Below are 72089 nucleotides of genomic sequence, written 5' to 3'. Positions count from 1 at the left end.
TTTAAAAAAATTGCACCAAGCCAGGCTCGAACCCGAGACCTCTCGCTCACTCATCAACACCCTTAACCATTCCTCCATTTCAGTTTTTCTGATTTATAATACAAACCCAAATACTTATCTATTACATGTTTCAACCCACTTCATCTTCTTCACCAAAATCTAAACAATCAAACAACTTCATTCTTAATAGTCAATCATCAAAATGGTTTTAGGACTTCTAAACAAACATGAAACAAAAAATAAAAATGTGTTCATGATATAAAAAAAATGAGGAAAAAAAAACAAAAAAATCCTACTGCTTGCTGGTAGCCAAGAAAAAAAAATTTTGTTTTCAATTTTGAGTTCGTTTTGGACAATCTTTACAACATGAAACATGTTTCAAATCATTCCTAAAAACTATTGAAATCGTCAATTGAACTTAAAACATCAAAACAAGCTCTAATTTCTCCAAGAACAAAACAGTTGACTTTTGACAATTTAACTTTGACTCGCAAATTCGAATTCGTTATCAAGAATTGGAACTTGAGATTTTGCAGGAAGTTTAAGTAAATGATTCCTAACAACTCTACATTTTTAGTTTTTGAAATTTGTTTCGAATTCACGTTAGTGTATATCACTGTGAAGAACTCAAGAACTTAAAAATTGATTTTTAGATAAAGAGTGTTATAGGTTATGATTACAACATGAATTGTGTTGCAAATCATTCATATAATCTTTATGGATCATCAAATTAACTGGAGATATCAAAACAAACTCGAATTTGATTCAAGAACACTTAGTTGACTTTGAAAACCAAAACTTTGACTCTCAAATTAGAAATTAATAGAAAGAATTGAGGATTGAAAACTTACAGATAGTTTAGATAGACGATTCCTAACATGACTGCATTATTACATTTTGAAAATTTGTTCTAAATCAAAATATGGTGAAAAAGATGAATGTACAGAGTGTCGAGCTTATTTTCTGGTTTTCTTTGTTTTCAACTCAAATTGCAGTTTGTAACTTATATAGATTGATTAGGTACATGATTTAACAGTTAAATTGATTTTCAATTGATTTGTGAAGTAGACTTGTAACAAACTGGAGACATGAAGTACGTAAATTATTTTCATGTGAAGAAAAAGAAAAAAAATTTGATAGTTACTTTTAACAGAATGGGATTCCCTATTTTTATTTTTAATAAATATTAATAGTAAATACCCTAATAATATTAATAATAATTCTAATAAAATAACTAAATAATATTATAAAAATGATAATAAATAAAAATAAGAATTCGTTTAAATCATAAATAAATTTTAATCTTAATTATCTTGTACATTATTTTACATTTTCAATTCAAATGATTATTTTGTATTTTATTAATACAACTTAATATGCACTCTTATATTTATATATGTATATATATTTACATATTTATTTACACACAATTGTTCGTGAATCGTCGGAAATAGTCACAGGTTAAATGAATCTATATAAATAGTTCAAACATTTCGAGACTCAACATTACAGGCTTTGCTTATTGTGTTGGAACATATAAAGATTAAGTTTTAATTTGGTCGGAAATTTCCGGGTCGTCACAGTTTTGACCTCTATATGAGACGTTTTTCAAAGACTGCATTCATTTTAAAACAAACCATAACCTTTATTTCATCAATAAAGGTTTAAAAAGCTTTACGTAGATTATCAAATAATGATAATCTAAAATATCCTGTTTACACACGACCATTACATAATGGTTTACAATACAAATATGTTACAACAAAATAAGTTTCTTGAATGCAGTTTTTACACAATATCATACAAGCATGGACTCCAAATCTCGTCCTTATTTAAGTATGCGACAGCGGAAGCTCTTAATAATCACCTGAGAATAAACATGCTTAAAACGTCAACAAAAATGTTGGTGAGTTATAGGTTTAACCTATATATCAAATCATAATAATAATAGACCACAAGATTTCATATTTCAATACACATCCCATACATAGAGATAAAAATCATTCATATGGTGAACACCTGGTAACCGACATTAACAAGATGCATATATAAGAATATCCCCATCATTCCGGGACACCCTTCGGATATGATATAAATTTCGAAGTACTAAAGCATCCGGTACTTTGGATGGGGCTTGTTGGACCCAATAGATCTATCTTTAGGATTCGCGTCAATTAGGGTGTCTGTTCCCTAATTCTTAGATTACCAGACTTAATAAAAAAGGGCATATTCGATTTCGATAATTCAACCATAGAATGTAGTTTCACGTACTTGTGTCTATTTTGTAAATCATTTATAAAACCTGCATGTATTCTCATCCCAAAAATATTAGATTTTAAAAGTGGGACTATAACTCACTTTCACAGATTTTTACTTCGTCGGGAAGTAAGACTTGGCCACTGGTTGATTCACGAACCTATAACAATATATACATATATATCAAAGTATGTTCAAAATATATTTACAACACTTTTAATATATTTTGATGTTTTAAGTTTATTAAGTCAGCTGTCCTCGTTAGTAACCTACAACTAGTTGTCCACAGTTAGATGTACAGAAATAAATCGATAAATATTATCTTGAATCAATCCACGACCCAGTGTATACGTATCTCAGTATTGATCACAACTCAAACTATATATATTTTGGAATCAACCTCAACCCTGTATAGCTAACTCCAACATTCACATATAGAGTGTCTATGGTTGTTCCGAAATATATATAGATGTGTCGACATGATAGGTCGAAACATTGTATACGTGTCTATGGTATCTCAAGATTACATAATATACAATACAAGTTGATTAAGTTATGGTTGGAATAGATTTGTTACCAATTTTCACGTAGCTAAAATGAGAAAAATTATCCAATCTTGTTTTACCCATAACTTCTTCATTTTAAATCCGTTTTGAGTGAATCAAATTGCTATAGTTTCATATTGAACTCTATTTTATGAATCTAAACATAAAAGTATAGGTTTATAGTCGGAAAAATAAGTTACAAGTCATTTTTGTAATGGTTGTCATTTCAGTCGAAAGAACGACGTCTAGATGACCATTTTAGAAAACATACTTCCACTTTGAGTTTAACCATAATTTTTGGATATAGTTTCATGTTCATAATAAAAATTATTTTCTCAGAATAACAACTTTTAAATCAAAGTTTATCATAGTTTTTAATTAACTAACCCAAAACAGCCCGCGGTGTTACTACGACGGCGTAAATCCGGTTTTACGGTGTTTTTCGTGTTTCCAGGTTTTAAATCATTAAGTTAGCATATCATATAGATATAGAACATGTGTTTAGTTGATTTTAAAAGTCAAGTTAGAAGGATTAACTTTTATTTGCGAACAAGTTTAGAATTAACTAAACTATGTTCTAGTGATTACAAGTTTACCACTTCGAATATGATAGCTTTTTATGTATGAATCGAATGATGTTATGAAAATCATTACTACCTTAAGTTCCTTGGATAAACCTACTGGAAAAGGGAAAAATGGATCTAGCTTCAACGGATCCTTGGATGGCTCGAAGTTCTTGAAGCAAAATCATGACACGAAAACAAGTTCAAGTAAGATCATCACTTGAAATAAGATTGTTATAGTTATAGAAATTGAACCAAAGTTTGAATATGATTATTACCTTGTATTAGAATGATAACCTACTGTAAGAAACAAAGATTTCTTGAGGTTGGATGATCACCTTACAAGATTGGAAGTGAGCTAGCAAGAAAGTATTCTTGATTTTATGAAACTAGAACTTTTGGAATTTATGAAGAACACTTAGAACTTGAAGATAGAACTTGAGAGAGATCAATTAGATGAAGAAAATTGAAGAATGAAAGTGTTTGTAGGTGTTTTTGGTCGTTGGTGTATGGATTAGATATAAAGGATATGTAATTTTGTTTTCATGTAAATAAGTCATGAATGATTACTCATATTTTTGTAATTTTATGAGATATTTCATGCTAGTTGCCAAATGATGGTTCCCACATGTGTTAGGTGACTCACATGGGCTGCTAAGAGCTGATCATTGGAGTGTATATACCAATAGTACATACATCTAAAAGCTGTGTATTGTACGAGTACGAATACGGGTGCATACGAGTAGAATTGTTGATGAAACTGAACGAGGATGTAATTGTAAGCATTTTTGTTAAGTAGAAGTATTTTGATAAGTGTATTGAAGTCTTTCAAAAGTGTATAAATACATATTAAAACACTACATGTATATACATTTTAACTGAGTCGTTAAGTCATCGTTAGTCGTTACATGTAAGTGTTGTTTTGAAACCTTTAGGTTAACGATCTTGTTAAATGTTGTTAACCCAATGTTTATAATATCAAATGAGATTTTAAATTATTATTTTATCATGATATTATCATGTATGAATATCTCTTAATATGATATATATACATTAAATGTCTTTACAACGATAATCGTTACATATATGTCTCGTTTAAAAATTATTAAGTTAGTAGTCTTGTTTTTACATATGTAGTTCATTGTTAATATACTTAATGATATGTTTACTTATCATAGTATCATGTTAACTATATATATATCCATATATATGTCATCATATAGTTTTTACAAGTTTTAACGTTCGTGAATCACCGGTCAACTTGGGTGGTCAATTGTCTATATGAAACATATTTCAATTAATCAAGTCTTAACAAGTTTGATTGCTTAACATGATGGAAACATTTAATCATGTAAATATCAATCTCAATTAATATATATAAACATGAAAAAGTTCGGGTCACTACAGTACCTACCCGTTAAATAAATTTCGTCCCGAAATTTTAAGCTGTTGAAGGTGTTGACGAATCTTCTGGAAATAGATGCGGGTATTTCTTCTTCATCTGATCTTCACGCTCCCAGGTGAACTCGGGTCCTCTACGAGCATTCCATCAAACCTTAACAATTGGTATCTTGTTTTGCTTAAGTCTTTTAACCTCACGATCCATTATTTCGACGGGTTCTTCGATGAATTGAAGTTTTTCGTTGATTTGGATTTCATCTAACGGAATAGTGAGATCTTCTTTAGCAAAACATTTCTTCAAATTCGAGACGTGGAAAGTGTTATGTAAAGCTGCGAGTTGTTGAGGTAACTCAAGTCGGTAAGCTACTGGTCCGACACGATCAATAATCTTGAATGGTCCAATATACCATGGATTTAATTTTCCTCGTTTACCAAATCGAACAACGCCTTTCCAAGGTGAAACTTTAAGCATGACCATCTCTCCAATTTCAAATTCTATATCTTTTCTTTTAATGTCAGCGTAGCTCTTTTGTCGACTTTGGGCGGTTTTCAACCGTTGTTGAATTTGGATGATCTTCTCGGTAGTTTCTTGTATAATCTCCGGACCCGTAATCTGCCTATCCCCCACTTTACTCCAACAAATCGGAGACCTGCACTTTCTACCATAAAGTGCTTCAAACGGCGCCATCTCAATGCTTGAATGGTAGCTGTTGTTGTAGGAAAATTCTGCTAACGGTAGATGTCGATCCCAACTGTTTCCGAAATCAATAACACATGCTCGTAGCATGTCTTCAAGCGTTTGTATCGTCCTTTCGCTCTGCCCATCAGTTTGTGGATGATAGGCAGTACTCATGTCTAGACGAGTTCCTAATGCTTGCTGTAATGTCTACCAGAATCTTGAAATAAATCTGCCATCCCTATCAGAGATAATAGAGATTGGTATTCCATGTCTGGAGACGACTTCCTTCAAATACAGTCGTGCTCACTTCTCCATCTTGTCATCTTCTCTTATTGGCAGGAAGTGTGCTGATTTGATGAGACGATCAACTATTACCCAAATAGTATCAAAACCACTTGCAGTCCTTGGCAATTTAGTGATGAAATCCATGGTAATGTTTTCCCATTTCCATTCCGGGATTTCGGGTTGTTGAAGTAGACCTGATGGTTTCTGATGCTCAGCTTTGACCTTAGAACACGTCAAACATTCTCCTACGTATTTAGCAACATCGGCTTTCATACCCGGCCACTAAAAATGTTTCTTGAGATCCTTGTACATCTTCCCCGTTCCAGGATGTATTGAGTATCCGGTTTTATGAGCTTCTCTAAGTACCATTTCTCTCATATCTCCAAATTTAGGTACCCAAATCCTTTCAGCCCTATACCGGGTTCCGTCTTCCCGAATATTAAGATGCTTCTCCGATCCTTTGGGTATTTCATCCTTTAAATTTCCCTCTTTTAAAACTCCTTGTTGCGCCTCCTTTATTTGAGTAGTAAGGTTATTATGAATCATTATATTCATAGATTTTACTCGAATGGGTTCTCTGTCCTTCCTGCTCAAGGCATCGGCTACCACATTTGCCTTTCCCAGGTGGTAACGAATCTCAAAGTCGTAATCATTCAACAATTCAATCCACCTACGCTGCCTCATATTCAGTTGTTTCTGATTAAATATGTGTTGAAGACTTTTGTGGTCGGTATATATAATACTTTTGACCCCATATAAGTAGTGCCTCCAAGTCTTTAATGCAAAAACAACCGCGCCTAATTCAAATCATGCGTCGTATAATTTTGTTTGTGAATCTTCAATTGTCTAGACGCATAAGCAATCACCTTCGTTCGTTGCATTAATACACAACCGAGACCTTGTTTTGATGCGTCACAATAAATCACAAAATCATCATTCCCTTCAGGCAATGACAATATAGGTGCCGTAGTTAGCTTTTTCTTCAATAACTAAAACGCTTTCTCTTGTTCATCATTCCATTCAAATTTCTTCCCTTTATGCGTTAATGCAGTCAAGGGTTTTGCTATTCTGGAAAAGTCTTGGATGAACCTTCTGTAGTAACCAGCTAGTCCTAAAAACTGGCGTATGTGTTTCGGAGTTTTCGGGGTTTCCCACTTTTCAACAGTTTCTATCTTTGCCGGATCCACCTTAATACCTTCTTTGTTCACTATGTGACCGAGGAATTGAACTTCTTCCAACCAAAATGCACACTTTGAAAACTTAGCGTACAATTCTTCCTTCCTCAATACTTCTAACACTTTTCTCAAATGTTCACCGTGTTCTTGGTCATTCTTTGAGTAAATAAGTATGTCATCAATGAAAATAATGACAAACTTGTCAAGGTATGGTCCACACACTCGGTTCATAAGGTCCATGAACACAACTGGTGCATTAGTTAAACCAAACGGCATGACCATAAACTCGTAATGACCGTAACGTGTTCTGAAAGCAGTATTTGGAATATCATCTTCTTTCACCCGCATTTGATGATACCCGGAACGTAAGTCAATCTTTGAATAAACAGACGAGCCTTGTAGTTGATCTAATAAGTCGTCGATTCTCGGTAGTGGGTAGCGGTTCTTGATGGTAAGTTTGTTCAACTCTCGGTAGTCGATACACAACCTGAATGTACCATCTTTCTTCTTGACAAACAAAACAGGAGCTCCCCACGGTGATGTGCTTGGTCGAATGAAACCACGCTCTAAAAGTTCTTGTAATTGGCTTTGCAGTTCTTTCATCTCGCTGGGTGCGAGTCTGTAAGGAGCACGAGCTATTGGTGCAGCTCCTGGTACAAGATCTAATTGAAATTCAACGGATCGATGATGGGGTAATCCCGGTAATTCTTTCGGAAATACATCAGGAAATTCTTTTGCAATGGGAACATCATTGATGCTCTTTTCTTCAGTTTGTACTTTCTCGACGTGTGCTAGAACAGCATAGCAACCTTTTCTTATTAGTTTTTGTGCCTTCAAATTACTAATAAGATGTAGCTTCGTGTTGCCCTTTTCTCCGTACACCATTAAGGGTTTTCTTTTTTCTCGTATAATGCGAATTGCATTTTTGTAACAAACGATCTCTGCTTTCACTTCTTTTAACCAGTCCATACCGATTATCACATCAAAACTCCCTAAATCTACTGGTATCAAATCAATCTTAAATATTTCGCTAACCAGTTTAATTTCTCGATTCCGACATATATTATCTGCTGAAATTAATTTACCATTTGCTAATTCGAGTAAAAATTTACTATCCAAAGGCGTCAATGGACAACTTAATTTAGCACAAAAATCTCTACTCATATAGCTTCTATCCGCACCCGAATCAAATAAAATGTAAGCAGATTTATTGTCAATAAGAAACGTACCCGTAACAAGCTCCGGGTCTTCCTGTGCCTCTGCCACATTAATATTGAAAACTCTTTCGCGGCCTTGTCCATTCGTGTTCTCCTGGTTCGGGCAATTTCTAATAATGTGGCCCGGTTTTCCACATTTATAACAAACTACATTGGCATAACTTGCTCCGACACTACTTGCTCCGCCATTACTCGTTCCGACACCATTTGTTCCTTTCGTTCTATTAACCCCTGGTCCGTAGACCTCACACTTCGCCGCGCTATGACCATTTCTTTTACACTTGTTGCAAAATTTGGTGCAGAACCCCGAGTGATACTTTTCACACCTTTGGCATAGCTGCTTCTGATTGTTGTTGTTGTTGCGGTTATTATTGTTGTTGGGATGATTGTTGTAGTTGTTGTTGTTGTTGTTGTTGTTGTTGTTGTTGTTGTTGTTGTTGTTGTTGTTGTTGTTGTTGTTGTTGGGCCATTTGTTGTAGTTGCGATTGATGTTGCGATTGTTGGGATAATTGTTGCGATTATTGTTGTAATTGCTGTTGTTGTTGTATTGGTGATTCTTATCACCGTTTTCCTCCCACTTTCTTTTGACTTGCTTCACATTGGCCTCTTCAGCAGTCTGTTCTTTAATTCTTTCTTCAATCTGGTTCACTAGTTTGTGAGCCATTCTACATGCCTGTTGTATGGAGGCGGGCTCGTGTGAACTTATATCTTCTTGGATTCTTTCCGGTAATCCTTTCACAAACGCGTCAATCTTCTCTTCCTCATCTTCGAATGCTCCCGGACACAATAGGCACAATTCTGTGAATCGTCTTTCGTACGTGGTAATATCAAATCCTTGGGTTCATAACCCTCTAAGTTCTGTCTTGAGCTTATTGACCTCGGTTCTGGGACGGTACTTCTCATTCATCAAGTGCTTGAATGCTGACCACGGTAGTGCGTAAGCATCATCTTGACCCACTTGCTCTAGATAGGTATTCCACCATGTTAACGCAGAACCTGTGAAGGTATGCGTAGCGTACTTCACTTTGTCCTCTTCAGTACACTTACTTATGGCAAACACCGATTCGACCTTCTCGGTCCACCGTTTCAATCCGATCGGTCCTTCGGTTCCATCAAATTCCAAAGGTTTGCAGGCAGTGAATTCTTTGTAGGTGCATCCTACACGATTTCCTGTACTGCTAGATCCAAGGTTATTGTTGGTATGTAGCGCAGCCTGTACAGCGGCTATGTTTGAAGCTAAAAAAGTACGGAATTCCTCTTCATTCATATTCACGGTGTGTCGAGTAGTCGGTGCCATTTCCTTCAAAATAGTCAAGTGGAACAAGTTAATCATACAGAATATTAAGAGTAGTTAATAGTATTTCGTAGCATAATATGAACTCATTTATAAAAGCTTTTTCTTCATATTAGCGTTTTATAAGTTTAAATTCGGGTAGTACCTACCCGTTAAGTTCATACTTAGTAGCTAATATACAATTCAACTACTACAATTCTATATGAAAAACTGATTACAATAATATTTCGCGTTCAAACTTTTACACAATATTTTACAAACTTACAATACCGTTTATTTTACATATAGCATGAAATATAGCACACAATAAATTTGATACAAGATGGTTGTGAAGATAATTCTAGCTAGTACACAAGTCGTTCAGCAAAGGCAATAAAGACACGTAATTCATACGTCCAGAAACAAGTCATGCATTCTGGTTTTACTAGGATTACTTCCCATCCTTGGTCTTGTGGAACATAACTGTTATGGCCGTTGATAAAACAGCGTGTTGTAACGTCGTCAAAGGGACGAGGGTTACGTAATGTCCAACAGTCCCGTAACAATCTAAAAACCTCATTTCTTACCCCAATTACCGACTCCGTCACTTGTGGGAACGTTTTGTTTAATAGTTGTAGCCCGATGTTCTTGTTCTCACTTTGGTGAGAAGCGAACATTACTAATCCGTAAGCATAACATGCTTCTTTATGTTGCATGTTAGCCGCTTTTTCTAAATCACGAAGTCCTATATTCGGATATACTGAGTCAAAATAATTTCTTAACCCGTTACGTAAAATAGCATTTGGGTTCCCCGCAATATATGCATCAAAGTAAACACATCGTAACTTATGGATTTCCCAATGTGATATCCCCCATCTTTCGAACGAAAGCCTTTTATAAACCAAGGCATTCTTGGAACGTTCTTCGAATGTCTTACAAACTGATCTCGCCTTAAATAGTTGTGCCGAAGAATTCTGACCGACTCTAGACAAGATTTCATCAATCATGTCTCCGGGTAGGTCTCTTAAAATATTGGGTTGTCTATCCATTTTGTGTTTTTATACTGTAAAATAGACAAGAGTTAGATTCATAAAAAAAAATACTTATTAATACAAGCAATTTTTACATATATCATAAAGCATAAGCACACTATATTACATATATTACACCACACGAATACAACTATCTTATTCCGACTCGCTTGTTTCTTCTTCTTCGGTTTTGGATCGTTTTGCCAAGTTTCTAGGGATATATGATGTTCCCCTAATACGAGCCGTCGTTGTCCACATTGGTTTAGAAAAACCTGGTGGTTTAGAGGTTCCCGGGTCATTGTTACAACTTAAGGACTTCGGGGGTTGACGATACATATAAAGTTCATCGGGGTTGGAATTAGATTTCTCTATTTTTATGCCCTTTCCCTTATTATTTTCTTTTGCCTTTTTAAATTCAGTTGGGGTAATTTCTATAACATCATCGGAATTCTCGTCGGAATCCGATTCATCGGAGAATTGGTAATCCTTCCAATATTTTGCTTCCTTGGCGGAAACACCATTGACCATAATTAACCTTGGTCGGTTGGTTGAGGATTTTCTTTTACTTAACCGTTTTATTATTTCCCCCACCGGTTCTATTTCTTCATCCGGTTCCGATTCTTCTTTCGGTTCCGATTCTTCTTCCGGTTCCGACTCTTCTTCCGGTTCCGACTCTTCTTCCGGTTCCTCTTCGGGAACTTGTGAATCAGTCCACGAATCATTCCAATTTACATTTGACTCTTCATTATTATTAGGTGAGGCAATGGGACTTGTTCTAGAGGTAGACATCTATCACATAATATCAAACACGTTAAGAGATTAATATATCACATAATATGCATATGTTAAAATATATAGTTTCCAACAAAATGTTAAGCAATCATTTTTAAAGAAAACACGGTCGAAGTCCAGACTCACTAATGCATCCTAACAAACTTAATAAGACACACTAATGCAAATTTTCTGGTTCTCTAAGACCAACGCTCGGATACCAACTGAAATGTCCCGTTCTTATTGATTAAAAACGTTCCATATTAATTGATTTCGTTACGATGTTTTGACCTCTATATGAGACGTTTTTCAAAGACTGCATTCATTTTAAAACAAACCATAACCTTTATTTCATCAATAAAGGTTTAAAAAGCTTTACGTAGATTATCAAATAATGATAATCTAAAATATCCTGTTTACACACGACCATTACATAATGGTTTACAATACAAATATGTTACAACAAAATAAGTTTCTTGAATGCAGTTTTTACACAATATCATACAAGCATGGACTCCAAATCTCGTCCTTATTTAAGTATGCGACAGCGGAAGCTCTTAATAATCACCTGAGAATAAACATGCTTAAAACGTCAACAAAAATGTTGGTGAGTTATAGGTTTAACCTATATATATCAAATCATAATAATAATAGACCACAAGATTTCATATTTCAATACACATCCCATACATAGAGATAAAAATCATTCATATGGTGAACACCTGGTAACCGACATTAACAAGATGCATATATAAGAATATCCCCATCATTCCGGGACACCCTTCGGATATGATATAAATTTCGAAGTACTAAAGCATCCGGTACTTTGGATGGGGCTTGTTGGGCCCGATAGATCTATCTTTAGGATTCGCGTCAATTAGGGTGTCTGTTCCCTAATTCTTAGATTACCAGACTTAATAAAAAAGGGCATATTCGATTTCGATAATTCAACCATAGAATGTAGTTTCACGTACTTGTGTCTATTTTGTAAATCATTTATAAAACCTGCATGTATTCTCATCCCAAAAATATTAGATTTTAAAAGTGGGACTATAACTCACTTTCACAGATTTTTACTTCATCGGGAAGTAAGACTTGGCCACTGGTTGATTCACGAACCTATAACAATATATACATATATATCAAAGTATGTTCAAAATATATTTACAACACTTTTAATATATTTTGATGTTTTAAGTTTATTAAGTCAGCTGTCCTCGTTAGTAACCTACAACTAGTTGTCCACAGTTAGATGTACAGAAATAAATCGATAAATATTATCTTGAATCAATCCACGACCCAGTGTATACGTATCTCAGTATTGATCACAACTCAAACTATATATATTTTGGAATCAACCTCAACCCTGTATAGCTAACTCCAACATTCACATATAGAGTGTCTATGGTTGTTCCGAAATATATATAGATGTGTCGACATGATAGGTCGAAACATTGTATACATGTCTATGGTATCTCAAGATTACATAATATACAATACAAGTTGATTAAGTTATGGTTAGAATAGATTTGTTACCAATTTTCACGTAGCTAAAATGAGAAAAATTATCCAATCTTGTTTTACCCATAACTTCTTCATTTTAGATCCGTTTTGAGTGAATCAAATTGCTATGGTTTCATATTGAACTCTATTTTATGAATCTAAACAGAAAAGTATAGGTTTATAGTCGGAAAAATAAGTTACAAGTCGTTTTTGTAAAGGTAGTCATTTCAGTCGAAAGAACGACGTCTAGATGACCATTTTAGAAAACATACTTCCACTTTGAGTTTAACCATAATTTTTGGATATAGTTTCATGTTCATAATAAAAATTATTTTCTCAGAATAACAACTTTTAAATCAAATTTTATCATAGTTTTTAATTAACTAACCCAAAACAGCCCGCGGTGTTACTACGACGGCGTAAATCCGGTTTTACGGTGTTTTTCGTGTTTCCAGGTTTTAAATCATTAAGTTAGAATATCATATAGATATAGAACATGTGTTTAGTTGATTTTAAAAGTCAAGTTAGAAGGATTAACTTTTATTTGCGAACAAGTTTAGAATTAACTAAACTATGTTCTAGTGATTACAAGTTTGTGAGCCATTCTACATGCCTGTTGTGAGCCATTCTACATGCCTGTTGTATGGAGGCGGGCTCGTGTGAACTTATATCTTCTTGGATTCTTTCCGGTAATCCTTTCACAAACGCGTCAATCTTCTCTTCCTCATCTTCGAATGCTCCCGGACACAATAGGCACAATTCTGTGAATCGTCTTTCGTACGTGGTAATATCAAATCCTTGGGTTCGTAACCCTCTAAGTTCTGTCTTGAGCTTATTGACCTCGGTTCTGGGACGGTACTTCTCGTTCATCAAGTGCTTGAATGCTGACCACGGTAGTGCGTAAGCATCATCTTGTCCCACTTGCTCTAGATAGGTATTCCACCATGTTAACGCAGAACCTGTGAAGGTATGCGTAGCGTACTTCACTTTGTCCTCTTCAGTACACTTACTTATGGCAAACACCGATTCGACCTTCTCGGTCCACCGTTTCAATCCGATCGGTCCTTCGGTTCCATCAAATTCCAAAGGTTTGCAGGCAGTGAATTCTTTGTAGGTGCATCCTACACGATTTCCTGTACTGCTAGATCCAAGGTTATTGTTGGTATGTAGCGCAGCCTGTACAGCGGCTATGTTTGAAGCTAAAAAAGTACGGAATTCCTCTTCATTCATATTCACGGTGTGTCGATTAGTCGGTGCCATTTCCTTCAAAATAGTCAAGTGGAACAAGTTAATCATACAGAATATTAAGAGTAGTTAATAGTATTTCGTAGCATAATATGAACTCATTTATAAAAGCTTTTTCTTCATATTAGCGTTTTATAAGTTTAAATTCGGGTAGTACCTACCCGTTAAGTTCATACTTAGTAGCTAATATACAATTCAACTACTACAATTCTATATGAAAAACTGATTATAATAATATTTCGCGTTCAAACTTTTACACAATATTTTACAAACTTACAATACCATTTATTTTACATATAGCATGAAATATAGCACACAATAAATTTGATACAAGATGGTTGTGAAGATAATTCTAGCTAGTACACAAGTCGTTCAGCAAAGGCAATAAAGACACGTAATTCATACGTCCAGAAACAAGTCATGCATTCTGGTTTTACTAGGATTACTTCCCATCCTTGGTCTTGTGGAACATAACTGTTATGGCCGTTGATAAAACAGCGTGTTGTAACGTCATCAAAGGGACGAGGGTTACGTAATGTCCAACAGTCCCGTAACAATCTAAAAACCTCATTTCTTACCCCAATTACCGACTCCGTCACTTGTGGGAACGTTTTGTTTAATAGTTGTAGCCCGATGTTCTTGTTCTCACTTTGGTGAGAAGCGAACATTACTAATCTGTAAGCATAACATGCTTCTTTATGTTGCATGTTAGCCACTTTTTCTAAATCACGAAGTCCTATATTCGGATATACTGAGTCAAAATAATTTCTTAACCCATTACGTAAAATAGCATTTGGGTTCCCCGCAATATATGTGTCAAAGTAAACACATCGTAACTTATGGATTTCCCAATGTGATATCCCCCATCTTTCGAACGAAAGCCTTTTATAAACCAAGGCATTCTTGGAACGTTCTTCGAATGTCTTACAAACTGATCTCGCCTTAAATAGTTGTGCCGAAGAATTCTGACCGACTCTAGACAAGATTTCATCAATCATGTCTCCGGGTAGGTCTCTTAAAATATTGGGTTGTCTATCCATTTTGTGTTTTTATACTGTAAAATAGACAAGAGTTAGATTCATAAAAAAAAATACTTATTAATACAAGCAATTTTTACATATATCATAAAGCATAAGCACACTATATTACATATATTACACCACACGAATACAACTATCTTATTCCGACTCGCTTGTTTCTTCTTCTTCGGTTTTGGATCGTTTTGCCAAGTTTCTAGGGATATATGATGTTCCCCTAATACGAGTCGTCGTTGTCTACATTGGTTTAGAAAAACCTGGTGGTTTAGAGGTTCCCGGGTCATTGTTACAACTTAAGGACTTCGGGGGTTGACGATACATATAAAGTTCACCGGGGTTGGAATTAGATTTCTCTATTTTTATGCCCTTTCCCTTATTATTTTCTTTTGCCTTTTTAAATTCAGATGGGGTAATTTCTATAACATCATCGGAATTCTCGTCGAAATCCGATTCATCGGAGAATTGGTAATCCTTCCAATATTTTGCTTCCTTGGCGGAAACACCATTGACCATAATTAACCTTGGTCGGTTGGTTGAGGATTTTCTTTTACTTAACCGTTTTATTATTTCCCCCACCGGTTCTATTTCTTCATCCGGTTCCGATTCTTCTTTCGGTTCCGATTCTTCTTCCGGTTCCGACTCTTCTTCCGGTTCCGACACTTCTTCCGGTTCCTCTTCGGGAACTTGTGAATCAGTCCACGAATCATTCCAATTTACATTTGACTCTTCATTATTATTAGGTGAGTCAATGGGACTTGTTCTAGAGGTAGACATCTATCACATAATATCAAACACGTTAAGAGATTAATATATCACATAATATGCATATGTTAAAATATATAGTTTCCAACAAAATGTTAAGCAATCATTTTTAAAGAAAACACGGTCGAAGTCCAGACTCACTAATGCATCCTAACAAACTTGATAAGACACACTAATGCAAATTTTCTGGTTCTCTAAGACCAACGCTCGGATACCAACTGAAATGTCCCGTTCTTATTGATTAAAAACGTTCCATATTAATTGATTTCGTTGCGAGGTTTTGACCTCTATATGAGACGTTTTTCAAAGACTGCATTCATTTTAAAACAAACCATAACCTTTATTTCATCAATAAAGGTTTAAAAAGCTTTACGTAGATTATCAAATAATGATAATCTAAAATATCCTGTTTACACACGACCATTACATAATGGTTTACAATACAAATATGTTACAACAAAATAAGTTTCTTGAATGCAGTTTTTACACAATATCATACAAGCATGGACTCCAAATCTCGTCCTTATTTAAGTATGCGACAGCGGAAGCTCTTAATAATCACCTGAGAATAAACATGCTTAAAACGTCAACAAAAATGTTGGTGAGTTATAGGTTTAACCTATATATATCAAATCATAATAATAATAGACCACAAGATTTCATATTTCAATACACATCCCATACATAGAGATAAAAATCATTCATATGGTGAACACCTGGTAACCGACATTAACAAGATGCATATATAAGAATATCCCCATCATTCCGGGACACCCTTCGGATATGATATAAATTTCGAAGTACTAAAGTATCCGGTACTTTGGATGGGGCTTGTTGGGCCCGATAGATCTATCTTTAGGATTCGCGTCAATTAGGGTGTCTGTTCCCTAATTCTTAGATTACCAGACTTAATAAAAAAGGGCATATTCGATTTCGATAATTCAACCATAGAATGTAGTTTCACGTACTTGTGTCTATTTTGTAAATCATTTATAAAACCTGCATGTATTCTCATCCCAAAAATATTAGATTTTAAAAGTGGGACTATAACTCACTTTCACAGATTTTTACTTCGTCGGGAAGTAAGACTTGGCACTGGTTGATTCACGAACCTATAACAATATATACATATATATCAAAGTATGTTCAAAATATATTTACAACACTTTTAATATATTTTGATGTTTTAAGTTTATTAAGTCAGCTGTCCTCGTTAGTAACCTACAACTAGTTGTCCACAGTTAGATGTACAGAAATAAATCGATAAATATTATCTTGAATCAATCCATGACCCAGTGTATACGTATCTCAGTATTGATCACAACTCAAACTATATATATTTTGGAATCAACCTCAACCCTGTATAGCTAACTCCAACATTCACATATAGAGTGTCTATGGTTGTTCCGAAATATATATAGATGTGTCGACATGATAGGTCGAAACATTGTATACGTGTCTATGGTATCTCAAGATTACATAATATACAATACAAGTTGATTAAGTTATGGTTGGAATAGATTTGTTACCAATTTTCACGTAGCTAAAATGAGAAAAATTATCCAATCTTGTTTTACCCATAACTTCTTCATTTTAAATCCGTTTTGAGTGAATCAAATTGCTATGGTTTCATATTGAACTCTATTTTATGAATCTAAACAGAAAAGTATAGGTTTATAGTCGGAAAAATAAGTTACAAGTCATTTTTGTAAAGGTAGTCATTTCAGTCGAAAGAACGACGTCTAGATGACCATTTTAGAAAACATACTTCCACTTTGAGTTTAACCATAATTTTTGGATATAGTTTCATGTTCATAATAAAAATTGTTTTCTCAGAATAACAACTTTTAAATCAAAGTTTATCATAGTTTTTAATTAACTAACCCAAAACAGCCCGCGGTGTTACTACGACGGCGTAAATCCGGTTTTACGGTATTTTTCGTGTTTCCAGGTTTTAAATCATTAAGTTAGCATATCATATAGATATAGAACATGTGTTTAGTTGATTTTAAAAGTCAAGTTAGAAGGATTAACTTTTATTTGCGAACAAGTTTAGAATTAACTAAACTATGTTCTAGTGATTACAAGTTTACCACTTCGAATATGATAGCTTTTTATGTATGAATCGAATGATGTTATGAAAATCATTACTACCTTAAGTTCCTTGGATAAACCTACTGGAAAAGAAAAAAATGGATCTAGCTTCAACGGATCCTTGGATGGCTCGAAGTTCTTGAAGCAAAATCATGACACGAAAACAAGTTCAAGTAAGATCATCACTTGAAATAAGATTGTTATAGTTATAGAAATTGAACCAAAGTTTGAATATGATTATTACCTTGTATTAGAATGATAACCTACTGTAAGAAACAAAGATTTCTTGAGGTTGGATGATCACCTTACAAGATTGGAAGTGAGCTAGCAAACTTGAAAGTATTCTTGATTTTATGAAACTAGAACTTTTGGAATTTATGAAGAACACTTAGAACTTGAAGATAGAACTTGAGAGAGATCAATTAGATGAAGAAAATTGAAGAATGAAAGTGTTTGTAGGTGTTTTTGGTCGTTGGTGTATGGATTAGATATAAAGGATATGTAATTTTGTTTTCATGTAAATAAGTCATGAATGATTACTCATATTTTTGTAATTTTATGAGATATTTCATGCTAGTTGCCAAATGATGGTTCCCACATGTGTTAGGTGACTCACATGGGCTGCTAAGAGCTGATCATTGGAGTTTATATACCAATAGTACATACATCTAAAAGCTGTGTATTGTACGAGTACGAATACGGGTGCATACGAGTAGAATTGTTGATGAAACTGAACGAGGATGTAATTGTAAGCATTTTTGTTAAGTAGAAGTATTTTGATAAGTGTATTGAAGTCTTTCAAAAGTGTATAAATACATATTAAAACACTACATGTATATACATTTTAACTGAGTCGTTAAGTCATCGTTAGTCGTTACATGTAAGTGTTGTTTTGAAACCTTTAGGTTAACGATCTTGTTAAATGTTGTTAACCCAATGTTTATAATATCAAATGAGATTTTAAATTATTATTTTATCATGATATTATCATGTATGAATATCTCTTAATATGATATATATACATTAAATGTCTTTACAACGATAATCGTTACATATATGTCTCGTTTAAAAATTATTAAGTTAGTAGTCTTGTTTTTACATATGTAGTTCATTGTTAATATACTTAATGATATGTTTACTTATCATAGTATCATGTTAACTATATATATATCCATATATATGTAATCATATAGTTTTTACAAGTTTTAACGTTCGTGAATCACCGGTCAACTTGGGTGGTCAATTGTCTATATGAAACATATTTCAATTAATCAAGTCTTAACAAGTTTGATTGCTTAACATGTTAGAAACATTTAATCATGTAAATATCAATCTCAATTAATATATATAAACATGAAAAAGTTCGGGTCACTACAAACTCCCTCACTTGGAACTACGTTCCATAACCGCATCTCGTACACCCGCACAATGCTAGCAAAGGTAGACTTTATCAATAATTGGGTTCACACGGCCCATCACCACGTCTTCCTTCAACTTTGAGCATACCAAGGATCCTAACCTATCCTTAAACACTTCGAACAAAAAGTGTACCACAAATTACACGAACTATACACTCACAATCATCCAATTGCTTTAGGTTGTCGAATTTCACCCGATCGCTCATGAACCTAAGGGTTTCACTTCGATACCCTAAGTACAATGTAACCGCAACACAATCAGAGTCGAACACCACGCTAGTAGGTATAAAAAGGCACCTAATGTCACGTCATGTAGACTCCTTTACCAACATGCATCGAGATCAACACTCGATTTCAAGAGTTTCAATCCACCCGACGAACCTCATGGTTCATCAACTTCAACACGAAAGCGAACACGCACTTAACGACCGAACACCAAAACCCATTTCCATGGTTTGGTAGAAACATTTCCCAAATACTAAGGAATGTTTGGTTGCACCAAGTCTTACGCCCTTCGCCCGACAATCAAACGTCACCATAGGGTACTTCCATTAGGAACGTCACCCATATCAATAACATGCACAACACCATTGAGACTTTAAGGGTCTCACTCAAATGAGCTTAACGACCCGATACCAACCAAAATGCTTAAGCACCCAAGGATTCGCACCATAGGATCAATGCACAACACACCACTTATACACTCTACTGAGAGCAAACCGAAACCATAAACGTAAACCTACCGCTTGCTTCGAATTATCTCCAACAGAGAATAAAGTTTAGCTAAGACTTACGCACATACCGCATGTTATTACAAACGAACAACATATAATTTCGTACTAAATGTACCTGATGTAGCGATGTTGGGCTTCCGTGCACCACTACCCATCATGTATTCGCGCTTTAACCTCCTAACCCGATCGTCATGTGATTCGGAACACTCTGACTTCCGGTGTCCCTCCATCTGGCAAATGAAACACCTGAATGAGCCTAAAGGCACCACTGTACAATCTTGTGCCCAATGACCCCGTTCCCCACACTTAAAACACGTGAGCTTGTAACCCTTCTTACTCTTCTTCTTCACATTCCCGACGCCTTCAGGCGTACTTCGTGCCCTCTTACCATGAGCACCATGTAATCCTAACCTTGCAAGTACATCTTCATCATCACTACCTCGAGGTTTGGGAAACCTCTTTTCAAACTCTTCCTTTACAACATTAGTCACTTGGTCTCGGACCATTTCCGTCATTTGTCCTTCGACCAACTCCTTGGTTACCTCCCTAACTTTGCCGGTGAACACCGAGACATATTGTTCAAACACGGCCTCAATCTTTAACGTTAACTCATCCTTCTCTTCGTGAATAGGCTCACTCGTTCCGCATCCATCTTCCGTTTTCATTCTAAGGAATGCAAACGATTAGATCACGAACGTATAAACCACACGCACAACACCGTCCCATCTTGCAAAACACTCATCGTACATCACTTTTTAGACATGATTTGCACCCGTAATAAGGTTTGCAGGTCCTTATTACGCCTACACGCCGTATCAACTTGTTAGTACAATGACCGCCTCGCTTGATGTCATAAACAAACACAAACAAATTCCACGCACAACAACACACGCGAGAATTATTATCACAACACAATAATATATTAATAATATCCGCATTACTAATATAAACGTTAGTCCACTTACAAACAAGGCACTAACTATAACCCATTCCGACCCGTAATCCTACAAGTCCCGCAACAAATAAGCACACACAAAAGTCTAAGTCTAGGCACCTATCTCAAGTCACCTAAATCCCTTAGACCATGCTCTGATACCACTTGTAACAACCCAACCCGTTAACAGACCAAAAACGCAGCATAAAAAAAATTAAAACTGAGCTATCCAGATGGGGTGCGCGGTGCGCACCCACACCTGTGCGCGGCGCGCACAGGGCCTGACAGCCCGCTGTCCACTTTTTCCAATTTTCGCAAAAAGATCTCTTGCTTCCCGACACTTTTAGACCAAACGCTCTTCACAACAATTTATATTAGTTAAAACTAATACGTTCCAATAATAAAATGAGTTATACGAGATCGGGCCCACATCGGCCGTTTTACGACTTTCGTATAAACTACAAGTTTTCGACCACATGATTTTTAGCACAAAATAAAGACCGAGCATGGCGATTGGGGATACGCTACCCAATCCTAATCAATCCAAAAGCAAGATCTTCTAAAGCAACTATGCGAGTCCACTAGTTCCCACGCTTACCCGAGCCACCGTCTCCAAGCAAATCTATAAAAATGTAAACAACGAGAGGGTAAGCTAATGCTTAGTAAGTGAGAATATACTACATACATATATATGCATAAAATGGACACGCCACACAATATCAAATAACACATACCGGATCATCCGAGCATATAGCAAGCAAAACTAACTTACCGTACAATTGCGATACCACTAGCTACAACATCAATGTAAGTTCACTCACAACGTTATGAACAACACTACCAAGCTACACCCGAAGGGCTAGCTACAACACATCAATATCAAAACATAAGATAATATAATATCCCCGAACCTACAACCCATGGCTAAACACTTAACCTTAACAATAAGATGACCGTATAAATCGAGTCACCATGAATCCGCTCTAACCGAAATTCACAACTTAACAATAAGATGATCGTGCAAACCGAGCCATCATGAACCTATATGTGAAGTGATCTCTATAACCGAGAACCGCTTCACCCAACCCGCACCCATCCTACACATACATATGCACATAGGATATTAACACTCACCTTTTCGCCTTGATGAATGCAACCGAGTAATTCCGCAACACGTCAATGGAAAGTACCTAATCCATTATCACAAATATAATAACACACTTAGAGTGGATTTACAAACCAACTCAATTCGACACTTAGTGCAATTTCTACCAATTGCACTTACAAACACCAAACGCGTCCAAACTAACCACTAATCACTAATCACAAGTGAAAATGGTCCTAATAAGCCAAAAGAACCCAAACTTAAGTGTTTAACACTTATCAATCTCAAAATCACCCAAAAACCCTAATTTTGACTCAATTCCAAAATTAGTCTTTCAAACACACCAAAAGGGTTCCAATACTTCCATAATCACTAAACCTAGTGATTAAACCCAATTACAAGTCATAAACAAGACCAATTTGTTCGCCAACCCAAAATCCACCAACAATAACAATAAACCCGATTACTATCATCAACAAACTCACTTCAAGAGTTTTAAATGGGTTTCTCTACAAATCAAGTTCAAACCCTAACTTTGAATATCAAACCAAACAATGAAATTCGGAGTTAGAACTTACCACAACAACCAAAACATAGCTAGGAACGAGGTGAACAACTTTAAAACCCGAGACTTTGATCAATTCAAGCTCCATCCTCTCCAAAACCCCAATTCTCTCACTAGAATTCTCCCTCTCTCTCTAAGATACTTGAGAGTGATGAAAATGATCCAAAAGTGGATCTAAACCAGCTGATAAGGCCTGAGATCCGGCCTCAAGTGAAAAGACCAAAAAGCCCCTCATTAACTATTACACTATGCTTCACCTACTAAACGTACATCATTATAACTCTATGTACCATAAATATTTGGGTGTTACAAAATAGAACACTAACACCATTGATTCATCACCATTTGACACCCATTTAATCACCACCCCCATACTTAAACCATCATCAACAACCCATCATCATCAAGCGTACTATTAATGATATTTTCTTTCTGTTTTGTTTGATCAACCAAACCGGTCATCACATCACCACCTTGTATTCTTAACTTCTGTTTCGTTGTAATTCACAGCCACCCGTCACCATGATGACCACCTGCTACTTATTTCTGTTTTCTTTGTACGATTGCAGTCCCAAACCACCAAAGCAACATCACCACTTGTTATTCGCTGCTACTATTTTCATTTCTCTACTATTTCAATCACTAAACCCAACCGACCAGTTACTGTTCGATTGCAGCTATTCCCACCTTTGTTTCTGAAACAATGACGAAGAGGGTGCAGAATGAAGATGATAATGGTGGTAAGAACATGATGATGATGCGGTTCTGTAAATGATGAATGATTATGATTATGATTAATAAAGATGGCGAAATAGATGATAGTTAATGAGGATGAGATAAAGAAGATGATAACGAAAAGAATGGTGATACGATACTAGTATTACGATGATGATGTATTGTTGTTTCTGTATCCCTTTTTCCTGAAGACAGGAACCCACCACAACCAAAGCTATTAATCGAATATATTTTGTATCCCAAACATAACGAACCCTAAATTGGGTTGATTATATTAGGCTTGTGAAAACTTGCTTGTTGGGCCAAAATCTTTGATCTTTCTTTTTGGGTCGAGATCATTCCATGTTCTCTGATGATCGATGTAAGAAGATTAAGAAAGAGACGGGTGTTTATGGGTTAATTAAATTTAGGTGTCAGTTTAAATTAGAAAAAGGGGCAACGGCCCAATGGTTAAGAGTGTTAGCGGAGATCGGGAGGTCATGGGTTCGAATCTCGAATGGGACAATTCTTTTTAGGCAAAGTTTCTCAAAGGTATACACAATTACTTTTAGTTCTATTATCATTATTTTTTTTATTTTTTTTATTATTTTTATTAATGTTATTACTAGTATTGTTATGATTAGGATTGTTATTATTATTGCTGATATAAAAATAATACAAACTATCATAATTATCATTAATATTAGAATTAGTAACATTTGGAAATTTTATTACTTTTATTAACAAAAGTTTTATTATTAAGATTACCACTAGTAATAAGATTGTTATAATTATTATTAATATTATTAAGTACTAGGTATTATTATCAAAACTATTATTTTCATTACCATTACTATTAAATTATTCATTTTATTAAAAACTACTATTATTATCATTATTATGATATTTATTATAAAAACTATCATTAATATTGTCATTTATAGAATTACGAATACTATTATCATCAATAATAATATTAGTACTATCATTATTATTATTGTTATCACTAAAATTATTATCTTAGTATTATTAAAATACTGCTTTAACAAACAAATGATATTTATATAAATATATTTAATACATATAACATAACAAAATTTAATATCTTTTATGTACAAAATGAATATATGAAATATATATATATATATATATATATATATATATATATATATTTATTCGATTACAACTATGTATATTAATAAATATATAAAACGATATAGGTTCGTGAATCCAAGGCCAACCTTGCACTTGTTCAATGATGTTATATGTATTTTTACTACAAAATACATTAGGTGAGTTTCATTTACTTCCTTTTTCTCTTTACGTTTTTGGGCTGAGAATACATGCAAATGCTTTATTAATTGTTTTACAATAATTATATGCGTGAGTTTCATTTGCTCCCTTTTTAAATGCTTTTGCAATATATATTTTTGGGACTGAGAATACATGCGCTGCTTTTATAAATGTTTGACGAAATAGACACAAGTACTTAAAACTACATTCTATGGCTGGATTATTAAACCGAATATGCCCCTTTTTATTAAGTCTGGTAATCTAAGAATTAGGGAACAGACACCCTAATTGACGCGAACTCTAAAGATAGATCTATCGGGCCCAACAAGCCCCATCCAAAGTACCGGATGCTTTAGTACTTCAAAATTTATATCATGTCCGAAGGAGGATCCCTGAATGATGGGGATATTCTTATATGCATATTGTGAATGTCGGTTACCAGGTGTTCAATCCATATGAATGATATTTTTGTCTCTATGCATGGGACGTAAGTTTATGAGAAATGGAAAAATATGAAATCTTGTGGTCTATTAAAATTATGAAATGATTATTTATGTTAAACTAATGAACTCACCAACCTTTTGGTTGACACTTGAAAGCATTTTTATTCTCAGGTATGAAAGAAATCTTCCGCTGTGCATTTGCTCATTTTAGAGTTATTACTTGGAGTCATTCATGACATATTTCAAAAGACGTTGCATTCAGGTCGTTGAGTTCATCAAGATTATTGTTTAGTCAATTATAGTTTGATATATTATGAAATAGTATGCATGTCGTCAACTTTCGATGTAAATGAAAGTTTGTCTTTTAAAAATGAATGCAATGTTTGTAAAATGTATCATATAGAGGTTAAGTACCTCGCGATGTAATCAACTGTTGTGAATCGTTTATAATCGATATGGACTTCGTTCGGATGGATTAGGACGGGTCCTTTCAGTTGGTATCAGAGTGGTGGTCTTAGCGAACCGGGTCTTGCATTAGTGTGTCTAACTGATAGTTGTTTAGATGCATTAGTGAGTCTGGACTTCGACCGTGTCTACATGTCAAAAGTTTTGCTTATCACTTCTTGTCGGAAATTACCTGCGTATCATTCTTAGTCTAGACATGTCTTACTTCCTCTATTGCATAGACAGTGTATAGATAAATTCATATCTTAGCGTATATGTTATTGTTACCTTTGCCTGACAGCTTCCGTAGATTCCTCCGTAACTTATGGGATTTTAGTATTATATATACATATGTAAATTATATATTGCAGGATACTAATCTACAATCTATTTCTTATCGAAAATCATTCATCTGATCGTACGAGATGAATCCCTCAACCAGTTCAAATTCCTCAGATTCCGATAGCTATTCCGATATGGGGTTTCACCTAAGCTCCGAAAGCGGTGTCACCAGAATGAATCAACCAATCATCCATCCCCAATTCATCTGATGAGTTCATAGTCGACTTAATCAATGGAGATGCAAAGAAGGCGATCCTTTTCACCAACCAAATTACCCTCTTGACGATGAACCTGAAGCACTTACCGGCGAACCTGTTCGAGACACCATTTTCTCTCTCATTTTCAGAGTATCTCATCACAATTATATTCTATCCACAATTCTAAACCTTATTCATCCACTTGTTCCGACCGACAATCATCACGGAGTAATACAAGAAGTCAGCGAACTTCGTGCTAGAGTTGTAGCCCTGGAAAATATGGTGCAAAACTTACCAGCTTCAGCAAGATCATCGGCACCAATAGTACCATCAGTAACAGCACCGGTACCATCAACAATCCATGCCTCAACATCTTATTCTGTACCTCGAGTATAATCATCGTTCTACATAACGTTCTACATCATTTATCTTCGTTCGACAGGGCGATTATGTATTCTCTAATGTATGTATATATATATATATATATATATATATATATATATATATATATATATATATATATATATATATATAAGAGATTATATATTCTTGTTCTAACGGTAAATCAAATGAGTCTATTATCATATTGACTCATTAAATCCATGATTACATCTGAGGAAAATATATATGTAAGTATATTTTCATAAAGATTGTAATTGAAATTTTTTTTTCGTACAAACTGTTAATGATGAAAATATTTTAACGGGTAGGTAATACCCGAGGAATATTTAGATTTCACATTAATAAGTTACACTGTACATTCTTCGAATCTGATTCAACAGTCATTTACTATCCTACTTACATCCACAGATATACGTATTCGTTCACCGCAGAATAACCATTTTCATTCAATTTCATATTTAGATTTTGATCTATCAGAATCCAACAAGTGGCATAATGAAGAAAACATTTGACAAAATAAAATTTGTTAGAGACAGACAAATTAACTATGAGAAATTTTGTTAAGAATCCACGCTAACTGTTCCTAGCTAACTGTTAATTCCGTATTACCTTTTATTTATCGCAATTTAATTATCGCAATTTATTTATCGCAATTTATATTCTCGTAATTTTATTTATCGTCATTTAATTTCTGTTATTTAATTTACGCATTTAATTTATCGTCATTTAATTTCTGTCATTTATTTTACGCACTTTAAATAGCGGGACACGTATACAAAGTTTTGACATATCATATCAACGCATCTATATATATTATTTGGAATCACCATAGACACTCTATATGCAGTAATGATCGAGTTCTCTATACAGGGTTGAGGTTGATTCTATAATAATATATATACTTTGAGTTGTGATCGAGTCTGAGACATGTACACGGGTCACGATACGTATTAATTAATTCGAATATTATATATTAAATTGTATATGAATATGAATTATTGGACTGTCAACTGTGGACTATCGACTGTGGACTAATAACATTGGACAATTAAAATGAATTAAAATATTGACTATAACTTATGAAACTAAACAATTCTTCAAGTTTGCCACTTGATTTTATCTTAAACCTCATTTGTATCTTAACGATTACAATCTGCGTTCAAACCTTTCGTAATTCTTGAAAACACCTCAATCGAGAGGATGAACCAACAGTACTTCATCTACGTAATAAGGGATTAATGCATATAGTTATGCACTTGAAAACTCTCAGAACCTGAGTAAACGTTTAACAAGTATCTGTGCTAGCTCCTTTGGCATTGTTATTACCGAAAATAACTTTACAATCCCTCTTCAAAGTAGCCAATTTTGTCACAGCTTCAGCAAATCAACTTCAACTTTCATTCGAATTAGCCTTATTATAACCTCGATATATAAGTTTGCCTGTCGTCATCATTACCGAAGAACCGTTTATATTTCACCACATTAGCAGTAAAATTACCAGCAACTTCAATGAATTTGGACTTTCCGAAAAATCATTATATTCATTGAAACCCCATCTTGTATTCATCTATACCATGTAACAATAATTGTCATACCAATTACCGGGAATCAGCAATCAGTATTTCGAATCTCGTAGCATTTCTACATCAATAGTTATATGTATACATATAACAATTATCTCCTTGAATTACGATCGTCAATTCTGAAATTTTGAAAAGGCACCCAGGTTACGAATCGATACTCTGAATGTTGAAAAAAAAAACTGAATGAAGCAACAGAAACTGTAGGCAACCGTAAACGACCTTAGTCGTCGGAAGTTTGATAATAAAGAATAATATGTTGAAAAAGCTCAGAAACGTTGGAACTAGAAAACGGAGAGAGTTAACCATGAAGGAGACCAAGGACAGATAATTCTGGATCCGTTGAAAACTTTAGAGAATATCATCAAGAAAACGTTGCATTCGGGTCGTTGAGTTCATCAAGATTATTGTTTAGTCAATTATAGTTTGATATATTATGAAATAGTATGCATGCCGTCAACTTTCGATGTAAATGAAAGTTTGTCTTTTAAAAACGAATGCAATGTTTGTAAAATGTATCATATAGAGGTCAAGTACCTCGCAATGTAATCAACTGTTGTGAATCATTTATAATCGATATGGACTTCGTCCGGATGAATTAGGACGGGTCCTTTCAATGTGCAATATTGCACTCCATGAGAGTCGCTCACTACCTCTTGAGCAACAACACAATTGGTTTTGTTAAATCAGTTTTGTTGATTTTAGAGTTTTGTGGATGTTATCTTGATTGTCATATATGCCGCTTCTCTTTTATGTCCTTAGTATTTCATGATTGTGTTCTAATGCCTATCATTTATTTCTGAATTATTATGAGGTCAATAAATACTATTAGTCAAAACTTTTTAAAATATCATTTTGGTTTCACATTTGCTTAGTTTACCCATAATAACTTATTTGTGCCACTTTCTTCTTTAAAAACTCTACGTCTAGTCCCTCCTTGGCCCAGTGGCGAATCTAGTATCGTTACTCAATGGGGTCTTAAATTTTTTTCTCCTGCTAAACGAAAAATTGAATGAATCGGGTCGGGCCAGATCAGGTCATTACAAACACCATCAAATAAAAGAATATCATTAATACAAAAATATCGTATATTCAATCTAATAAAAAGTAATGCAACTTTTACTTTTGTTTAATCAGTTTCATACAAAAAACTCTATCCACGACTGAATCATTGCTAATATCATCTAACACATATTTTCAATATATCAAATTAGACAATCATTCATTAACTAATCTCCAACCAATATTTATGATCATCAAACCATAATGGAATAAACTTACGACTTTTAACTCCGACCTTTAGTTTTTGAAATGAGTGATTTCGGGGTTGACATGGACCTTTTAGCAAGTGTTATCTTCTAATACTGTCAAAAATTGAAGAACAAAAGCGTAATTTAGTCTTATCGTGTTGAACAAAAGAGTAAAGGGTGTGTTTGTGCTACCGTGTATGAGAAAACAAAAACAAAAAGGTTCATTTTTCTTTATATATTTATTATTCCGTGTTTATTAGCAGCTCATATTATAAAATAATAAATGGGCATGCTATAAAATTCTTAACTTTAAAAAATATATGAGGTCCTACAATTAAATTTAGTGGTGCGCTGTAAAATTTTTAATGATTGTTTATGAAAAAATTTCCGTAACTAGCGGTGTCACGAGACCCCACGGGTCTATATTTAAACTTGTTGACTCCTTGCCTGCATCCGGAGTTCTAACTTCTTTTTGGAGAACTATCGATCACACAAACAATTTCAACAATATTGACGATAGTTTCCACAAAAGAGAATGTAAACATCCTTATACATAAATCTACTGGAATTATCCATAAGCCCGGTCCTACTCATGGCCAATTGGGCTATTACTGATAGAATGAAGTCATTTTAGCCCAATTGTAAAAGGTTTTCATTTCAATGTTATTAATTTAATTCGAAGTCAATATATACAAACTATCATGGTTGTAAAGGTTCTTGGAGTAGGACAACTAATCCTCGACTACTCGACATTTTTCTATCTCTCTTAGACTTGGCTGATTAACTGGTTAAATTTGTCAAAAGTCAAATTTAATCTGTCAAAGTTAGATTTATTATTTCAAACGTGGGTTTTAATCGATTAAATATTGGTCCAAGTTGGTCAACTACAATAAAAATTTGTCAATGTCCTATTAGTCCCCAACTTGTCTGATTAGACTTACAAAGTCCCCACCAACTAATTCATGACTAGCAAATTCTACAGCCATGCCAACTACCAAAGAAATTATAATGTCTTTGGGAGAAGGTTGAAGAAATCGGAATGTAGGACCCGACAAAATCGTCATTGATGGCGCCGTCTACTTAGGTCCCGTCACGTGGTCATAAGTCTTTAAAACAACGTTTGACCAAAATATGTCGCATTCATTTCAAAAGTAAGGATGTTTCAAAGTTTACAAAGTAGTTCCACGACTAAATATGTTACAACATTTTAAGTACAATTGAAACCTATGCGACACAATTTAAGTTAAGTCAAAAGACACTTCATGTATGCATGTATACTCGACATCCAAGCAAGTATCAAAATAGTGTGCGAAAGCATGTATCACTTAGCGTTCAAGGACCTGAGAAAAACATATAGAAAACTGTCAACGAAAAACGTTGGTGAAATCATAGGTGTATTAGTAAACGTATGTGTTTGAACCACAAGATTTAGTATAAGTTGATTATCCAAATCGTTTGCATTCCAAAGATGTTGTTTGTATCACGAGCATCCAATTATCAAGGCTTAACTGAATGTTACCTCTGAATCCATAGTGTTAGAACATACACTATACCGATAAAATTATATTTCATTCGCTAATGGTAGCGAACCGTCTAAATGAGGGTTCGTTAAACCCGTATGGCCACACAACATAATTACTCGCTTACACCCTACAAGTGTAACTAATGATAATTGAATTGAGGATTTTTGTTCTAACTCGTACATGGAATGTTTGTTTTTGTAATTATGTTCAATGTATAAAAGTGTAAATCGTTTATGTTTTCTCATCCCAAGTATAAGTATAAAAGAGTAAAAGTGAGACTATGATCTCACCTTGAGTGCACGAATATAAATGTACTTCACAAGTAAACGTGTGCAAGATACGAATGCTACTCTTGACCTAAACAAATAGGTTGTATCAGTATCGGTAAACACAGCCGGTCAAAGTGTTCAATTAGTCCTATGGCTCGTTACGACTCGATTAATATAGCATGTGAGTCAAATTGTCAAGTTTCATGCAAGATACAAGTATAAAAGCACGTTAGAACAATTGCATAAGCATTTGGTTAAGTTTGATTAAAAGTCAACTTTGGTTGAGTCAAAGTCAACGAAAAAGTCAACACGTTCGGGTCGGGTCTCGAACAATTTTTCCGAGGTTTTAAATCATATATAAGCATGTTAGAACAAGTTACATGTTAATCGGAGGTGCGTAGCATAGTTAGAATTTTTTGTGAAATGGCCAAGCAAAGCAGAATTTGGTAGTTCATTTAGACGGCGTCCAGATTAGCTGGACGGCGTCTAGCTATGAAGGGCTGGATGGCATCCAAAGGGTTGGAAGGCGTCCAAACACCTGGACAGTTTGAAGTTGCTGAAATTTCACAAGTCTCGAACCAAAACTCAAACAATATATATAATATAACAACTTATACATATCAGATGTTATACATATATATATGTTCTATATTAGAATTAATAATATTACTAATACAAATATTAGTATTTATATCAATAATGATAATAATATTAATATTTAATATATCAATTATATTCAAGCTTGTAATTTAATATATAATACCAGTTATTATTTATGTAATATTATATTATATGATGACATTTACTGAATAGTTAATATATATTTTATATATATTTAATAGAATTCATGGATTTATAATAACATATACATATTTATATATATTAACAGTACTTAATGATTCTAATTGATATTTTACATTTTAAATTCCAATTATTTAAAATATACTTTATTAAATCAAAATATTATATATTCTTATATTTATATTTATATAAATTATGCATATTTATTTACAAATGATTGTTCGTGAATCGTCGGATATAGTCAAAGGGCATTTTAATATATGAAATAGTTCAAAATTTTTGAGACTCGGTTTAATAGACTTTGCTTATAATGTCGAAATCAAATAAAGATTAAGTTTAAATTTGGACGGAAATTTCCGGGTCGTCACAGCAAGGCACTTCTTCAAGTTTGATACATGGAAAGTAGGATGAACGGAGCTCAATTAAGGCGGAAGATCTAATCGGTAAGCAACGGTTCCAATACGTTCCAAGATTTCGAAAGGACCAATATACCGCGGATTTAACTTCTCGCGTTTCCCGAAACGAATTACACCTTTTCAAGGTACGACTTTTAACATTACGCGGTAACAGACTTGGAATTCGAGGTCATTGCATCTAATGTCGGTATAGTTCTTTTGACGACTACGGGCCGTCCTAAGCCTATCTCAGATTTGAACGATATTCTCGGTTGTTTCATGAATGAGTTCGGGTCCGGGGATTTGACTGTCGCCTACTTCGGCCCAACAAAGAGGTGAACGACATTTGCGACCATATAAAGCTTCGAATGGTGCGGCGTTAATACTTGCGTGATAACTATTGTTGTAAGAGAATTCGGCGAGAGGCAAGTGCTTTTCCCAAGCATTTCCAAAATCGATAACGCAAGCTCGTAGCATGTCTTTCAAGGTTTGAATTATGCGTTCGCTTTGTCCGTCGGTTTGCGGATGGTATGCGGTGCTCATGTCTAATCGTGTTCCCAACGCTTCTTGTAAAGTACGCCAAAATCTAGAAACAAAACGGCCATCTCGGTCGGAAATAATCGATAATGGTACACCGTGACGGGCTACGATCTCTTTAATGTAAAGTTGTGCAAGTTTCTCCATTTTGTCGGTTTCTTTCATGGCTAGGAAGTGGGCGGATTTGGTGAGACAGTCTACAATAACCCAAATAGTATCATAACCGCTCGCCGTTCTTGGTAGTTTTGTGATAAAATCCATCGTTATTTTCTCCCACTTCTATTGTGGGATTTCGGGTTGTTGAAGTAGTCCAGATGGTCTTTGATGTTCGGCTTTGACTTTGGAGCAAGTTAGGCACTTTTCAACATAAGTAGCAACGTCCCTTTTAATGTTCGGCCACCAATATTGTTCCTTGAGGTTATGGTACATCTTATTGGCACCGGGGTGAATCGAATACCTTGACTTATGGGCTTCGTATAGAATAAGGCTTCGCAAGTCCCCATAACTAGGCACCCAAATTCTCTCGGCGAAATATCGGAGTCCGGTCTCCTTAACTTCGAATCGAGAGGCGAGGACGTTCAAGCGTTCGAGAGATATGTTTTCATCCTTGAGAGCATCGTCTTGGGCTACGCGAATTTGGTTATTGAGATTGGTGTGGATGGTGATGTTTAAAGCTCGGACACGAAGATGCACCGCTCTTTCTTTTCGACTTAAGGCATCGGCTACTATATTTTCCTTTCCCGGATGGTAACGAAGCTCACAATCGTAATCATTCAAAGTTTTAATCCACCGTCGTTGTCTCATGTTTAGTTGTTTTTGGTCGAAGATATGTTGGAGGCTTTTCTGATCGGTGAAGATGGTACTTTTGGTTCCATAAAGGTAGTGTCTCCACATTTTGATTGCAAAGACAACGAATCCGAGTTTGAGATCATGTGTTGTGTAGTTTCGTTCATGAACTTTCAATTGTCGGGATGCATAAGCAATGACTTTCTTTCATTGCATCAATACACACCTAAAACCATGTTTCGAGGCATCACAATATACAACAAAATCATCATTGCCTTCGGGAAGTTACAAGATAGGAGCGGTGGTTAGCTTTGTCTTCAAGATTTGAAATGCGGACTATTGTTCGATTGCCCAAACGAATTTTTTTCCCTTGTGAGTTAATGCGGTTAAAGGACGAGCAACCAAAGAGAAATTCTCAATGAACCTACGATAATACCCGGCGAGGCCTAAGAATTGACGAATGTGAGTAGGAGTAGTAGGGGTTTCCCATTTGTTAATGGCTTCGATTTTTGCGGGATTGACCTTAATACCTTGATCGCTTACAACATGACCAAGAAATTGAACTTCCTTCAACCAAAATTCACACTTGGAGAATTTGGCATATAGTCGTTCTTGTCTCAAGAGTTCGAGCACGAGTAGGAGGTGTTGTTCGTGTTCTTCTTCGCTTTTAGAGTAGACTAAGATATCATCGATGAAAACGATAACGAATTTGTCGAGATACGGTTTGCACAAGCGGTTCATAAGATCCATGAACACCACCGGTGCATTAGTTAGACCAAATGGCATGACAAGGAATTCGTAACTACCATAGCGAGTCCGGAAAGCGGTTTTGGAGACATCTCCCCCCTTAACCCTTAGTTGATGATAACCCGAGCGGAGATCGATTTTTGAATATAAACAAGATCCTTGTAGTTGATCAAAGAGGTCATCGATGCATGGAAGAGGATATCGGTTCTTAACCGTCAATTTGTTTAATTCATGATAGTCGATGCACATTCGTAGGGATCCATCTTTCTACTTAATGAATAAAATTGGAGCACCCCAAGGTGAATGGCTAGGTTGGATAAAACCACGGTCAAGTAGTTCTTGGATTTGACTTTGCAATTCTTGCATTTCGGATGGAGCAAGTCTATACGGTGCACGTGCTACGGGTGCGGCTCCCGGAATAAGATCGATTTGGAATTCTATCGGTCGATGAGGTGGAAGACCTGGCAATTCATCGGGAAAAACATCGAAAAAGTCACTAATAATTGGCACATCATCGATATGCTTCTCATCGGTCTCGACTTTCTTAACATGGGCTAGAATCGCGAAACAACCTTTACGAAGATATTTTTCAACTTTAAGGCACGAGACGAGGTTGAGTCCGGTGCAACTCTTATCGCCATAGACAATCAAGGGTTCACCATTCTCGATAGAAATTTGAATCGCTTTAAGATCACAAAGGATGTGAGATTTTGTTTTGGCTAACCAATCCATACTAATTATTACATCGAAACTCCCTAGTTCTATAGGTATCAAGTCAATTTCAAACTCTTTACCCATTAAGTTTAACGTACACCCCTGATAAAATTTGTCGGCACTCAATATTTTCCTGTTGGCCACTTCAATGGTATAAGTAGTATCTAGTGGGAGTGGTGGAGTACTAAAAGAATGAGCTAAAGTCTTGGATACAAAACTCTTGTTGGCACCCGAATCGAATAAACAAGAGGCATAAGAACTGTTGAGAAGAAACGTACCCGTGACTAGTTCAATGTCATCTCGGGCATCCTCGGTGTTAATGTTAAAAGCTCAGCCGCGTGCATTGGGGTTAGCTTTCTTCTTTGGGCATGCATTTCTAAAATGACCCGGTTGGTCACATTCGAAACATATACCCGTATTTGGTGCATTGGGCCCCTTTTGAGCGACGGGGGCGGCACCTCTATAATCGTTGGCCACATGACCACTTCTTCAACATTTGTGGCAAAATGGCTTGCCACATTCACCCAAATGATGTTTGTAGCACTTGTTACAATAAGGTAGATATCCGGCATAACCCTTCTTGTCATCGGAGGTGAAAGGCTTTTTGGTGAAGTTGTTGTTGTTGTAGTTGCTTGATTGAGTGGCTTCCCATTTTCTTTTGTTGCCACCCGATTTATCCTCGGCCTTAGGTGCCGGTACTACGATTTCATCCACCATTTCAATCAATTAGCAGGCCATCTTTAAAGCTTCTTGTAGGTTGGCGGGTTTGGATGATATTACCCCATGTTTGATGCTCTTAAAAAGGCCATCCATGTAAAGTTCAACTCGTAGAGGCTCGGGATTTACAAGGTTTGGACACATTAGAGGTAGCTCGGCAAACTGTTGATTATAAGCGTTGAGGTCATTTCTGACCGCTTTCAAACTTCTTAGCTCGCTTTTGAGCCTTCGGGTCTCTTCGCGCGGAAAGTATTCGGTGATCATCTTTTCCTTTAAATCGGACCAAGAGAGAGCGTGGGCTTCATTGGTACCCACCGACTGTACATATGTATTCCACCATGTGAGAGTGATACCGGCGAAAGTGTGAGTGGAATATTTGACCTTGTCTTGGTCCCGGCAACCGCTTATGCTAAAAACGGCTTCTGTTTGCTCAAACCATCGAGTGAGAACAATCGGCCCTCTGGTCCCATCGAAAGTATGAGGTTTACACCCCATGAAAGCTTTGTAGGAGCATCCCTCGTTTGAGTTACCATTGTTGTTGTTGGTGTGGTTGTTGTTATTGTTGTTGTTGTTGGATGAGTGACCGGCCATGGCCGCATCTACGGCGGTGTCTATCATTCGTTGAAGAGCTTGTTCGGGAGTTTCATTGCGTGGAACTCGGCGAGGAGGCATTGTTCCTTCAAGACACAAGAATATCATTGATTAGTGTTCTAAATAACACTAATCGTGACATGGAATAAAGATAGAGAGAAAATTTTCCTTGACCCGCCTTAAATTCTTTATGTCATAATGTCGGAACGTCCATATGAGTCACCGTAATATAATCCCGGCAATTATATTACCCTAATTCATATGTGCATTCGACATTATTTCATATAGTCAAGGTGGCATGTCAATCAAATTAAACAATGTGAGATTAAGATGGAATAAGAGTTAGATATGAATAGAAGAGTTCGAGTATAAATGCACAAGTAGTCAAGTAATTCCTACTTCAAGTCTATATGCCGGTTGTAGTCTAGACTCACTAATGTACCCTATGACTCGGGGTTGACACCAATGAACTCTAAGTCCCTACAAGCATCGCTCTGATACCATATGTAGCGACCCGACAAAATTGTCATTGACGATGCCATCTACTTGAAATGTCCCGTTCATATTGATTATAAACGTTCCATATTAATTGATTTCGTCGCGAGGTTTTGACCTCTATATGAGACGTTTTTCAAAGACTGCATTCATTTTTAAAACAACCATAACCTTTATTTTATCTATAAAGGTTTAAAAAGCATTACGTAGATTATCAAATAATGATAATCTAAAATATACCGTTTACACACGACCATTACATAATGGTTTACAATAAGAATATATTACATCAAAAATAAGTTTCTTGAATGCAGTTTTTACATAATATCATACAATCATGGACTCCAAATCTTGTCCTTATTTTAGTATGCAATAGCGGAAGCTCTTAATAATCACCTGAGAATAAACATGCTTAAAACGTCAATAAAAATGTTGGTGAGTTATAGGTTTAACCTATATATTATCAAATCATAATAATAGACCACAAGATTTCATATTTCAATATACATCCCATACATAGAGATAAAAATCATTCATATGGTGAACACCTGGTAACCGACATTAACAAGATGTATATAAGAATATCCCCTATCATTCTGGGAAATCCTTCGGACATGATAAAAACGAATTCGAAGTACTAAAGCATTCGGTACTTTGGATGGGGTTCGTTAGGCCCATTAGATCTATCTTTAGCATTCGCGTCAATTAGTAGATCGGTTTACTAATTCTTAGGCTACCAAGCAAAAGGGGCATATTCGGCTTCGATCATTCACCCATATAATGTAGTTTCATTTACTTGTGTCTATTTCGTTAAACATTTATAAAACTGCATGTATTCTCATCCCAAAATATTAGATTTTAAAAGTGGGACTATAACTCACTTTCACAGATTTTTTACTTCGTCGGGAAGTAAGACTTGACCACTGGTCGATTCACGAACCTATAACAAATATGTACATATATATCAAAGTATGTTCAAAATATATTTACAACATTTTTTAATACGTTTTAATGTTTTAAGTTTATTAAGTCAGCTGTCCTCGTTAGTAACCTACAACTAGTTGTCCACAATTAGATGTACAGAAATAAATCGATATATATATATTATCTTGAATAAATCCATGACCCAATGTATACACGTCTCAGGCTAGATCACAACTCAAACTATATATATTTTTGGAATCAACCTCAACCATGTATAGCTAACTCCGACATTACTGCATATAGAGTGTCTATGGTTGTTCCAAATAATATATATAGATGGGTCGATATGATATGTCAAAACATTTGCATACGTGTCTATGGTATCCCAAGATTACATAATATATTAGAATACATGTATAATACAATATAAGTTAGCTAGGATATGATTAATATAGATTTTTTTACCAATTTTCACGTAGCTACAACAAGCAAAAATAACCAATCTTGTTTTACCCATAACTTCTTCGTTTTAAATCCGTTTTGAGTGAATCTAATTGCTATGGTTTCATATTGAACTTAATTTTATGAACCTATATAGGAAAAGTATAAGTTTATAGTCAGAATTACAGGTTACAAGTCGTTTTTGTAAAGGTAGTCATTTCAGTCGAAAGAACGACGTCTAGATGACCATTTTGGAAAACATACTTCCACTTTGAGTTTAACCATGATTTTTGGATATAGTTTCATGTTCATAAGAAAAATCATTTTCCCAGAAGAACAAATTTTAAATCAAATTTTATCATAGTTTTTAATTAACTTACCCAAAACAGCCCGCGGTGTTACTACAACGGCGTATATCCGATTTTACGGTGTTTTTCGTGTTTTCCGATTTTAAATCATTAAGTTAGCATATCATATAGATATAGAACATGTGTTTAGTTGATTTTAAAAGTCAAGTTAGAAGGATTAACTTTTGTTTGCGAACAAGTTTAGAATTAACTAAACTATGTTCTAGTGATTTCAAGTTTAAACCTTCGAATAAGGTAGTTTTATATATATGAATCGAATGATGTTATGAAAATCATTACTACCTCAGGTTTTATGGATAAACCTACTGGAAATGAGAAAAATAAATCTAGCTTCAAAGGATCCTTGGATGGCTTGAAAGTTCTTGAAGCAGAATCATGACACGAAAACAAGTTCAAGTAAGATTTCCACTCGAAATAAGATTGTTATAGTTATAGAAATTGAATCAAAGTTTGAATATGAGTATTGCCTTGTGTTAGAAAGATATCTTACTGTAAATAAGAAAGATTTCTTGAAGTTGGATGATCACTTTACAAGATTGGAAGTAAGCTAGAAACTTGGAAGTATTCTTGATTTTATGAAACTAGAACTTATAGAATTTATGAAGAACACTTAGAACTTGAAGATAGAACTTGAGAGAGATCACTTATATGAAGAAAATTGAAGAATGAAAGTGTTTGTAGGTGTTTTTGGTCGTTGGTATATGGATTAGATATAAAGGATGTGTAATTTTGTTTTCATGTAAAGAAGTCATGAATGATTACTCATATTTTTGTAATTATATGAGATATTTCATGCTAGTTGCCAAATTATGGTTCCTAAATGTGTTAGGTGACTCACATGGGTTGCTAAGAGCTGATCATTAGAGTGTATATACCAATAGTACATACATCTAAAAGCTGTGTATTGTACGAGTACGAATACGGGTGCATACGAGTAGAATTGTTGATGAAACTGAACGAGGATGTAATTGTAAGCATTTTTGTTAAGTAGAAGTATTTTGATAAGTGTATTGAATTCTTTCAAAAGTGTAAGAATACATATTAAAACACTACATGTATATACATTTTAACTGAGTCGTTAAGTCATCATTAGTCGTTACATGTAAATGTTGATTTGAAACCTTTAAGTTAACGATCTTGTTAAATGTTGTTAACCCAATGTTTATTATATCTAATGAGATGTTAAATTATTATATTATCATGATGTTATGATATATTACTATATCTTAATATGATATATATACATTTAAATGTCGTTACAACGATAATCGTTACATATATGTCTCGTTTCGAAAACCTTAAGTTAGTAGTCTTGTTTTTACATATGTAGTTCATTGTTAATATACATAATGACATGTTTACTTATCATTTATCATGATTAAACATAGTGTATCAATATCTTAATATGATTCATATGTATTTAGTAAGACGTTGTTATAACGATAATCGTTATATATATCGTTTCGAGTTTCTTAATTCAATAAACTCAATTTTATGTATATAACTCATTGTTAAAATACCTAATGAGATACATACTTATCATAATATCATGTTAAATATATAAATATCCATATATATGTCATCATATAGTTTTTACAAGTTTTAACGTTCGTGAATCACCGGTCAACTTGGGTGGTCAATTGTACATATAAAACCTATTTCAATTAATCAAGTCTTAACAAGTTTGATTGCTTAACATGTTGGAAACACTTAATCATGTAAATATCAATTTAATTTAATATAAATAAACATGGAAAAGTTCGGGTCACTACACTACTTAGGTCCCGTCACGTGGTCATAAGTCTTTAAAACAACGTTTGACCAAAATATGTCGCATTCATTTCAAAAGTAAGGATGTCTCAAAGTTAGAAAGTAGTTCCACGACTAAACATGTTACAACGTTTTAAGTCCAATTGAAACCTATGCGACACAATTTAAGTTAAGTCAAAAAACACTCCATGTATGCATGTATACTCGACATCCAAACAAGTATCAAAATAGTGTGCGGAAGCATGTATCACTTAGCGTTCAAGGACCTGAGAAAAACATATAGAAAACTGTCAACGAAAAACGTTGGTGAAATCATAGGTGTATTAGTAAACGTATGTATTTGAACCACATGATTTAGTATAAGTTGATTATCCAAATCGTTTGCATTCCAAAGATGTTGTTTGTATCACGAGCACCCAATTATTAAGGCTTAAATGAATGTAACCTCTGAATTAATAGTGTTAGAACATACACTATACCGATAAAATTATATTTCATTCGCTAACGGTAGTGAACCATCCGAATGAGGGTTCGTCAAACCCGTATGGCCACACAACATAATTACTCGCTTACACCCTACAAGTGTAACTAATGATAATTGAATTGAGGATTTTTGTTCTAACTCGTACGTGGAATGTTTGTTTTCGTACTTGTGTTCAATGTATAAAAGTATAAATCGTTTATGTTTTATCATCCCAAGTATAAGTATAAAATAGTAAAAATGGGACTACAATATCACCTTGAGTGCACGAATATAAATGTACTTCACAAGTAAACGTGTGCAAGATACAAATGCTAGTCTTGACCTAAACAAAGGTTGTATCAATATCGGTAAACACAGTCGGTCAAAGTGTTCAATTAGTCCTATGGCTCGTTACGACTCGATTAATATAGCATGTGAGTCAAATTGTCAAGTTTCATGCAAGATACAAGTATAAAAGCACGTTAGAACAATTGCATAAGCATTTGGTTAAGTTTGATTAAAAGTCAACTTTGTCGAGTCAAAGTCAACGAAAAAATCAACACGTTCGGGTCGGGTCTTGGACAATTTTTCCGAGTTTTTAAATCATATATAAGCATGTTAGAACAAGTTACATGTTAATCGGAGGTGCGTAGCATAGTTAGAATTTTTCTTGAAATGACCAAGAAAAGCAGAATTTGGTAGTTCATTTGGAAGGCGTCCAGATTGGCTGGACGGCGTCTAGCTGTGAAGGGCTGGACGGCATCCAAAGGGCTGGACGGTGTCCCAACACCTGGACAGTTTGAAGTTGCTGAAATTTCACAAGTCTCGAACCAAAACTCAAACAAACACAATTTATGATCCGCAAACAATCAAAACATGTATCTTATATCGTTGGAAATGTATTTTGACGAGGAAAAGAACTAAGCACATTTCATCAATCAATTCAACATTTATAAAAACCAAATCCGCATTAAATGTTCATCATTAATTACATTCACGTTCATAAATGCACTTTGATGACTCGGGAACTTACTATCTACATTTAATACGCCGTTTCATAGGTAATTACGCATATAATACAACTAAACACTTACAAACAACATTGTCAAGCATTTAATGCATAGAAAGTTCATACTAAGTCTATCAAACCCTAATCAAAATCACAAAATCAATAATCATTGTTAGTGAAGCTTTCTTAATCAACCTACACATCAAAATGGAGCTAGTGATGCTAGTAGAGACGACCCGTCCTACTACATAAGGACGAACACAATAACATATGATTACATCGCGAGGTACTTGACCTCTATATGATACATTTTACAAATATTGCATTCGTTTTTAAAAGACAAACTTTCATTATATTGAATGTTGACGGCATGCATACCATTTCATAATATATCCAACTATAATTGACTTAATAATAATCTTGATGAACTCAACGACTCGAATGCAACGTCTTTTGAAATATGTCATGAATGACTCCAAGTAATATCTCTAAAATGAGCAAATGCACAGCGGAAGATTTCTTTCATACCTGAGAATAAACGTGCTTTAAAGTGTCAACCAAAAGGTTAGTGAGTTCATTAGTTTATCATAATCATTCATTTTCATTATTTTAATAGACCACAAGATTTCAGATATTTAATTGTACACGTAACCCGAGTACATAATCACACGCGTAACCCGCAAATTAAAATTCATTCATATGGTGAACACCTGGTAATCGACCTTAACAAGATGCATATAGAATATCCCCATCATTCGGGGACTCTCATCGGACATAATAAATTCGAAGTACTAAAGCATCCGTAACCCGGATGGGGCTCGTTGGGCCCGATAGATCTATCTTTAGGATTCGCGTCAATTGGTGGCAATTATCATAAACACCAATTCTTAGGCTACCAAGCTAAAAAGGGGCATATTCGATTCGATAATCCAACCATAGAATGTAGTTTCGATTACTTGTGTCTATTTCGTAAAGCATTAATAAAAGCAGCGCATGTATTCTCAGTCCCAAAAATATATATTGCAAAAGCATTTAAAAAGGGAGCAAATGAAACTCACAATACTGTATTTTGTAGTAAAAATACATATGACGACACTGAACAATGCAGGGTTGGCCTCAGATTCACGAACCTATATCAAGTATATATATTAAGACGTATAATTCTAATCGAACAATTTATGTATTGTTATTAGTGATATAATTGTCATATTTAATAATTTATAGGTTTCATTTATAATTTAATTAATTGTATCTATTTTATAAACTTTAGATAAATAGTTAGTAAAAATGTTAATATAGTTATGTTACATGTATCAAATGTAGTTATTTATATATATAAAAATATTTGTTTGTTATTATAATAATAATATAGTAATGATAGTAATAATTTTATTTATTTTGTAACTTAATCGTTTCTATAATAATATTTATATCTATAATAATAATAATAATAATAATAATGTTAATAAAAATAAAAATGAAAATAATGATAATAATAATAATAATAATAATAATAATAATAATAATAATAATAATAATAATAATAATAATAATAATAATAATAAAAATTAATAATAATAACGTTAATAAGAATTTTACTAAAAATGACAATTTTAACAATCATAATAATATTTATATTCCTAATAATGATAATATTGATAATAATAATACTAATACTTCTTATAATCATAATAAGAATGATATTAATGTAATCTATATTAATGATAATAATAATAATAATGATCATGTTATTAGTCTTAGTAATAATAATAAGTAATTTAACCTAATAATAGCAATAATAATAATAATAATAATAATAATAATAATAATAATAATAATAATAATAATAATAATAATAATAATAATAATAAGGAGTAATAAGTAAACTACCTCACAGAAGTAGCCCTTAAAAAAATTGCCCAAGTCCGGATTTGAACCCGCGACGTTCCGCTAACCCGATAATATCCTTAACCATTGAGCTACTAGTTCGATCTTGGTTTAAACCCCATATTTATTTTATTTAACCCATCTTTCCAACCTTAACTATATCTCTAACATAGAAAAAAAATAATGTCGCCCCCAAGTCTCGAACCCTTGACCTCTGGTTCAACAAATACACCCCTTAACCATTGCTCTGTCCGAAATTATCTGTTATAATTCGTTTCTTAATCTTTTTAACTATTATGTAACAGTTTTCTTCTTCACTAGATTATCACATAAACCATAAATCATAATCATAATTGTATCACCATGTCATCATCATCTGATATCATCGTTATCATCCTTCATCATCATCACTACATTATCACCCATATTATACTTGTAACAATCATCTCATGTATCATTATCATTCTCATCATGATTATCTTCATCGTCGACATCATTGTTTTCATGGTACATCATCATTAATAAATCATAATATCACAATTTATTATCATGTAAGCACCATCGTATCATCATTATCTTCTTATCACTATCATTGTTAACTATATTAATTTATGTATACAAGAACCCGTTAAAACTCCACTCAACTTTATCATCATAATAAATCTTCAATAATTCAAGTGGGGTTAGGAATTTATAATTTTCGGTTTTAAAGAAAAATAAGTAGCAGCCACTATTCTTCCTTCTCGATCTCATACGTGTATCAACAATTCCATCATCATTTATTTCATTTGTTTGTGTAACAGGGAAAAATATAAAGCAGCAGGTTGCAGTTATATATAATAGGTTTGATGGTTGTGTTGGAACAGAAGGGATATGTGTAAAGACCCGTCCTAATCCGTAAGAACGAATACAATAACATATGATTATATTTCGAGGTATTTGACCTCCATATGATACATTTTACAAACATTGTATTCATTTTAAAAGACAAACTTTCATTTCATCGAAAGTTGACAGGCATGCATACCCTTTCATAATATTTCCAAACTATACATGACTTAATAGTAATCTTGTTGAACTCAACGACTCGAATGCAACGTCTTTTGAAATATGTCATGAATGACTTCAAGTAATATATCTAAATGAGCAAATGTACAGCGGAAGATTTCTTTCAAACCTGAGAATAAACATGCTTTCAAGTGTCAATCAAAAGGTTGGTGAGTTCATTAGTTTATCATAAACATTCATTTCCATCATTTTAAAAGACCACAAGATTTCAGATATATAATTGTACACGTAACCCGAGTACAAAATAATACGCATAACCTGCGAATTAAAAATCATTCATATAGTGAACACCTGGTAACCAACATTAACAAATGCATCTAGAATATCCCCAATATATAGGTACACTCATCTGTATATAAAATCGAAGTACTAAAGCATCCGTAACCCGGATGGGACATGTCAAAGTCCATAGATCTATCTTCAGGTTTTGCGTCAATTTGGGGGTCTGTTCCCAAATTCTTAGGCTACCAAGCTTTTTAAAGGGTGATATCTGGTATAATAATTCAACCATAGAATGTAGTTTCAAGTACTTGTATCTATTTCGTAAAACAGTTATAAAAGCAGCGCATGTATTCTCTGTAACATCCCGCCTTTTTTCGTTTACTTTCTGTTTATTCATTTTAAAGTCCGTTATATATTTATAACATCTCCCGTTGATACGCATTTTAAATTATCTCGTTTAGGTAATTCACGCACCTGAATGAAACTAGAGGGACCAAATTTGCCAAATGACCAAATCTTTGACTAGGTCAAAGGGTCAACACTTCACTCTCATCCATTCATTCCTTCCCTTTCACTTTTACTACTTCCTTTTTCTCTCAAGAACACCAACAAGAATTCATCATCTAAATTCGGATTAGGAAGCTAGCAACAAAACAAATTGCATTTTTGGAATCCTTGCAACTTCCTCTTCGATTCCATACCGATTTCATTACATTTGGGTAACTTTTTAAAATCACTAGATGTTGTGTTCTTGATGTTTTTAACTTATAAAGTTGTTAATTAGTGTCTATGGCTCAAGTCTAACATGAATATATGATTTATATGCTCGATCTCGTTGTTTTACTGTAACTAGCATGAACATGAAAAGTGTGTGTTTGATTTTGAATTTTGGATGATTTAATGTTGTTGTTATGATAAAGTGCAAGTATTAAATGTGTTCCTAGTATCACTAACTTCAATTTGATGTGTAGGTTGCTTTAGAAAACTTCATAAACTTGATTATTGATTTTGGTGGATTTGGGTTAGGGTTTGATGAACTTGAAATGAACCTTTGATGCTTTGAATGACATGAGATGTTATTAGTAAATGTTTAGTTGTATTGTATGTTTAATTATCTTCGAAACGGCATATCTTTCGTGTAAATTGGTTGCCCGAATCATTAAATTGCATTTATGAACTTGAATGCATTAAATGATGGGCATTGAATGTGATTTGGGTTGTTGCAAGTATTGAATAGTTTGTTGAAATGTGTTTAGTTGTTTTCCTCGTCAAAATACCTTCCCGATGGTATAAGATACATGTTTTGGTTGTTTGCGGGTCATAAATTGGGAATGTTTGAAGTTTGGTTCGTGCATTTAATTGTTGCAGCAGAAACAGGGTCTGCATACCAATCTGGACGCCGTCCAGATTATTGGACGCCGTCCAGGGCTTCAATGTTGGACACCGTCCAGCAAATCTGGACACCGTCCAGTTACACTGCCAGTTTCTGTTTTGTTTTACCATTTTACGAAAAATGTTTGCTATGCTACGCACCTCCAATTCACATGTAACTTGTTCTAACATGATCATATATGATTAAAAACCTCAGAAAAATAGTTCGGGACCCGACCCGAACTTGTTTACTTTTCGTTGACTTTGACCCGACCAAAGTTGACTTTTAATCAAACTTAACCAAATACTTATGCGATCATTCTAACATGCTTTTATACTTGTACCTTGCATGAAACATGGCAATTTGATTCACATGCTATTATAATCGAGTCTTAACGAGCCATAGGACTAATTGAACACTCTGACCGACCGTGTTTACCGATATTGATACAAACCTATTTGTTTAGGTCAAGACTAGCATTCATTCTTGCACACATTTACTTGTTGAAGTACTTTTACATACATGCACTCAAGGTGAGATCATAATCCCACTTTTACTCTTTTGAACTTACAATTGGGATGAGAAAACATAAATGTTTCTTTTTACTAAGTGAACACAACTACAGGAAAACAAACATTCTACATACGAGTTTGAACAAAAATCCTCAATTCGATTATCATTAGTTACACTTACCGAGTGTAAGCGAGAACTTATGTTATATAGCCATATGGGTTTGACAAACCCTCATTCAGGCGGTTCTCTACCGTCTACGAATGAAATATATTTTCGAGAAACAGTGTATGTTCTAACACTATTGTGATGGGGTTCTATGGAAAGAATGTTAAGCATTGATAATTGGGTGTTCGTGAAACAAATTTTGGAATGGTTTACTATTATATCAATGTTGCAAATCTTATGGTTCACTTATACTTACTTACTTAAACCTATGATTTCACCAACGTTTTCTTTGACAGATTTCTATGTTTTTCTCAGGTCCTTGAACGGTTTGTGATACATGCTTCCGCTCTTTACTTTTGAAACTTGCTTGGATGTCGAGTATACATGCATACGTGGAGTGTCTTTTGGCTACTTTCAAAATGTGTCGCATATGTTTCAATTGTACTTTAAACTTTGTTATGTAACTAGTTGTCGAACTACTTTGTAAACCTTGAAACATCTTTACTTTTGAAATGAATGCGACATACTTTTGGTCAAACGTTGTTTTAAAGACTTATAACCACGTAACGGGACCTAAGTAGATGGCGCCGTCAATGACGATTTTGTCGGGTCGCTACATTCTCAGTCCCAAAAATATATATAAAAAGGGAGTAATGAAACTCACTATAATGTATTTCGTAGTAAAAATACATATGACGGCATTGAACAAGTGCAAGGTTGGCCTTGGATTCAGGAACCTATATTAAGTATATATATTCATGTGTTGGTTGAAATGTCCCGTTCTTATTGATTAAAAACGTTCCATATTAATTGATTTCGTTGCGAGGTTTTGACCTCTATATGAGACGTTTTTCAAAGACTGCATTCATTTTAAAACAAACCATAACCTTTATTTCATCAACAAAGGTTTAAAAAGCTTTATGTAGATTATCAAATAATGATAATCTAAAATATCCTGTTTACACACGACCATCACATAATGGTTTACAATACAAATATGTTACAACAAAATAAGTTTCTTGAATGCAGTTTTTACACAATATCATACAAGCATGGACTCCAAATCTCGTCCTTATTTAAGTATGCGACAGCGGAAGCTCTTAATAATCACCTGAGAATAAACATGCTTAAAACGTCAACAAAAATGTTGGTGAGTTATAGGTTTAACCTATATATATCAAATCATAATAATAGACCACAAGATTTCATATTTCAATACACATCCCATACATAGAGATAAAAATCATTCATATGGTGAACACCTGGTAACCGACAATAACAAGATGCATATATAAGAATATCCCCATCATTCCGGGACACCCTTCGGATATGATATAAATTTCGAAGTACTAAAGCATCCGGTACTTTGGATGGGGTTTGTTAGGCCCAATAGATCTATCTTTAGGATTCGCGTCAATTAGGGTGTCTGTTCCCTAATTCTTAGATTACCAGACTTAATAAAAAGGGGCATATTCGATTTCGATAATTCAACCATAGAATGTAGTTTCACGTACTTGTGTCTATTTTGTAAATCATTTATAAAACCTGCATGTATTCTCATCCCAAAAATATTAGATTTTAAAAGTGGGACTATAACTCACTTTCACAGATTTTTACTTCGTCGGGAAGTAAGACTTGGCCACTGGTTGATTCACGAACCTATAACAATATATACATATATATCAAAGTATGTTCAAAATATATTTACAACACTTTTAATATATTTTGATGTTTTAAGTTTATTAAGTCAGCTGTCCTCGTTAGTAACCTACAACTAGTTGTCCACAGTTAGATGTACAGAAATAAATCGATAAATATTATCTTGAATCAATCCACGACCCAGTGTATACGTATCTCAGTATTGATCACAACTCAAACTATATATATTTTGGAATCAACCTCAACCCTGTATAGCTAACTCCAACATTCACATATAGAGTGTCTATGGTTGTTCCGAAATATATATAGATGTGTCGACATGATAGGTCGAAACATTGTATACGTGTCTATGGTATCTCAAGATTACATAATATATAATACAAGTTGATTAAGTTATGGTTGGAATAGATTTGTTACCAATTTTCACGTAGCTAAAATGAGAAAAATTATCCAATCTTGTTTTACCCATAACTTCTTCATTTTAAATCCGTTTTGAGTGAATCAAATTGCTATGGTTTCATATTGAACTCTATTTTATGAATCTAAAAAAAAAAGTATAGGTTTCTAGTCGGAAAAATAAGTTACAAGTCGTTTTTGTAAAGGTAGTCATTTCAGTCGAAAGAACGACGTCTAGATGACCATTTTAGAAAACATACTTCCACTTTGAGTTTAACCATAATTTTTGGATATAGTTTCATGTTCATAATAAAAATCATTTTCTCAGAATAACAACTTTTAAATCAAAGTTTATCATAGTTTTTAATTAACTAACCCAAAACAGCCCGCGGTGTTACTACGACGGCGTAAATCCGGTTTTACGGTGTTTTTCGTGTTTCCAGGTTTTAAATCATTAAGTTAGCATATCATATAGATATAGAACATGTGTTTAGTTGATTTTAAAAGTCAAGTTAGAAGGATTAACTTTTGTTTGCGAACAAGTTTAGAATTAACTAAACTATGTTCTAGTGATTACAAGTTTAAACCTTTGAATAAGATAGCTTTATATGTATGAATCGAATGATGTTATGAACATCATTACTACCTTAAGTTCCTTGGATGAACCTACTGGAAAAGAGAAAAATGGATCTAGCTTCAATGGATCCTTGGATGGCTCAAAGTTCTTGAAGCAGAATCATGACACGAAAACAAGTTCAAGTAAGATCATCACTTGAAATAAGATTGTTATAGTTATAGAAATTGAACCAAAGTTTGAATATGATTATTACCTTGTATTAGAATGATAACCTACTATAAGAAACAAAGATTTCTTGAGGTTGGATGATCACCTTACAAGATTGGAAGTGAGCTAGCAAACTTGAAAGTATTCTTGATTTTATGAAACTAGAACTTTTGGAATTTATGAAGAACACTTAGAACTTGAAGATAGAACTTGAGAGAGTTCAATTAGATGAAGAAAATTGAAGAATGAAAGTGTTTGTAGGTGTTTTTGGTCGTTGGTGTATGGATTAGATATAAAGGATATGTAATTTTGTTTTCATGTAAATAAGTCATGAATGATTACTCATATTTTTGTAATCTTATGAGATATTTCATGCTAGTTGCCAAATGATGGTTCCCACATGTGTTAGGTGACTCACATGGGCTGCTAAGAGCTGATCATTGGAGTGTATATACCAATAGTACATACATCTAAAAGCTGTGTATTGTACGAGTACGAATACGGGTGCATACGAGTAGAATTGTTGATGAAACTGAACGAGAATGTAATTGTAAGCATTTTTGTTAAGTAGAAGTATTTTGATAAGTGTATTGAAGTCTTTTAAAAGTGTATAAATACATATTAAAACACTACATGTATATACATTTTAACTGAGTCGTTAAGTCATCGTTAGTCGTTACATGTAAGTGTTGTTTTGAAACCTTTAGGTTAACGATCTTGTTAAATGTTGTTAACCCAATGTTTATAATAACAAAAGAGATTTTAAATTATTATATTATCATGATATTATGATGTACGAATATCTCTTAATATGATATATATACATTAAATGTCGTTACAACGATAAACGTTACATATATGTCTCGTTTCAAAATCATTAAGTTAGTAGTCTTGTTTTTACATATGTAGTTCATTGTTAATATACTTAAATGATATGTTTACTTATCATAGTATCATGTTAACTATATATATAACCATATATATGTCATCATATAGTTTTTTTACAAGTTTTAACGTTCGTGAATCACCGGTCAACTTGGGTGGTCAATTGTCTATATGAAACCTATTTCAATTAATCAAGTCTTAACAAGTTTGATTGCTTAACATGTTGGAAACATTTAATCATGTAAACATCAATCTCAATTAATATATATAAACATGGAAAAGTTCGGGTCACTACATTGGTCAATATCTGTCTAACAATTTAGGTCAGGTCATAGTGTATCACAATCCTAATGCTCGAGATTATTAATCAAAAGTTAACAAAAGTCATCTAATCCAAAATAACTTCCAAAGATTATATAACATAAATATAGTCGTTCTATATATTTAAATATATCTATCAGATTTTATTAGAATGATTAATGAAAGTCATTTGTTAATAAAAATTTATATTTAAAATTTATTTGTGATAAAATATACTTTTATATATCTTAAATAGTAAAATTTATAGAAGTCACTTATTATTATAAAAATATAGTGGTATGTATTATTATATTACGTGTGGTAAAAATATCTTTGTATCACATATTCATTTGATAAAATAATATCGATAATAACAATAATAAGTAAAAGTTGTATTATTTTGTAATAATAATTATTATTATTCTACTAATAACAATATTTATATTTACTAAAAAAATGATATTATGATAAAATGATAATTCTTATTAATAATAATAATGAAATTTTATATTAACAATGATATTCCTATTAAAATAATAATTTTTGTAAAAATGATAGTTTTAATATTAATAATACTTTTAATAATAGTAATGATAGAAATAACGAAAACGATATTCTTTTCTAAATCAATACCTTTAAATTTTAATCTCATTATGATACATATACTCATTATTTCCTAATCAATTTGTTAATAGCCTTTAGCCGTCTTTTATATCGCGTTCATATTAATGATAATAATTGTAATCATAATAATTTGGCGTTACTAATATTAGTTTTAATTATAATAATACTAATAATAATAAATATTATGATAATATTAATGATAATACTAATAACTATTTTAATGATAATAATAATACTAATTATAACTTTAACGATAATAGCGATAGTAATAATAATAACAATTTTTAATGATAATACCTTTTATTGATAATGATAGCAATAATAATAAAAATGATAGTAATAATAATAATAATAATAATAATAAGAATAATAATAATAATAATAATAATAATAATAATAATAATAATAATAATTAGATAAAAACTATAACGACGATAATAACGACGATAATAATAATCATTTTTAATAATAATACAAAAATTCAATTGACTATAACTTCTAATTCGTTCATCAAAACCATTCGATATCTAAATGAAAAGTTCTTAACTTTTCGTTAGCTTTCCAACGACATGCATATCTTATACCTTATCTTAACCGCATATGTAACTAATTCAGGATTCATTGTAACCTATCTAATGACAATATTAAAAATATAAGCATGCATAATCCTATATACTCGAGCACTAGTCAGGGATACACTAATAATATATAAAAGTTAAGTTATGAGTGCTCACGTATCAATATTGAGGTTCAATATTGCAGGAAAGGTACGTAGATGTAACAGAGATGATAAACACTAGTTTGACTTCACGAGCATACCCTCGAACATTACCCATCACCTCCATAGCTATAACCCATTATTTCCTTAGCCTTATCCTACTTGAAAACCAGTTTTTGAAATTACTCGCACGTACCCTCGTCATAATATTTTATGTATAATACTAATAATAGTAATCCTAATACTACTAATAATAATAATATGTTTAATAATAATATTAATTGTATAAATATAAGTACAGAGAGAGATGTAGATTCGATATGTGTGTGTGATTTATGAACGAAACGAGTTGAATTATAAAGAATTTCAATACCTTGATTCCATATTATTGCATGGAGTCCACTTGATAAAATCATGTGATCGCATGATGTACTACCACAACTCATCTTCTTGTTTTACTCTGTCGACACCGCGTTTTTAATTAATATAATATATAATATATATTTAATCTATAATTATTTATATAATATATTATATTTATAAGCATGGTAAAAATATAAATTTTGTTCTAATGACATGAACGTTGTCACTCGACTCATGTCCTGGTTCTGGTTTCTCGAACGACCTTTCGTACGCTTAAGAAACTAGTACTTTACGTTACGTGACGTGTACCTTTATCAATAATTAGATTTAATCATCTAAAGCTTATATTACCCAAAGTATAACTTTTATATTTGAGTGTCGTGGTCATTTGCTTCCATACATTAAAGTCTCGTTGCTTATCAAAATGTATCATTTTAAATCATCCGTTAAATATTATATTTTGTCACTTGTAATATATATATATATATATATATATATATATATATATATATATATATATATATATCCTTTAAAAATATAAATTTGTTCATATTGAAATATATAATAATACAATATTTAGTTTTCAAAACTAATTATATTTTTAAAGTTCATTTTAGGATCGTTTAGATAGTAGAAAAATATTATATCAAATCACGTTTACGTTTTTGAAATACTTTATATATTTGTAATTTATATTATAACTTTATTTAAATTCTTCAAAAGTCATATACAAATTATCTTATAAAACGTCCTAATTAATAAAGTTCTTTTTAAATTGAAACGTTTTTATACGTTTAAATCAAATATGATAACTTTGTTTTCTAAAACTAAATATATAAAATAATCATTTTGTTAAAATATTAGAAGTTGTTATATCGTAAAACGTTTTTAGAAAGGTAAGATTAAATATACTTTTTAATAGGTTTCAAGTTTTTTTTTTTTTTTTTTTTTTTTTTTTTTTTTTTTTAAGTTTGTTGGTGCAGCGTGATATAAGGTCCAAAGGTTAGATAAACGTATGAAATCGTCTTAACGTAATATATCGATATCCAATGTATGAGTTATTTACATTCCACATTCCAACTTTAAGATGAAGATTAAAATAGTTATCTTATTAAAATCACGAGGAAAATGTTGTAAAGTATGAATTGAAAATTAAATAGAAATCTTCACTAACTCTTGTCTAGTTCCAGTTAATTGACACTTTGTTCTTATTTTCAAAATTACTTTACCATTTTCCGAATATTGTGACGACCCGGGAATTTCCGACCAAATTTAAACTTTAATTTTTATATGTTTCCGACACGATAAGCAAAGTTTGTTAAGTTGAATCTCAAGAATTTTAAACTGTGTCCATACATTCATTTAAACCTCGACCAAGTTCCAACGATTCACGAACCATTAAATGAACGAATATGATTATATGTATATGTGTATATATTATAACTTGAAACATTAACAAAGTACTAAACGCATATTACTTTACATGAACGTATTTGTTTCAATATGTTTATCGATGGATTTAGAAGATAATATCAAATGATTGATTTATCAGGTACGGTGTATGATTAAGAGTCTTTGTTGAGAGGTCCACTTTTGATTTAGCAAATCTTTCCATTTTAACAATATTCGGAAAATAGTAAAGTGAATTACGAGTAAGAACAAATTGTCAATCATTGAGAGTTAGAAAAGGATAGTGGAAGATTGAATTTCATAAAATTCGATTGATTTATTTTTCAAACGTGCGAAAATGCTTTATGATATAATGGAACTTGATAATTAAAACGTCCTTGTTAAAAAACTTGAATTAGAAGATTAATTGTTAAATACATAGAAAACTCGTAACTTATATTTAAAACATGTTCATTAAATATGTAAGACCCTAATCAGTTTGTACAGCAGTGTAAATATGTTACATAGAGTGTGGGTGATGTTGTGCAGTTAAACAGAAGTCACTGAGTGAGCTGAGCCTAGTGCGCGCCGCGCACACTAAAGGGAGCGTGCCGCGCACCCTTACTGTAGCCGGGTTCCAGCTTTTTAAATCAGATATTTTGATGGGCATTTTGGTAAATTCACTTATGGACGGGTTAAAGACAGATAGGTCAGTTTGTGGAGCATCATTACTCCATTATCAACAACCTTATCACTTTAACTTTAATTCTAGAGAGAGACTGTGATTTTTGAGAGAGAAAGCTTAAATCCAAGAGGAAGGAGCTTGTTTTGGGTTAAAGTTCAAGCATTAAAGTCGTTCATCTTATCTCTAGATTCGTTGTGGTAGTTGTGGTATGTTCTAATTTTATTTTCCTTACTTTGATTTAGTGTAAGGGTTAGGGTTTGAGTAAATGATGAACACAAAACCCATTATTCGTGATTTTGGGTGTTCTTGGGTAAAATTGAGTCTTGAATACTAATTGGTGACTAGTCTAGGGTTTCAAAGTATTAAATGATGTTTATGAACCCTAATTGGTGAGTTAATTGCTAACACACCTAGTTATTTAGTAAATGGGTGTTGGTTAGTTAGTGGATCACCCGAAATGGGTGTGTTGTCTTAAAATGGTTATTTGGGTAATAAATTGACCTAGTTTGGAAAGATGGGTATGAATTACCCTAATTATGTATTAGTTGGTGTTGTTGGACCTTAATCACTAGCTTTTAAGTGATTAGTGGTGCTCTTGACTTTAATTGGGCGGTTTTGGTATAAATGGGCGATTTAATACATTAAGTCATTAAATGCTCATGTGTAAGTGTTAGTATTGAGTCCACTTAGCTTGTGTGTTGATCAAGTACTTATTATATTAGGTACTTTGCTTTGAAGCTTGTGGAGGTTGAAATCGTCATCTAATTGTTAAGGTGAGTGGAATAATTATATGCGTATGTATATAATGTACCTATTTGTTGTAGCGTGAAAGGTGTAGTGTCGAGGTGTTAAGACACCACGTTTCACGTGAAGGGTGTAGCATCGAGGTGTTAAGATGCCACTCGGGTGTAGCATCGAGGTGTTAAGATGCCACTAGGAGTGTAGTTTCGAGGTGTTAAGACACCACTCCGTAAAATAATGAGTGTTGCATCGAGGTGTTAAGATGCCACTCGGGGTGATGTGCCGAGGTGTTAAGGTGCCACCCTAGGGGTTAGTGGTGCGAGGTGTTAAGTGCCCTAATGGATGTTATGAACACCGATGGCGTTTTCGCGAGCGCCGTTCCCTTGTACTATTGGTCGACCATGGTTACTTGTGTTGTAAGCATATTATATCATTTCGAGTTATATTATTATGCGGTTGTTGCTAGCTTGTGGTATTGGAGATTATAGCTTATTAATGTGACGATAAGCTAATTGTGTTGCTAGCATGTTTGCGGTTTGTGTAAGTGTATGCAAGTAGGTATAATTATATATGTATTCGTATAATTATTGCATTCACTAAGCTTTGCTTACCCTCTCGTTGTTTACCATTTTATAGGTTCGGTTTTGGACAAGGGTAAGGGCATCGTATTGGACTAGAGATCCCACTTGATGCTAGGGGACGCTTTTGGCTGTAGTAGCTCTTGGAGTTTGACCGGTAGTTGGGTAGTTTAATCCCAAACGCTATGCTCATTATGTAGTTTGGAACTTAAACTTTTTGGTGGTCGAAACTCTAAACTTGTATTAAACTTGTATTTTGGGTCGTGTGGGCCCTGCTTGTAAAACATCATTTTTAGGTTTGATTCGTGTTAGTTTTACATATATAAGTTTGTTGTGAAAAACGTTCGGTCTAAAAATGTCGGGAAGTGGTCCATCTTTTTGTGTGTTAAAAACAGTTCGGACAGAAGCTGGAGTGCTCTGTGCGCGCCGCGCACTACAGGGGATGCGCGCCGTGCACTCCCCGGTCCCGCAGCTTTTAAATTTTTTTTTAGGGACTGTTTATGGTCGGTTATCGGGTTAGGTTGTTACAAGTGGTATCAGAGCATGGTCTAAGGGATTTAGGTGACTTGAGATAGGCGCCTAGACTTAGACTTTTGTGTGCGCGTGTATGCGGGACTTGTAGGACTTTGAGTCAGATCGGGATGGTTAGTGCATAGGTTTATGTGAACTAATCATGCGCTATTTGTTTGTGTTGTGTTTAGCAATCATCAAGCGAGATGGACGTTGTACTAGGAGTTAGCGCGACGTGCTCGCGTAGTAATGACTAGCTACCATTACTACGAGTGCAAATCAGGTCAAACGAGAAATGTACGACGATTGTTGAGCAAGATGGGGTAGTGTGGCGTATATGTATGTATTTATGTAAATTGTCCTTTCGTTTCGTGGTTTAACCTAATTCGTTTTATAGAATGAAGACGAGAAACGGTCCCGGACATGAAAACGGAAGTACAAGTGAGGACGCTGAGTTCTCGACCAAGGTTGAGGCCGTCTTTAAGAAGTTAAAAGCGGATTTTCTTGCGGACGTTCGTAAGGTCTTCCAAGAGTCGGTCGATGGGCAAGTGACCGAAATGATTAATGATCGAATGAAGGCCACTATCGAAGAGGCCCTTGATGCTAGGAATATCTATCCTCGTGGTGAAGGGGGTGAAGTAAGGCGGGACTTCCACTACAAGAACTTCAAGGATGCTCAACCCCCGATGTTTAATGGGGTGCGAGATCCCTTGAAAAGTACATGTTGGATCTCCGATATTGAGGGAGCTTTCCGTACCGCGGAATTTCCTCCCGAAAAGAAGACGAGGTATGGTTCTAGCATGTTACGCGAAGAAGCTAAGTTGTGGTGGGACGATAAAATCAACTTGTATGGTGAAGAACAATGTATGGGTTTGACTTGGGAAGACTTCAAGAAAGAGTTTTTCAAAGAATACCGAACTTCTTCCGACCTCGATAGAATTCGGGATGAGTTGCACCATTTGCAACAAGGTTCCATGGATTTGGTTACCCTCAAGTCTACATTCTTGGCAAAGACTCGTTTTTTCCCTGAATATGTTGGTAATGATCATAAGCTCATGAAGGATTTCTACCGTACTTTGAATGATGAGTACAAGGGGAAGATTAGTCGGGGTATGGCTAAGACTTTTGATGAATTGTTTGAGTTGGCTCGGGGTTTTGAGCCGGAGGTTCCAAGAAAGAGTGATTTCGTGTTTTCCAAAAGAAAGTTTGAAGGTTCTAGTTACTCTAACGCCTCAAGCAAGAAGAGCAAGAGCAAGAGGGGGGCCGAAAGTGTTAATAGTGCGAAAAAGGGCACAACCGGTGGGTTTTCTTACACGTGTTACAATTGTGGGCAACCGGGTCATATGGCTCGTGAGTGTCCAAAACCATCTTTCAGAAACAAAATCACTTGTTTTAATTGCGGCAAAGAGGGGCATAAGAAGCCGGAGTGTCCCGATTTGCGAAATGTTGATGTGAAGCGGTCAGAGAAAGCGGCGGGTACGGCTAGGGGTCGCAACTACTTGATGACTAATGATGAAGCTAAACAATCGAACGAAGTTGTCTCAGGTACTTTCATGGTTAATTCTAATCCGGCGAGGATTCTTTTTGATAGCGGTGCAAATTTGTCGTTTGTGTCTCCTAAATTTGTGCCTAAACTTGATAGACCGTTAGCTAAGTTAAGTCGTCCGGTAGAAGTTAAAATAGCGGACGGCAAGACGGTGCTAGTGGTTGATGTGTGTAAGAATTGTGATGTTGTTTTTGGTGCCGAAACTTTTAAAATTGATCTCATTCCAATGACCTTGGGCGATTTTGATATTGTCGTTGGTATGGATTGGCTCGATCGTTATAGAGCCGATATTGCATGCCATGATAAGTTTATTTGTGTGAAGACCCTAAGTGGGGGAGAGTTAATTATTCATGGTGATAAGCGAAGGAGACCGGTGCCGATATGCACTTTTGCACGGGCACGTTGTTTTGTTGTTAGTGGTGGCATGGCTTTCCTTGCTCATGTTGTTGATACTCGTAATGAGCCACCACCTATTCGTAAAATTCTGGTTGTTAGTGAATTCGAAGACATTTTTCCGGAAGAATTACCGGGTGTTCCGGCGGAAAGACAAGTTGAGTTTCGTATTGAGTTGGTTCCGGGAGCTACTCCCATTGCTAAAACTCCTTATCGTTTAGCACCAATGGAAATGCAAGAGTTGTTAAATCAAACCCAAGAGTTTCTCGAGAAGGGTTTTATTCGACCGAGTGCTTCGCCATGGGGCGCTCCGGTGTTATTTGTGAAGAAGAAAGATGGTAGTATGCGTATGTGCATTGATTACCGTGAGTTGAATAAAGTGACGATCAAGAATCGTTATCCATTACCTTGGATTGACGATTTATTTGATCAACTTTAAGGTGCAACGTATTTCTCTAAGATCGACCTACGGTCCGGCTATCACCAAATGCGGGTCCATGAGGAAGACATAGAGAAAACGGCTTTTCGAACGCGTTACGGGCATTATGAGTTTGTAGTTATGCCCTTTGGTCTTACGAATGCACCGGCGGCATTCATGGATCTTATGAACCGAGTGTGCCAACCTATGTTGGACAAGTCGGTAATAGTGTTCATCGACGACATACTAGTCTACTCGAAAAGTATGAACGAACATGAACGTCATTTGCGTGAAGTTTTGAAGACGTTAAGAAAGGAGAAGTTGTATGCAAAGTTCTCCAAATGTGAGTTTTGGCTAAGGGAAGTTCAATTCCTTGGTCATATTGTGAATGAAAGCGGTATCCAAGTAAATCCGGGGATGATCGAGACGGTGAAGGATTGGAAGCAACCGACTACGCCTACGGAAATCCGAAGTTTTCTCGGATTGGCCGGTTATTATCGTCGGTTTATCCAAGATTTTTCTAAGATCGCTTCTTCGTTGACGAAATTGACAAGGAAGAATGCGAGGTTTGTTTGGGAGAACGAGCAAGAAATTGGTTTTCAATTGTTAAAAGAGAAGTTGTGTCAAGCTCCGGTGTTAGTGTTACCGGAAGGTGTTGAAGACATGGTGGATTATTGTGATGCCTCCTTAAATGGGCTCGGGTGTGTTCTTATGCAAAGGGGTAAAGTCATTGCTTATGCCTCTCGACAATTAAAGGAACACGAAACGAGGTACCCGACTCATGATCTTGAGTTGGCGGCGGTAGTGCATGCGTTGAAAATTTGGCACCATTACTTGTATGGTGTCAAGTGTACGATTTATTCGGATCATAAGAGTTTGAAACATCTCTTTAATCAACGAGATTTGAATTATCGCCAACGTAGGTGGATGGATGTGGTGAAAGACTACGATTGTGAAATACTTTATCATCCGGTTAAGGCGAATGTGGTCGCGGATGCGTTGAGTCGAAAGAGTCAACATCCGGCGATAAAAGTGGGATCGTTACGTTTGATTATTTCCAACGATTTTCTTGAGAAGCTTGGCGAGATTCAAATAGAGGCTTACGTTCACAATAAGCATGTGGAATGAATCGTGGCCAATCGGAGTTCATTACTATGGGCCCGCGTGGTTTGTTGTCTTTTCAAGGAAGGGTGTGGGTGCCTAAGATGGGTGATTACCGACGGGTGCTACTTGATGAAGCACATAAGTCAAAATATTCCATTCATCAGGGCGCGACAAAAATGTATCATGACTTGAAGAAAGATTATTGGTGGTCGGGCATGAAACTTGATGTTGTGAACTATGTTGAGCAATGTGTCACGTGTTTACAAGTAAAAGTCGAACACCAAAAGCCGTATGGTAAGTTGCAACCGTTAGAAATCTCGAAATGGAAATGGGAGCACATTACCATGGATTTCATTACAAAGTTACCTAAAACGGCGAGAACCCAATTTGACTCGATTTGGGTAATAGTTGATCGGTTGACGAAAAGTGCTTTGTTTCTTCCCATTAAAGAAGCGATATCGTCAGAGACCTTGGCTAAGTTGTTTATCAAGGAAGTGGTCGCTCGACATGGGGTTCCTATATCTATTATTTCGGATCAAGATACCCGTTTTACATCTCGATTTTGGGAAAAGTTTCATGAGGATATGGGTACACAATTGAAGTTGAGCACGGTGTATCATCCTCAAACGGACGGTCAAACGAGCGTACGAACCAAACTTTGGAAGATATGTTACAGGCGTGCATTATTGATTTCGGTGGTAGTTGGGACGAGCATTTGCCTTTGGTGGAATTCTCGTACAATAATAGTTATCACACTAGTATCGGGATGCCACCTTATGAGATGCTATATGGGCGGAGGTGTCGAACTCCCATTTGTTGGGGAGAAGTGGGTCAAAGAGAAATCGGGAGTACCGATTTGGTTTTAGAGACGAATAACAAGATTGATATTATTCGGGAACATTTGAGAAAGGCTCAAGATAGACAAAAGTCGTATGCCGACAAACGTAGACAAACGATTGAATTTCAAGAAGGCGATATGGTGATGCTTAAGGTTTCGCCATGGAAGGGTATTATTCGATTTCGAAAACGGGGAAAGTTAGCTCCTCGGTTTATTGGTCCCTTTAAGGTTTTAGCTCGTGTTGGTGAAGTCGCGTATCGTTTGGAATTACCCGATGAACTTGCGGGGATCCAAAATACCTTTCATGATTCCCATCTTCGTAAGTGTCTTGCGGATGATTCATCTTGGGTGTCGTTAGACGAGATTGAGCTAAATAACAAGTTGGAGTATGTTGAGGAGCCGGTTGCTATACTCGATGAAAAGGTTAAGAAATTGAGAAATAAAGAGGTGAGGACTTTTAAAGTCCAATGGCGTCGAAGTATAGGTTCCGAGTTTACTTGGGAGCCCGAAGAGTTCGTGTTGGTATATCTTCCATCTTGTCATGCGGCTTGGATTGCGAGGACGCAATCCGAATAAGTGGGGGAGAGTTGTAAGACCCTAATCAGTTTGTACAGCAGTGTAAATATGTTACATAGAGTGTGGGTGATGTTGTGCAGTTAAATAGAAGTCATTGAGTGAGCTGAGCTCAGTGCGCGCCGCGCACACTAAAGGGAGCGCGCCGCGCACCCTTACTGTAGCCGGGTTCCAGCTTTTTAAATCAGGTATTTTGATGGGCATTTTGGTAAATTCACTTATGGACGGGTTAAAGACAGATAGGTCAGTTTGTGAAGCACCATTACTCCATTATCAACAACCTTATCACTTTAACTTTAATTCTAGAGAGAGATTGTGATTTTTGAGATAGAAAGCTTAAATCCAAGAGGAAGGAGCTTGTTTTGGGTTAAAGTTCAAGCATTAAAGTCGTTCATCTTATCTCTAGCTTCGTTGTGGTAGTTGTGGTATGTTCTAATTTTATTTTCCTTACTTTGATTTAGTGTAAGGGTTAGGGTTTGAGTAAATGATGAACACAAAACCCATTATTGGTGATTTTGGGTGTTCTTGGGTAAAATTGAGTCTTGAATACTAATTGGTGACTAGTCTAGGGTTTCAAAGTATTAAATGATGTTTATGAACCCTAATTGGTGAGTTAATTGCTAACACACCTAGTTATTTAGTAAATGGGTGTTGGTTAGTTAGTGGATGACCCGAAATGGGTGTTGTGACAACCCGGAAATTTCCAACCAAATTTAAACTTTAATCTTTATATGTTTCCGACACGATAAGCAATATTTGTTAAGTTAAATTGCAAGAATTTTAAACTATGTTCATACATTCATTCAACCTCGACCAAGTTCCAATGATTCACGAACCATTGAACGAATATGATTATATATGTATATGTGTATATATATTATAACTTGAAACGTAAACAAAATATTAGATTAAATACTTTATATGATTGTATCTGTTTCAAAATGTTTATCAATGGAATTAGAAGAAAAGATGAAATGATTGAATTATCAAATATATTGAATTATGATTACAAGTCTCTGTTGAAAGGCCCACGTTGATTTAAGAAATCTTTCCATTTTAACAGTATTCGGAAAATGGTAAAGTGATTTATAAATAAGAACAAATTGTCAATCATTGAGAACTAGACAAAGGATAGTGGAATATTGAATCTCATAAAGACTCGATTGATCTATTTAGTTTCAAACGTAAAAAAAATGTTTTCAGTTTAAAAAGAACTTTATTATTAAAACGTATATAACTTTTATAAATATCTAGAATCACTTTTGACAACTCATTACTTAACTAGTATGATAAAGATAACGATATTTATATTTTATTTTATTAAATATATATAACGATTCAAATTAATATTATATATATTTATATGCGTATTATACGTACATAGTTTTATACTTTTACTATACTTAAACTTTACCTTTACTTTATTTTTACTTTACTTTAACTTTAATAATTCACTTTAATAATTTATGCTTTAATAATTCACTTTAATAATTCATACTTTAATAATTCACTTTAATAATTCATACTTTAATAATTCACTTTAATAATTTATACTTTAATAATTCACTTTAATAATTCATACTTTAATAATTCACTTTAATAATTCAAAAAATCTATTATAAATAGAATTCAATAGGTTTCATTATTTCATAGAAACTTGAAAATATTTTTCTCTAAACTCTCTCAATCGATTTACATATATATATTTACTCCGTATTATTTCAAGATATTATTAGTATGCATAAAATATTATGAAGGAGTGCTGTCCGAGTGATTTCGAAATTGTTTTTCGAGTAGGATAGGATTAAGGAAATTATGGGTTATAGATATGGAGGTGATTGAGTATGGTTCATGGGTATGCTCGTGAGGTCAATTTAGTGTTTCTCATTTTCGTTGCGTCTACGTACCTTTCCTGCAATATTGAATCTCAATATTGATACGTGAGTACTCATAATTTAACTTTTACATACTAATAGTGTATCCCTGACTAGTGCTCGAGTATTTAGGATTATGCATGCTTGTACTTTTGATATTGCCCTTAGACAGGTTAGGTTGAATATTGAATTAGTTACACTTGCGGTTGAGATAAGGTATAAGATATGCATGTCCTTGGAAAGCTAGCGAAAAATTAAGAACTTTTCCTTCAGATATCGAATGGTTTCGATGAACGGATTAGAAGTTATAATCAATTGAATTTTCGATATTTTTATTAAAAATGATTATTATTATCGTCGTTTTTATCGTCGTTCTAGTTTTATCATATTATTATCATTATTATTATCTTTATCAATAAAAGGGATTTATCATTAAAAATTGTTATTTTTTTTTATTATTACTATCGTTATTATCGTTAAAGTTATAATTAGTATTATCTAGTTATTATTATTATTATTATTATATTATTATTATTATTATTATTATTATTATTATTATTATTATTATTATTATTATTATTATCATTATTAATATATATATCATTATTTAAAAATGGTTATTGTTATTGTTATTATTATTATTACTATATTATCATTAAGATAATTATTAGTATTATCGTTAATAATGTTATAGTAACTATCATTATTAATATTAGTGTAATTAAAACAAATATTTGTAACACCTAATTATTTTGATTACTATTATTATCATTATTATGAACACGATATAAAAGACAATTAAAAGTTATTAAACGAAACGATTAGAAAATAATGAGTAAGAGTATCATGATGAAATTAAAATATTATAAGATATTGATTTAGATAAAATTATCGTTCTTATTATTTTTATCATTACTATTATTATTAAAAGTATCGTTAGTATTAAAACTATCATTTTAACAAAAATTATCATTTTAATAGAAATGTCATTGTTACTATAAAATATCATTATTATTATTATTTTAAATAGAATTATTATTTTAAAGATAATATTAAAAATTATCGTAAATATTAAAGTTATCATAATTAGAATTATCGTTTTATCATAATGTCATCTTAGTAATTATAAATATTGATATTTTTATAATAATAATTATTATTACAAAATAATACAACTTTTATTTACTATCATTATAGATATTATTTTATCAAATAAATATGTGATACAAATATATATTTTACTACGTGTAATAACTTACTTTAATAATACCTATCATATTATCTTTATGATATTAAATGAACCCTATAAATTTTATTACTTAATATATATAAAAGTATATTTTATTATATAAATTTAATATAAAAATTTTATTTATTAATAAATAAATTATATTATTTACTCTAATAAATCTTTTAAAAATATTTAAAAATATAAAACGACGATATTTAAACTATATATTAATCATGTATAGATTTTTGGAAATTATTTTGAGTCAAATTTACTTTTGTTGACTTTTGCATATTAGTCTCGAGCATTAGGATTGTGGTACACTATGACTTGACCTAATTTGTTAGACAAATATTGACCAACACATAATTATATATAATTAATTTAGGTTCGTGAATCTGAGGCCAACCTTGCACTTGTTCAATGACGTTATATGTATTTTTACTACGAAATACAGTACGGTGAGTTTCATTTGCCTTTTTACCCTTTATATTTTTGGGCTGAGAATACATGCACAATTTTTATAAATGTTTTACGAAATAGACACAAGTAATCGAAACTACATTATATGGTTGAATTATCGAAATCGAATATGCCCCTTTTTATTAAGTCTGGTAATCTAAGAATTAGGGAACAGACACCCTAATTGACGCGAATCCTAAAGATAGATCTATCGGGCCCAACAAGCCCCATCCAAAGTACCGGATGCTTTAGTACTTCGAAATTTATATCATGTCTGAAGGAGGATCCCGGAATGATAGGGGATATTCTTATATGTATCTAGTTAATGTCGGTTACCAGGTGTTCACCATATGAATGATTATTTTTGTCTCTATGCATGGGATGTATATTTATGAGAACTGAAAATGAAATTCTTGTGGTCTATTAAAATGATAGAAATAAATGATTATGATAAACTAATGAACTCACCAACCTTTTGGTTGACACTTTAAAGCATGTTTATTATCAGGTGTTAAAGAAATCTTCCGCTGTGCATTTACTCGTTTTAAAGATATTACTTGGAGTCTTTCATAGCATATTTCGAAGAACGTTGCATTCGAGTCATTGAGTTCATCAAAGATTATTATTAAATCAATTTATTGTTGGATAGTGGATATTATGAAATGGTATGCATGTGTAGTGACCCGAACTTTTCCATGTTTATATATATTAATTGAGATTGATATTTACATGATTAAATTTTTCCAACATGTTAAGCAATCAAACTTGTTAAGACTTGATTAATTGAAATATGTTTCATATAGACAATTGACCACCCAAGTTGACCGGCGATTCACGAACGTTAAAACTTGTAAAAACGACATGACGATATATATATGGATATACATATGGTTAACATGAGATTATGATAAGTAATTATCTCCATAAGTATATTAACAATGAGTTATATACATATAAACAAGACTACTAACTTAAGGATTTCGAAACGAGACATATATGTAACGATTATCGTTGTAATGACATTTAAATGTATATATATCATATTAAGATATATTAATATATCATAATATCATGATAATATAATAATTTAACATCTCATTAGATATAATAAACAATGGGTTAACAACATTAATTGAGATCGTTAACTTAAAGGTTTCAAATCAACACTTACATGTAACGACTAACGATGACTTAACGACTCAGTTAAAATGTATATACAAGTAGTGTATTTAGATGTATTAAAATACTTTTGGAAGACTTCAAGACATATATCAAAACACTCATACTTAACGAAAATGTTTACAGTTACTTTTCCATTCTTTTCTTTCATCAAGAATTCTAGTCGTATTCTTACCCGTATTATACACAGCTTCAAAACGTACTTACTATGAGTATATACCAATAGGAACTAGCATGGGATTCCACTCTTGATTATGTCATGTATGACTAATCAATTTTAACTTCTACCATGAGCTAGTCAACTAACTAGAACTCCTTTTAACCCCACTCACCACTCACCAATTACCACTCATCATTCACTCCATTTCACTTCCAATTCTCTCTCAACATACACACACTATTATGAACGTATTTTTCCAGTAGTTAATCATCATCTTCATCAAAAATCACTTCCAGAATCAAGCTATAATCATCATAGGAAGAACACTTCAAGAACACTTCAAAAATCCCGTCAAGTTTACTAATTTACTTCCAAGCTTTCTAATCCATTCCAAGTAATCATCTAAGATCAAGAAACCTTTGTTATATACAGTAGGTTATCTTTTTTATTCAAGGTAATATTCATATTCAAACTTTGATTCAATTTCTATAACTATAAACTATCTTAATTCGAGTAAAAATCTTACTTGAACTTGTTTTTGTGTCATGATCATACTTCAAGAACTTTCAAGCCATCCAAGATCCTTTGAAGCTAGATAATTTCTTGTCACTTCCAGTAGGTTTACCTACAAAACTTGAGGTAGTAATTATGTTCATAACATCATTCGATTCATATATATAAAACTATCTTATTCGAAGGTTTAACCTCGTAATCACTAGAACATAGTTTAGTTAATTCTAAATTTGTTGGCAAACAAAAGTTAATCCTTCTAACTTGACTTTTAAAATTAACTACACACATGTTCTATATCTATATGATATGCTAACTTAATGATTTAAAACCTGGAAACACGAAAAACACCGTAAAACCGGATTTACGCCGTCGTAGTAACACCGCGGGTTGTTTTGGGTTAGTTAATTAAAAACTTTGATAAACTTTGATTTAAAAGTTGTTATTCTGAGAAAATGATTTTTATTATGAACATGAAACTATATCCAAAAATTATGGTTAAACTCAAAGTGGAAGTATGTTTTCTAAAATGGTCATCTAGACGTCGTTCTTTCGACTGAAATGACTACCTTTACAAAAACGACTTGTAACTTATTTTTCCGACTATAAACCTATACTTTTCTGTTTAGATTCATAAAATAGAGTTCAATATGAAACCATAGCAATTTGATTCACTCAAAACGGATTTAAAATGAAGAAGTTATGGGTAAAACAAGATTGGATAATTTTTCTCATTTTAGCTACGTGAAAATTGGTAACAAATCTATTACAACCATAACTTAATCAACTTGTATTGTATATTATGTAATCTTGAGATACCATAGACACGTATACAATGTTTCGACCTATCATGTCGACACATCTATATATATTTCGGAACAACCATATACACTCTATATGTGAATGTTGGAGTTAGCTATACAGGGTTGAGGTTGATTCCAAAATATATATAGTTTGAGTTGTGATCAATACTGAGATACGTATACACTGGGTCGTGGATTGATTCAAGATAATATTTATCGATTTATTTCTGTACATCTAACTGTGGACAACTAGTTGTAGGTTACTAACGAGGACAACTGACTTAATAAACTTAAAACATCAAAATATATTAAAAGTGTTGTAAATATATTTTAAACATACTTTGATATATATGTATATATTGTTATAGGTTCGTGAATCAACCAGTGGCCAAGTCTTACTTCCCGACGAAGTAAAAATCTGTGAAAGTGAGTTATAGTCCCACTTTTAAAATCTAATATTTTTGGGATGAGAATACATGCAGGTTTTATAAATGATTTACAAAATAGACACAAGTACGTGAAACTACATTTAATGGTTGAATTATCGAAATCGAATATGCCCCTTTTTATTAAGTCTGGTAATCTAAGAATTAGGGAACAGACACCCTAATTGACGCGAATCCTAAAGATAGATCTATTGGGCCTAACAAACCCCATCCAAAGTACCGGATGCTTTAGTACTTCGAAATTTATATCATATCCGAAGGGTGTCCCGGAATGATGGGGATATTCTTATATATGCATCTTGTTAATGTCGGTTACCAGGTGTTCACCATATGAATGATTTTTATCTCTATGTATGGGATGTGTATTGAAATATGAAATCTTGTGGTCTATTATTATGATTTGATATATATAGGTTAAACCTATAACTCACCAACATTTTTGTTGACGTTTTAAGCATGTTTATTCTCAGGTGATTATTAAGAGCTTCCGCTGTCGCATACTTAAATAAGGACGAGATTTGGAGTCCATGCTTGTATGATATTGTGTAAAAACTGCATTCAAGAAACTTATTTTGTTGTAACATATTTGTATTGTAAACCATTATGTAATGGTCGTGTGTAAACAGGATATTTTAGATTATCATTATTTGATAATCTACGTAAAGCTTTTTAAACCTTTATTGATGAAATAAAGGTTATGGTTTGTTTTAAAAAGAATGCAGTCTTTGAAAAACGTCTCATATAGAGGTCAAAACCTCGCAACGAAATCAATTAATATGGAACGTTTTTAATCAATAAGAACGGGATATTTCAGTTGGTATCCGAGCGTTGGTCTTAGAGAACCAGAAAATTTGCATTAGTGTGTCTTATCGAGTTTGTTAGGATGCATTAGTGAGTCTGGACTTCGACCGTGTTTTCTTTAAAAATGATTGCTTAACATTTTTGTTGGAAACTATATATTTTTAACATATGAATATTATGTGATATATTAATCTCTTAACGTATTTGATATTATGTGATAGATGTCTACCTCTAGAACAAGTCCCATTGACTCACCTAATAATAATGAAGAGTCAAATGTAAATTGGAATGATTCGTGGACTGATTCACAAGTTCCCGAAGAGGAACCGGAAGAAGAGTCGGAACCGGAAGAAGAATCGGAACCGGAAGAAGAATCGGAACCGGAAGAAGAATCGGAACCGGTGGGGGAAATAATAAAACGGTTAAGTAAAAGAAAATCCTCAACCAACCGACCAAGTTTAATTATGGTCAATGGTGTTTCTGCCAAGGAAGCAAAATATTGGGAGGATTACCAATTCTCCGATGAATCGGATTCCGACGAGAATTCCGATGATGTTATAGAAATTACCCCAACTGAATTTAAAAAGGCAAAAGAAAATAATAAGGGAAAGGGCATAAAAATAGAGAAATCTAATTCCAACCCCGATGAACTTTATATGTATCGTCAACCCCCGAAGTCCTTAAGTTGTAACAATGACCCGGGAACCTCTAAACCACCAGGTTTTTCTAAACCAATGTGGAAAACGACGGCTCGTATTAGGGGAACATCAAATATCCCTAGAAACTTGGCAAAACGAACCAAAACCGAAAAAGAAGAAACAAGCGAGTCAGAATAAGATAGGTGTATTCGTGTGGTGTAATATATGTAATATAGTGTGCTTATGCTTTATGATATATGTAAAAATTGCTTGTATTAATAAGTATTTTTTTATGAATCTAACTCTTGTCTATTTTACAGTATAAAAACACAAAATGGATAGACAACCCAATATTTTAAGAGACCTACCCGGAGACATGATTGATGAAATCTTGTCTAGAGTCGGTCAGAATTCTTCGGCACAACTATTTAAGGCGAGATCAGTTTGTAAGACATTCGAAGAACGTTCCAAGAATGCCTTGGTTTATAAAAGGCTTTCGTTCAAAAGATGGGGGATATCACATTGGGAAATCCATAAGTTACGATGTGTTTACTTTGACGCATATATTGCGGGGAACCCAAATGCTATTTTACGCAATGGGTTAAGAAATTATTTTGAATCAATATATCCGAATATTGGACTTCGTGATTTAGAAAAAGCGGCTAACATGCAACATAAAGAAGCATGTTATGCTTACGGATTAGTAATGTTCGCTTCTCACCAAAGTGAGAACAAGAACATCGGGCTACAACTATTAAACAAAACGTTCCCACAAGTGACGGAGTCGGTAATTGGGGTAAGAAATGAGGTTTTTAGATTGTTACGGGACTGTTGGACATTACGTAACCCTCGTCCCTTTGACGACGTTACAACACGATGTCTTATCAACGGCCATAACGGTTATGTTCCACAAGACCAAGGATTGGAAGTAATCCTAGTAAAACCAGAATGCATGACTTGTTTCTGGACGTATGAATTACGTGTCTTTATTGCCTTTGCTGAACGACTTGTGTACTAGCTAGAATTATCTTCACAACCATCTTGTATCAAATTTATTGTGTGCTATATTTCATGCTATATGTAAAATAAGCGGTATTGTAAGTTTGTAAAATATTGTGTAAAAGTTTGAGCGCGAAATATTATTATAATCAGTTTTTCATATAGAATTGTAGTAGTTGAATTGTATATTAGCTACTAAGTATGAACTTAACGGGTAGGTACTACCCGAATTTAAACTTATAAAACGCTAATATGAAGAAAAAGCTTTTATAAATGAGTTCATATTATGCTACGAAATACTATTAACTACTCTTAATATTCTGTATGATTAACTTGTTCCATTTGACTATTTTGAAGGAAATGGCACCGACTACTCGACACACCGTGAATATGAATGAAGAGGAATTCCGTACTTTTCTAGCTTCAAACATAGCCGCAGTACAGGCTGCACTACATACCAACAATAACCTTGGATCTAGCAGTACAGGAAATCGTGTAGGATGCACCTACAAAGAATTCACTGCCTGCAAACCTTTGGAATTTAATGGAACCGAAGGACCGATCGGATTGAAACGGTGGACCGAGAAGGTCAAATCGGTGTTTGCCATAAGTAATTGTACTGAAGAGGACAAAGTGAAGTATGCTACACATACCTTCACAGGTTCTGCGTTAACATGGTGGAATACCTATCTAGAGCAAGTGGGACAAGACGATGCGTACGCACTACCGTGGTCAGCATTCAAGCACTTGATGAACGAGAAGTACCGTCCCAGAACCGAGGTCAATAAGCTCAAGACAGAAATTAGAGGGTTACGAACCCAAGGATTTGATATTACCACGTACGAAAGACGATTCACAGAATTGTGCCTATTGTGTCCGGGAGCATTCGAAGATGAGGAAGAGAAGATCGACGCGTTTGTGAAAGGATTACCGGAAAGAATCCAAGAAGATATAAGTTCACACGAGCCCGCCTCCATACAATAGGCATGTAGAATGGCTCACAAACTAGTGAACCAGATTGAAGAAAGAATTAAAGAACAGACTGCTGAAGAGGCCAATGTGAAGCAAGTCAAAAGAAAGTGGGAGGAAAACGGTGATAAGAATCACCAATACAACAACAACAGCAATTACAACAATAATCGCAACAATTATCCCAACAATCGCAACATCAATCGCAACTACAACAAACGGCCCAACAACAACAACAACAACAACAACAACAGCAACTACAACAATCATCCCAACAACAATAATAACCGCAACAACAACAACAATCAGAAGCAGCTATGCCAAAGGTGTGAAAAGTATCACTCGGGGTTCTGCACCAAATTTTGCAACAAGTATAAAAGAAATGGTCATAGCGCGGCGAAGTGTGAGGTCTATGGACCAGGGGTTAATAGAACGAAAGGAACAAATGGTGTCGGAACGAGTAATGGCAGAGCAAGTAGTG

Source organism: Rutidosis leptorrhynchoides, chromosome 3 (assembly GCF_046630445.1).
Source record: "Rutidosis leptorrhynchoides isolate AG116_Rl617_1_P2 chromosome 3, CSIRO_AGI_Rlap_v1, whole genome shotgun sequence".
NCBI classification, from domain to species: domain Eukaryota; kingdom Viridiplantae; phylum Streptophyta; class Magnoliopsida; order Asterales; family Asteraceae; genus Rutidosis; species Rutidosis leptorrhynchoides.
This window is presented reverse-complemented; position numbering follows the sequence as displayed.